At 43.9% G+C, this 72,089-nt stretch overlaps 1 pseudogene; it reads right to left on the reverse strand.

Annotated features, from left to right (window-relative positions):
- Positions 1-6,068: 6,068 nt before the first annotated feature.
- LOC144762769 (AP-5 complex subunit zeta-1 pseudogene) lies at positions 6,069-19,828 on the reverse strand (annotated as a pseudogene).
- Positions 19,829-72,089: the final 52,261 nt, after the last annotated feature.

The raw sequence follows: 72,089 nt of genomic DNA on the forward strand, positions 1-72,089 counted from the left end.
CGAGGTTTAATAATACCTCCAACTCCAGTAAAGAGCTATATAAAATTCTGAAGGAGTTTACTACTCCTTAGGTCAACCAGCACACTCTTCCCCCCACTCAAGAATGGGTCAATAGAGTATCCTCTTCATTCGAAGAAAAGGTCAAAGCTATCTATAGATCCTTTCCTCAAGACAATGTAAGCAACGTCGACTCACACTCAGTAGCCAACAGCCAATTGCAAGTGCCTTTGCTGAGTGCTTTCGCAACTGTAACCTGTGAACAGGTATAAGAAGCCATCACAAAGATCAAATTTGGCTCCCCTGCAGATCCCATACCTCCACCGTTTTCTCATACAACTAGCACCTCTATTGACAACAAAGTTAACAGAACTTTAGCATGTCTTTAGATCAAGCGACTGTGCCCAAAAGATAGAAAACAGCTCAAGTTAGACCTATTTGAAAAAGCCAACTTTAGATCCCGGTGAACCAGGCAACTACCGTCCCATCTCTCTACTGCCTTATTTCGGGAAGGTGCTTGAATGCTTGTTAAACAAACAGCATACTGTCCATCTGGAAAGTCATGGATTACTTGACTTATCACAATCAGGATTTCGGTCAGCTCATAGTCCCAAAACGGCAGTAGTAGATATGGTGGATAACATCCGGCTAGCTCTGGATGAAAGAGAATCAGCTATGCTGGTTCTTTTGGACTTGTCCGCCGCTTTCGACACCATCTCCCAAGACATTTTAGAAAAACGGCTCTGGGAGATTGGGGTCTGAGGGAAAGCCTTGGACTGGTTTAAAAACTATTTAAAAGTCCTCTCCCCTACTGTACACATAGATACCATGGTAGCTTGCAGTAGACCAGTAAGCATTGGAGTTCCTCAGGGTTCTATCCTGAGCCCGATGCTTTTTAATCTTTATGTAACTCCTCTGGCCAGGATAATCAGGTCCTACAGGTTTGAGGCCGTGTCAAATGCCAATGACACCCAGCTGCTGATCACTTTCGGTCCCGACCCTGCTGACACAATGGTCTGGTTTAAAAACTGCCTGACACATATTAATAACTGGATGGGCAACAACAAACTGCAGCTGAACGGCAGTAAAACCGAGATCATTCTGTTTTGCAGGGCCGAGGAGTATTGGTCTAGCAGCTGGTGGCCTCAGGCACTATGCCCCTTCCCGTCCCCTAAACAAGTAGTCCGCAACCTAGGAATAACGATTGATAACAAGTTAACCATGAAAAATCATGTCAATTTTGTGCTAGGCTCTTGTTACAGGATTACACTAGTCCTCTGTTCCAAGTAACAACAAGTAGTCAAGATTCCTTTGGTGAAAAAATATATATCAGGGTGAACTTCATCATGGGGTGTAATGTTTAAGAAGTCCAAATGGCTCACCTATATCCAGAGGCGACACGAGGAAGGAGCTTGGATTCCAAACAGCTCCATTTCAACGCGTGGGGCCCTTATCAAGGAGACCCTGCTGTACCATTGGACTTACCGTTGTTCATCTTTGCTACTTCGGCAACACAGTCTCCACCGACTTATGGTTTCAAGCCATTTGGACTTCTTAAACATTACACGCCCTGACGAAGTTCACCCTGATGAACGAAACGCATTGGCTGAGACTCTTTGCACCATTTTCGAAAATTAAATAAAGGATATATATTTTTTCACCAAAGAAATCTTGACTACTTGTTGTTACTTGGAACAGAGGACTAGAATAGTGCACCGCTCCATTCTTTTCCTGTTTTCTGTTGATCTGCTTGGCAATTGGCACCTTGCAACGGCAGGTGCAGGAGCAGTCAGTGCACACCACTTGTAAATAATTCAGCTAAAAGCTTTACGAAGGGAACACAGCAAAGAAGTGCAGCCACTGGAGTACGCCGTTGACCATTGCCTTTCCTAGACTTGTTAAAGGATTCTGAGGAAGTTGCTTAACATTTTTAAATGGCTACTCATTGAAGCCAGGAAGCCACTGATCCAAGGCCTCATTGTGAGCTGCATGGATTATGGGAATGCCTTATTGGCCTCCTTAAAAGAAGACATCTTCTCCAAATTGCAAGTTTTGCAAAACACGGCGGCTAGATTGCTCTTAAACCTTCCACCAAGATCTCCCTCTGCCCCAAGTCTGCGGTCCCTCCATCGGCTTCCATTTAGTTAAAGAGGTCACTTTAAAATCTTGTGCCTCACTCATAAAAGTATATATGGTACTGGACCGGCTATTTAGTGAAAAAAACGTAAAAAGTATCAGCCTAACAGAACATTAAGATTTAGTTCAAAATCTCTGCTCATGCCTATCCGCGTCCGTACCTCACGTAGTGGAGGCCGATCGCATTCCTTTCTTGTCCCCCATCTTTGGAACAAGTTACCATCCCATCTTCTTTCTATGGTGCACCACCAGCGTTTCCATAAAGAACTGAAAATATGCCTGTTTGACCAATAATAATGTAAATCAGGATCTGCCCACGCTGCTGGAGCCTCTACAAGCGCCATGAGACAGAGCGGTGATATGTGCGCTATATAAGACTCTCTGAATTGACTTGACTTGACTTGTGTGTGCTGAGGCAGCTCCTTTAAAGTGCAAGTGTGCTAGGTGGCAGCTCCACCGCTCCCATCAGGTTGTGATAGACTATCCTGCGAACACCCAGTCCCCCCTTTGTGATACTGTCTGGTAGGAATACACAAGGACACCTGCCAACTACACCTAATCATATGACCCAGGATATATGCTATCAGCATTAAATGATTAAGACAAGAAAATGCAAATTTTCTTAAAGCGCCATTTTCAGAATGGTGACTTAAAATCTGACTTAACCATAAAAGAGGGGTTTAAATTACAATTCATTACACACCAAACTGGACTATCCTATCTGATCTCAATCAAAAGTTAGCACTTATTAAATGTGCTAGGGTAACCCAATGTTATTCAATGGGGGAGGTAGGCCTTGAAGTAGTAAAAAACAAAATGTAAGAGTTTTCACTACCACAATTTGAAAAACAAAAAGTAAATACTCACCATTTAAACAACATACACCCTGCTCCATGGGCTTTTTAGGTCCTACCCTTGATGTCACATATATGTATTAAAAAGAAAGGTTTAGACCTGGCAAAACAAAGTTCCAGGTCAAAATGGCAGTTCAAAACTGCATGCAGGCTGCAATGGCAGACCTAAAACATGTTTGAAAAACTACTTACATGGATGGCACAATAAGTTCTGCAAGTCCACTCGTAGCATTTAATTTATAGGCTGATTACATGTAATATCATTGTATTAGGTATTAGGTATTCAGGCAGGCGATTAAAACTTTTCTGTTTCCTGTGTCTGGTTAATTTCCTTCTTTTACTGTGTGTTATGTTATAGTGTCTGTCAAAGCGCCAGGACGCCCCTTTGCTGGGGCAGCTGTGCGCTATAAAAATGTAATAACATAACATAACATAACATTAGGGACGTATGTGTAAAATAAATGTGCCAATTAGTGGTAAGCTAATTTTATCATTTTTAAGGAGAGAGCACAAGCACTTTAGCACTGGTTATCAGTTGTAAAGCACTGTGTCCTCAGGCCAACAAATCCAAATTCAGCAAAGCAGGAGGAGCAGAGGCAAAATATTGGGGGAAAATCATGCCGAGGAAATCAAGTCTAACAAGGTGCAATCAAAGTGGGATGTGCAGATTTTTTCCCAACATCGAAGCATTGCAGGTCTGCTGTAGTGCCCATCACTCATGCTATGCTTCAGAACATTCTGCATTGACACCCATAAGAATTTGACCTGCAATGGTATTTTCCAGTAAAAATCCTACAGTCATCCCTGCACTGTGGTGCAAGGTTGTGCTTTGCACAAGTTAGATTGTTTGTGCACCAGCGCATGGGATGACACCAGAAGCAGGTCAATCTTGGAAGTGTGGTACAGCTCCCTGTTTTTGATTGCGTGCAACACAGCACAGAAAATGTTGTTGCTGCGCTGCATTTCATGAAGTAATAGTAAATCTGGCCCATGATTTCTTTCAAAAAGGTGACAGCATATTTCTCAGCTGCCGCTGTAAAGTAATCCATGAAACAACAAGTAACTGTCTACTTGAGAGTAAATGTTTTTTAGCAGCTCCTCTATAGCGGTGAATGAAAAGATTCATGTCTCACTTAATGTTCAGTGTTATTCTTTATTACTTTTGTAAGCTCTTCAAAGCCGAATAAATCACTCATGACGTCTGCCGTCCCTTCAAGGTGTAAATGTTCCTTCAGTGTTGCACCTTTATTTCTGAGCACCAACACAGTGTGTGTTTATGCCCCTAAATCGTAGCCAAGCATTGTCCTTGGAATTCAGTTCAAATTGACACACTGCGTGACGTTTCTTCTAAACGACTAGGCTTAATGTGAAACACTAAATAATGTGGCTCAATACCAAAGCAATACAGAGCACACATTTAGTGAAACAGTGTTCATTTGGTGACAAGTGAAATAGTGTTAGTGTGCTCTAGGTTATTTGATGTGACACTTTGTCTAAAAGAAATATAACTTTAAGGGTCTTGATTGTATTCAAGGAAGACATCATCTATTTGGTGTCTTAACTAGCATGCAGTCTTGCACTTTGGCTGGTGGCCTGTGTGGGATCCTGGTGACCATCCTGACTGACATACTGTCTGGCATTCTAATTGACTTCCTGTATGGAATTCCATATATGGCAAATGGTCCCCACTTGCAACACTGATGAACAATCCCCAGCCAAGGTCCCAGTAATCAGAATATAGCATGACTTCTGCATGAAGAGTATTTCACTACGCAAAAAGGTGTTCCAATTGGACTCACTGTTGAACCCCCTAACTAGCACTCACATTGATAAATAATTCATTTTGAATCAAAACACTTTGGGCCTGATCTAGAGTTTTGTTGAAAGAAAACTGTCAGTCAGGGCGGTGGACAGCAATAGTCTGCCACCCTCATGGACCAGCATCCAACAGATTTAGAAATCACCGCCGGACAAGCTGTGATCTCTGAACAATGATAGCAACCACTATCATGGTGATTCCTACGAAGCTTCAAAAAGTTTGGCGGGCCACTGCTGTTGGTTTTTACTTTGACCAAACTTTAACAAAGATTGCTTTGTTTGTCAAAACAAACTCTCTAAATGTCTGGGACTGATAGGATTCCGCGAATGCCGCCCAACCAAAGGCCTAAATACTGAGATATCCACATATGGAGAATTTATGTTTTGCAAAGCAACTTTGTCACCATGTATATGCTTGTATTTTTGGTCATTTTCTGTCCAGGTGATGGCCCATCCATTTATGTGTGTTACTGTTTTTATTGGGAGAAGTGTTGGAATGTAGGACTGTAGAACTTTTCACTATTCCCACAAAGGATGGAGATTTCTGTCACAGAAGGCACTGTCACAGAAATGCATTGACATTGTACACTTTTTACTTAAGTTTGAGGTTTGGATAGGATTTTTGCATTGCTAAAATGTGGTGGAAATCACACTGGCCACACCATTGGACTCCACTGTGTATCATGTCTGCAGAAATTCTTGGGGTTTATTGGCTTTCCTGTCACTGGCTAACCCTGAGACCAAATTCAGCAGCTAGACACCATCACAAATGTATATCTTATGCAAGCATATTTTCCTCCATTCTCATGTTTGAGTTTTTGGAGCAGTCCTGTTACATGCAATAAGTACAAAAACACATGTGATGGACTAATTTGAAAACTCCTCCAGAATAATCTAATGATATGGGTGATCCAACCTTCAGAGTGGTATAAATGAAACCTATTAACAAACACGGGCTTGTGGGTACTTTCTGTCATACCCATTTTTTATTTGTTAAAAGTTTTCATTAAGTGAGCATGTGCGACACACAATAATAATATTAATAATAATAAAAAATGTATAAAGCGCCTTGTTACACTAAGAACAGTGTGTCCCCGCGCTATGGATAAAGCCCAAGAAAAGCTACAATAACAGTCAGCCAGGTAGCACAAAAGGGCCAGAGACAAGTAGGACCTAACTACTTGGGATCTCCAATTTAGGTATGATCAAAATACAGTTTTGATAATGTGCACTGTGTGCAAACACTCCGATAGGAGTCCACTTTCATCCTGGAACATAGTTGGTTTCTCGCTGTAGGAGCCGACTAGATGTCCTCATGGCAGATGAAACCGCGGGCTATAGCAACCTCTGCAGAGGGTGTGAGAGCAAACTGGGCAACGCTGGGCATTTTCAACAAGTTCATTAGCTCTGTAGCACGGATACAGATTTCTTCCCTGTCTTCCTCATCGTACAGGGAGATCATGGCTTTACATTGGACACAAGATCTCATCTTAGATAGATAGAGTGAAACCCTGGGAATCAGGTCCTGACTGCGGGATGCCAGCATTGCAAGTGTGGCCATCAAAACTGTGATAACGCGTGGTGAACATTTGGGAACATTGGCAGACACACGTAGCTGCGTGATTTAAAATAGCACAGCCTCTAGCACTTCAAAAAACGTGTTGATTTGCTCCACTGTGCACCGTTTGTCATACGAAACAGACAAATATTCTCTGATACACTACACCACATGGGTGAAGAAGGTCTCTTTGTTCTTAATGTTGGTAGCTGTCCCAGAAAACTCTAGTAGCTCTTTGGACCAGAGAGGGTTGTATACTGCATAGTTTGAGTAGGTACGAGCTCATCACTCTATGCACATCTGTTTTGAACTTCGGGACATCATACAACATGGAACTCCACTTCAAAAGCACAAGGAAACCTGGTTTATTAAGGGACCATCAGCAAACTTTACTACTTCCTTGAGAAAAAGCTGCAGCAAGATGGGCACAATCTGCATACACTGCACGACTCGAGGGCATTCGGACAGGTCCTCAAGAAATTGATGCAGCAAACAGAGTCCCTCAATGACGTCTCCATTCCAGGTTTCACAACGCAGCAGGTATACCGAAGGAGGCTTATGTAAAATGGATGACCAAACGCTTCCATGGAATTTGCGGGTGGCAAGGAGGAGGCTCCCATGGCCTTTTCAGTTGTAGGAGAAGACCATAACTGTATGTCGCTGTGTCAGGATGAATCAGAGACCGAAAAAGCTCCTTAAATTCTGAGACTAGCGGTGGGCTATTCCATGCCAGGAACTTGAAGAGGTTTGGGAAGAACTTCTGAAAGATGCATACATTCTGAATGAAAAATGTGGCATTGACTTTGCAGAACTGAATAAACTCGAAGGCTAAAAGTGGATGATGAAAAAGTTCAGCTGTGACCTTTGTAAATAAGGTTCTGTACACCGATTCCGAGTCAACTGCTGCAGTTTCGCTATGAGTCAGGAAAAACTGGGCAGGGGGTAGCAGCACCCGGGTTTGAGTAGGATCCATGCAGATTCTCCAATGCACAATCTTCAAAAATGGGAGGGTTCGATAGACATAGGATGAATCCTGTCTGCACACTATATCCATGATAGTGATCGCCTCAATCAGACAAGCTTTCTGCAGATCAGTGTCCACCCTCTTGAGAGCCTTTCTGTTACTCTGCTCAATGAGTCTCTGGCAGTATTCATAGGCCTTCTCTCGCAGTCGTTCTTTTGGGGGCACAGGCGACTTGAGGTGGATGTGGCTGAGACAATGGACATGACCGAGCCTTCCAAGTCAGATTTGTCATCTGATTCAGCAGGACTCGTCCCACCGCTTCCATAGCACAGTAGCCACTTCCGAAGCATGGAGAAACTGTGCATGTTGAGCCACTGATCCTCTGTGTAATGATGACCCACTGAAAGGACTGTGAAGAAGTCTGCAGCAATGGCACCGTCCACTTCCATGATGGGACTGGGCTGTTTATTTCTAGGATCATTGTTTGTCAAGTCAAGTTTAGCTCTAGGTATTGCGAGTTTCTAGGCAAACACTACATAACTGCAGCTGGAGAAGTCTGTTGGATGTAATGATATATTACTTTTGATTATTGATCTTTGTTACTAAAACTTACAAATGAAAACTTTGATATTAGTTTCTCTTTTAATCCCACTTTCATTTTGAATTGGTTGACTTCAGCAATTCATTTTTATATGGAAAGCCTCGACCTAACTATACAATTGACCCTTAGCTGAATTCAGAATTGTGTCTAGTTTCTGGAAATGTTTATCGTTTTGGTTTCACCCATGGGTTTCACACCTGCTTACATCACAAACTGCGAGTTGGTAACATCATCAAAAATGGGACAACCTGGCCATTATTTTGAAAACTACATAGGGGTCGATTCCGATCCGGTAAAATCCCCGTCCGTACGAATCGTATCCGGAGCCGTTTCCGTACGACTCATACGGACGCCGTACGACCGGACGATTCCGATCGGCCGACCCGGACGCGATTCGTACGGTACACGTCGATTCGTACGGAAAAGCGCACGATCACCTACACACCATACGGCGCGTACCCCCCATGATCGCAGGGGTACGCGCCGTACCCCTGTGATCATGCGGGGTACGTGCCATACACCCAGCGTACATGGGGTACGTGCCGTACACCCACCGTACATGGGGTACGGTGCGTACCCCATGTACGCTGGGTGTACGGCACATACCCCGCATGATCACAGGGGTACGGCGCGTACCCCTGCGATCATGGGGGGTACGTGCCGTACCCGGGGGGGGGCGTTCTGTGACTGTTTCGACGCGAACTCTGCGTTTACGACTGTTTTCGGCTCCCGTAGGAAAAGGGTCGTACGGCGGGTACCCGACACGAATCGTACTTGCTGGGTCGTAAAAACCAGTCGCGAACCGTAGTGATGTCGCGTACAGCCGGTTCCGAGTGAAACTCGTACGGAGATTTGAGTCGTACGGAGTCCTGTACGACTCGTACGGAGTTTGGCACCTGGTACGGATCGTACTTCGTCGTACGTACGGGACGTCTACGGGTACGATTCGTATGGGGAAAAAACTCTCCGTACGACGATTCGGAGCGCATTTTACCGGATCGGAATCGACCTAATAGTAGTAAAATTTTTTCCAATTTGTCTGCTACTAAAAAATAAGGCTCATATTTATCAAAAATTCATGCAACACAGCAAGCCAGCTTGCTGCATTGAGCTGCATTTAAGGGCAGAAATATTCTGTATTTACCATTATATAGCACATTCCTGTCCCTTTCTAGTGCTGGCACACTTTTGGCTTCCTAGAATGACGAAATTACAAGGAGAAACAAAGCTATTTCTCCTCATTGCACCTCTGGTGGGGAGGTGTACATTCTGGTGCATTCCCAGGTCTACCAGTGTTAGTAATTCTGTGAATCTGTCAGAATTTATTTATTTGGTGCATGTGAACACCCACTCTCCTCCCATGGAATGCCTCCATGCTACAGACTGACACTTTTGTTGTTGCTTTTTTTAATAAAGACATACACATTGTTTCACAGCAGTTTTTTTAGCAAAACATTCCTGAACTGTCTATTTTCTGAGGTCTCTCAAAGGCAAACCACAAACCACGTTTGCCCTAAAACTCTCCTACATATAGGAAAATATGTTTCCAAATTTGAACTGTATATCATTTGGTAATGAAAAAGTATGGAGATTTAAGTATAAACTGCCCAAAGGTCACTAAAATGGCTCAGTAGTAGTGGGCAGGCAGGGTGCTCAACACTTAAAAGGTTAATCAGAGAGCAACTGATGGATTTTTTCCAAAGGAAAATATTGTCCACATGACGAAATACAAAAGGTTACATTCAAAGAAGCACAAATATTACATTTGCACTAGCAGATTTTTACACTTTGTGGAAAACCTGTACTTGTACATAATATGCAATTGAGTGATCTGGGAAATCTAAAGCTGTCACATATTTCAGAGAGATCTTCTGGGATACGTTCCAAATATCTCTATACTTGAAGTCATACTATCTGAAATATATGGGGACCGATCACAAGCTGCAGGGTAATGATGGGGTGGTAAATCTGCACCTGGATGTACCCTATTACCCTCACTACCATTGGCCTGGTGTTTGCAGTAACATTTATCTTATAACAATATTGTGGAGTGCTTTATTTTTTAGATGTGATAAATAGCATTTTTACAAGCTTATCCCCTTGTATGGGGCACAACATGCAGATTTTAGTGATTACTGCACCACAATGGACATGCCCTAGTATTTTCAGGCATTTTCCCCTGATAAATATTGGCAGGTATGACCTGAGATTAACTTTTTAAATCGAAGAGTATAATTCCAATGTGGGCAGTAACAAAAATTACCGTATGTACTGGGATTTTTTGGACGACTTGTAAGTAGATCCTTTATTTTTCTTAGCTTTTTTTTTCACTTTTTTACAAGACAAAACATCACATGTAGACATGTACACAGAGCAATAACCTCGGACATAGCTGTACATTGATAGTTCAAATTGAAATGGCATACCATTATGCATTTTTGAGTTTAACACGATACAAGTATGAGACAGTATTCATATCTCCCATACATTACATGTTACTGAGTATGACATACATAACAATTGCGAGATAGAAGCTGTAAAGAGGTGGTTTAGCTATGATTTGACGCGTCAGTCGCAGGGCACATCTGCGGGTTAGATAACAGTGGAGCGATTGGTAACAGTGGGAGTGTTGAACGGAGAGAGGAGCTGTAAACAAAAAAAAACATGCGTAATCCAACAATAATATGTATGTCCGATTTAGGGACAGCAGAGGCAAAAATTCATGAGCTACAAAAGGGTGAGGCTGTGTTGCGTAAAAAAATGGAAACATTCGAGAATAATTCCCGTAGGAATAACCTGCACGTTTCGAATATTCCAGAAGGGAAAGAGGGTTCCGACTTAAGAAATGTTATGGTAAACCTGTTAAAGGAAGCCCTCCCTCTCGATGACTCAGCAGACTCCTTGACAAAGGACATACAAAGATGTTATGGTAAACCTGTTAAAGGAAGCCCTCCCTCTCGATGACTCAGCAGACTCCTTGACAAAGGACATACAAAGAATCCACAGGGACCCTTTCCGTTTAAATCCAAAAAGGACTAAGCCGAGGAAAATCCTCATCAACTTCCTAACTTATGCTGTGAAAGAAATTTTTTTGAATCTGGCATTAAAAATGAAAACAGTGAAAAGCAAGGATTTCTCCTTTGAAGTCGTTCAGATTTGTCAAGAGACACATTAGAAAGACAGTGCGAGCTCCGGAGAAGAATGGACAATTTTAAGAAGATTGGTGCTACGGTGCAACTTAAATTCCCTGCCTTTTTTAAGGTAATGAACAACAACAAAATGTACAACATCAGGTCAATTCAGGAGGCAGATGAATTACTGGATAGAATCAGTAAAGGGCCCCCGTATGCAAAGCACTTACTAAGCTATGCTTTGGAGGTTGAGGCGAAGGTTACTGTCTACGGTTCGTGAAAAGAGGAGGAGATAAAAAAAGTAAAGGGGGAAAGAGAAAGGAGAGAGAGTTAAAAAATAAAAAATAAAAAAATAACATATACACAAGAGGAGGAAACATGGGATAGACAAAAAATAATAATAATAAAAGGGGGAAAAAGGTTCAAAATATACAAACACGTATTTAGGGGCACGATGTAAGGCACAATCCCTCCCTTTTTTCTCATTTCTGGGTGGGTAACACATAGGTGTAATTAGGTAGAGGAGAAGGAGACTACAGACGCCATATCTGGATAACAACTAGTCCAGGGAAATGGGGGTTGGGTTCTCCAAAGGGAGCGTAGGGTGGGGGTAGGGGAGCACAGGGGAATAATAAATAAAAATACCTAATTCGTCTCATTTTGTTTAGGTTGTGTTCACCAAATAGATTTAGCTAGACTAGGATTGACTGATAGGATAAAATCAAGGTGTAACTGCTGCATCATATCAAGGAGGGTCTGGAGGGGGAGTATTCTCCCAAATGAATACCTTGCAGATATTGTCCTGGAATGTCAATGGCTTGAGGGTGGGGTCGCGCAGAAGAAAAATATCACAATACCTGAGAGATTCCCCTGCCCAAGTCTTGGTTGTCCAGGAGACACATCTTCTTGAGGCAGAAACGAAAGATATATTAAAATCACAGATGTGGGTGGATTCTTTCGCATGTACCGACCAGACAGCAAACATTAGGGGGGGTGTGGATCCTTTATAAAAAAATCAGCTAAAGCACAGATTTTACAATAGAAGGGTGACCCAGGGGGAAGATGGTTGATACTGAAAGTCACTGCCAAAGAGGTTCTCCTTACATTAGTTGGCTATTACGGTCCGAACCATGATGATCCCTCTAACCTCCAAACTATTTTCTCGCACTTATTGGACTTCCCCAAGCCAGTGATATGGGCAGGAGATTTCAATATCTTTCTTGATCCCACATTGGATAAATCTCCCAATAGTAGAGCAATCACACCTTCGAGATCAAGGATATCCCTCTTGACAATAATATCCCAATTGGGCCTTAGCAATATCTGGAGAGAAAGGTCAAGGCAACAGATGGGTGTATCGTATAGGAATCTTAAGTACAAACACAAGTCAAGAATTGACTATATACTGATTAGCCATACTCTTAGAGATAGAGTAAAGGACATAACATATCTACCATCACATATGTCAGATCACTCTAGTATTTTAATGACGCTACAGAGCCTACGGACTCAACAGGCCAGAGTGTGGTCTTTTGACTGTACTCTGCTACTAGAAGAGAAGGAGATGAGTTTTCTCTCTTGGGAAACAAACCAATTTTTAGAGACCAACTTGAGAACTGCCAACATCACTATAGTTTGGGACCACTCTCAAGGCTTTTCTGAGGGATATAATAACCATCAGAGCAAGCTATAGATGTAAGAAATATAGAGAAGAGATCATGGGTTTAGAGGAAGAAATGAGGAAAGTGGAAATAAAACTAAATGCCCAATAGGTAAACAGACAGAAGGAAGATTGGGAAATTAGTAGGAAACTGAAGGAACAAATAGAGACTGTTATCCAGGGGCTGCTTATGCGTAGGTGGGAAGTGAGTAAGATGACCCATTAAGAGTATGGGGAAGGAGCTGGAGAAATTACAAGCTTAGAAAATTAAGGCAGTCCAGCTCCGGAACCATATTAAGATCTCAGCGGGTAATGGAGAACCCCCTATTTCTTCAGACAAGGGTATAGGAGAGGCCTTCCTGGATTAGTTGCAGGAGGTATATAAAGAGACCTCCACAGACGATAAATTTATCTCGCACACTGCATGTCAGAGGAGCTGCAGTATGCTTTACCTTGGGGTCACAATTACCCAGGATAATAATAAACTGGAAGATACCAATCTATCGAGAAACCCTTCGGGATTGCCATAAACAAATGAAGTCATGGGTGCACCTCCCCATATCCATTCTGGAGAGAGTTAACCTAGTTAAAATGTCTATACTGCCTAAGGTCACTTTCTTTTTAAAACAATCCCTCTCCATTCTGACAAAGATACTATAGGAATATTCCAACGAGAAATGAATTCTTTTATCTGGGTATATAGATCTACCAGAATAGCATGGAGGAAACTAAGGTGTAGGAGAGAGACAGGGTGGTTGGTGTTACCTGATTTACAATTCTATGCTTGGGCATTTCAACTCACTCATTCTCGTATGTTACTGAAAACGCCAAGTGATAAAGGGAGTGGAGCTATGTTTCTGGCCATGTTGAAAGGGGCAGGGCTGCAGACAGAAGGGTTCATGTTTAAATTCGGCAATCAAAAATTCTTTAAAAAAATGTAACTTAAAGTTCTACAGTGTTTTGCCAGGATATGGGTATCGTTAAGGAAGGCGACAGGTCTCAGCTACTTCTCCAAACTGACACCACTCTGGTATTCTGCAAGCTCCCCAGAATGCCTTTGTGACAGGCTGGCTATATCTCTTAGAGATGCTGGATTTAAAGTATGGGGAGACTTAGTCATCAATGAAACATTTATTTTATGGGAAGATTTAAAAAGGAGAGTGAGTAGTGGCCTCTCAAGATTCAAATATATTCAGATACATAGTTGGATACAATTCCAGTTCAAAATAGAAAAAAGCATTGGTGAGGGAACCAGTTTGGAGCAACAGCTTGTGGAAAGGCCAGCAGGTAAAAAGGAAGTCTCCTATTGGTATTGGGCCATAGAACAGGAGGTCGAAGGGGAATTCAAGTTGGCTGATGAGTTTTGGGGTGGATCGCTGCCTAACGAACAGTGTGATCATCTATGGCAGGAATCTTTCAAAATCCTCTTTAACATAGTGAAACCAGCATGATTGAGGTGGAATCACTTATTCACAGCTCATCTTGCATACCAATCCCCTCTTAGGTTATCAAGAATTATCAAAGGTTCACAAGTCAGCTGTAAAAAATGCAGATTGGTAGATGCCTCGGACCTTCATATGATTAGAGATTGCCCTTCCATCCAGGCATTCTGGATGGAGGGATAGTATACTGGGAGTGACAATTGCAATTGACTTAAAACTAATAACTTTTGGCTTACATACCCAGATACTAGGACCAGCCAGACTCCTTTTATTCTATTCAATTCTACTGGCAAGAAGACAAATCTGTAAACATTGGGTAAATCCTACCCCTCGGAAACACTCGGACTGGTTGACTTCTTTGTATGAAACATCTAAAATGGATATGGCCAGAGTATGTAGCAGGAAAAAGATCACATACTGGGACTTGTTGTTGCAGTGGAGATTATTTTTTTTTTTGTGTGTGGTCCATTGATTATGCCAACTAGACACTGCTGGGACCAAACTGGATATGCCCATGGTTTATGGAGCATTGAGAGGGTCCACAGGGTCTTTTGATCAATTTGGAGTGATACCTTACCTCTCCAAATCGATGGGAAGTGGCTTTTCAGTCTGAAAACACACCCTTCCGGGAATCGGGCTGATGGTATCGAGAGAATCCGAGGGAAGAGCCCATGTCATCCTAGCCTATTGGAAAGGTTCATGTACAGATGGTCAGCATACTATGGGTATTGGCGAATGAAGACAAAGAAAATAAAAATAAAAATAATATGTATGTCCGGTGCGAGGCAAAGTTCAGGATTTAGTGGGCGAGACATGATTATCTGGGTTCGCCCTGGGGTGTGTGAGCAAGTAACTCATGAGTGGGCTCCATATATCTCTAGGTCGCATGCCCTTGGCAACGGTTCAGCATAGTGAGACAGTTGTTCCTGACAATACAGTAGATCAGACACCCAATCCTTGAACTTAGGTGCTCTCCCTCTGCCCGAGCGACAAGCAACTCGTCTTTTTGCCATCAATAGTCCTAGGGAGACATATTTACATTTGGATTTAGGGATGTGTTTGGTGTATCCCAGTAGGGCGAAGAGAGGAGTTTTGTCAATAGTTAGTGCTGTCATCTGTTCTATGGCTACCAGGACTTGCACCCAGTATTTGTGCACACCCGGGAAGTCCCAGGCCAAGTGTAGGAAATCCGCACCCGGGCTCCCGCATCTGTCACATCGGTCCGAATCCCTGAGTTTAAACTTACACATTTTATCAGGGGTGTAATATAGACGATGAAGGAACTTGAAGTGTGTGATTTGAAGTCTATTGCTAGCTGAGATTTTTTCTGTCTGTAGGCAACAGTAGGACCATTAGTTGTCTGTCAATGGAGAACTGGGTTCTGAATCCCAGTGCATGCGTGCAGGGCATGGGGACCGTGTCTGTTGAATGTGAATTATGTGATATAACGTGGAGACCAGTAGCTTCGGATATTCTGCATTTAGCATCAGGTGTAGGGGACTGAGGCATGGGGGTTCCTGTGGGAATTCCGGAGTGTTGGAGCGTACGCCTTGACGAAGAAGTACATAAAGGAAGATATCTAGGGGGGTTGGTTAATGCCCTCGGAAGATGTCAGAGGTTCAAAATACGCCAGCCTGGTACAGATCAACCCATGTCCTAACACGAATGATCTTCGCAAGTCGTCTAAAAGCTGTCTCCTGTAAGATTGGCATGTTAGGGTGGTACCTGAGAGGGAGTGTAGGGGAATATAACATGGAGCCATGCATGATAGTATTTATCCAAGTCCAAGCCGTGATTGTGCACGTGATTGTAGTGGGGTCTTTGTCCCGTGGGTTTGCAGTAATGTGAAGAGCACCTTCAATGGGTATAGGGTTGGCCAGTCAGTGTTCTGCCGCTACTTGTGGCATGTATGGGGAGAATTTACCCAATAATAAGCATATTGAGCTTGTGCACTTAGATAATATAATTCAAAATCGGGAATGTCAAAGCCTCCTTGCACGGAAGGTCTGGTGAGGATGTTCCATTGTATTTGTAACCACGATTGTTTACCCCCCCCCCCCACACCAATCGGATCATTTCAGTTTGCAGTGTTTGAAAGAAGTAACCCTCAGGATGATAAGGTATGTTCAAAAATAAATAAAGTCATTGTGGGAGAATAACCATTTTGATAAGGGACGCTCGCCCCGCCATTGACAGTGGTAAAACAATCTAAAGGGTGACACAGTCCTTAATGCGCTCGATTGTTATGCCATAATTAAGACGCATCAGTTCTTTGTCTCGTGAAATGGGAATCCCTAAGTATCTCAAATCAGTGTCACACCATTCTAGTGGGAAGTCTAGGGGGAATTTGAGGGTCGATGTGGTGAGAGGGAAAAGGTTTGACTTCTGCCAATTAATATATAGACCGGATAGCTGGCCAAATACTATGAACTCTCGTAAAATTGGATGCAGATTTTCCTCTGGGTGTCGGATGTATAATGTGATATCGTCTGCATAGAGAGACACGAGAATCTGTCGCAAATTACATCGGAGTGCTCTGTGTTGATGATGCTGCAGAAGTTTTGCCGGCAATGGTTCTACCTCTAGGGCGAAGAGTAAGGGCGATAGCGGGCAGCCCTGTCTTGTACCCCTGGTAACTTCGAAGGGTGGGGAGATGTGACCAGTAATAAGAACTCTGGACACAGGTTGATGGTAGAAGAATTGTATCCATGACAGAAACAGTGGGGGGAAGCCACAGCGCCTCATTATTTCAAATATGTAGTCCCATTCGGCTGAGTCGAATGCCTTAGTGGCATTGAGAAATACCACGGCCATGGGAAGTTCCGGTGCTACATTATGAAGGACTGTGAAGAGGGTTCTCAAATTATGGGTGGTAGCTCTGCCAGGTATAAAACCTGATTGATCGGGAAGGACCAATTTTTCCATGAAGAGACAGAGCCTATTGGCTATAAATTTAGCTAGAATTTTAGTGTCGCAATTATTCAGGGACAGGGGTCTATATGAGTCACAGTTGGTTGGTGATTTTCCTGGTTTGAGCAGGGATGTTATCATTGCTCCCTCATGGAAGGGGGGAGTGTCCCAGATTCCAGTGACTCTTCATAAACTTCACCGAGCATGGGGGCTGGTTGATCTATATATGTCTTGTAAAACTCGATGTGTATTCCGTCCATCTTTGCAGCTTTCCCTGACTGTGTGTGCATTATGGCTTTGCGTACCTCATCTAATTCAAAAGGGCCATATAAGAAGTCTCGCTGTACATAACTCAGCCATCCCAATGCCATGTCGGTGAGATATTCTTCGAGAGGTGAAATGAGTCAGTTCTAGTGGAAGTGAAAATCGAAGAATAATGGCTAGTAAAAATATTAAGAATGTCTGCTGTGTCGCGATGGGGTGCACCGTCCGGTCCTTGTATTTCCAGGACATAATTGGAGATGCAGGGCTTATGTATAGTCTTAGCAAGCGCTTTTCCAGGGCACTCTCCCTCCCCATATCTCGTAGCTATCCAGTATTTTCCCCCGAATTTGACTTCGCCATGGGCAGTATCTGTGTAGTCCGAGAGTGTGTAGCAAACTTTTCGCAGGGTCTCTCCCGTTGGGCAAGTAGAAAGTTGTGTTTCCAGTGTTTTCACCTCCATCTCCAGCTTACGCAATGTAGTTTGTATATCCCTAAGTACTCCCACACTCTTGGATATGCAGATATCCCATATGGTGACTTTAAAGGCCTCCCAAATGGTTCCCACTTTCTCCACTGACCCCTTGTTTCTATAAAAAGTCACATATTTCATCCTCCAGCTCAGCATGGAAGCCGTGTCCAAAAGTGCGGAGGGCTGTAAGCGCCAACCGCAGCGCGGGGTGCCATATCCTGGCGAGGTCAATGTCAACAGAACTGGAGTGTGATCGAAGTATGTGCGAGCCAGGTGTGTGTCGCTTGTTATGGAAGGTCCAAGTTCCCACGAAAGGGACAAGTAATCCAAGCGTGCCCACGATGCGGCCTGCATAGTGAAATGCATGCCTTCGCATGTGTGTGAATGCAGGTGTCGCCATGTATCTATGAGGGAACTTGCTGTAGTTATGCCTTGTAGGGCCGCAGAAGATCTTGTGTAGTGATGTGGGCCTGGGTTGGACAGATCATTGATAGGGTCGTGTACCACATTAAAACCTCCCTCCAACACTACATGGGTGGAGCCTATCACCACGATCTTACCCCAGAGGGTGGTGAAAAACTCCAGGGTGTCTATGTTGGGGCCATAGCAGCCTGCCAGGGTCACAGAGTCCATGCTCAATCTCCCCCACGCCAGTCAGTACCTCCCACCAGGGTCTCTGAACGCACCTGCAAGGACAAAAGGGGAGTGCTTTTTAATGATAATGGCTGTGGACCTCGCATAATATGAATAGGAAGAGAAAATGTTGTGGGTGGGCCATTTCTGCGCAAAAGTATTAGTATGCCCAGGGTTACTGTGTGTCTCTTGTAGCATCACTATTTTTATGTGGTGTCTTTCTATGTAAGCTATTATCTGACGCTTTTTTCATGAATCTCGTAGCCCCCGAACATTCCATTTAATGATGTTCAATTTCCCAGAGGAAGCCGTCGTGTCAGCCATGAGGCATATCTTACATGATATGCAGTTCAGTAGTTGCTCATTGAATATGATAGTAAATATGCAGCTGTTGACCAGTTTGTCCTGCTCTGTTGCGAATGTGCCATAACTTGAAAAAAAAAACCTCACCCACCCCATCCCACTGAAGCAGCCCCAACTTGCCAGTAGTACATCCCATCCAAATCCTCCCAACAACCAAACAATAATACAAAACTTGCCGCATAGATGCTGCAGCGGAGCATTGTGGGGATTTGCCCTTTGCGGGTAACCACTAGGTGCCAGCACAAATGCCTCTCGCCATCAGGGATCATATTGGATGGTATGAATGAATGATCCCAGAGAGGGCAGAGGGTGCCCGACTCTTCATCAGAGTGAAGTCCCATAATGGCTTCCGGTAATGTCTCACATATCGAATTGTGGTCCCAGAGAGAGCATGTAACAAGTGCCATTCTCTAGGCTCTTGTCTCGATTCATCTCTCTTCTGCGGTACCGTAGGAAAAGGCAGTCATCTTTCAGTGTGAGTCAGAATCTGGAGTCGGAGAGGGGGAACAATGTGAAATAGTAGGGGAGTCAGAGTTATGGTTGGTACGTTTCAGCTGTTTTAGAAATTTGTCCACTTGCTGTGTTTCTTTACTAAGAAATGCAGCAAGTTTAGTAAAGAAACGCTGCTTGCCCGGATAAGTAATTCTAAGATGTGCTGGGTATAGTAATGCATAGTCTATCTGGGCTTGTCTTAATTTATTTTTTGCTGCTGTAAATTTTCATCTCTCTTCCTGCACCATTACCGTAAAATCAGGATATATGGAAAACGTTTTGCCAGCTATAAGTTTTAACAGTTTGTCCATTTGTGCTACTTCCGTTGCGACCGGCGAGGTGGTGTCCTCAGTTTCTGAGATGCGGCGCTCCGCCTCTTTTATGCGGTCCTCATTACCCTCAAGTTTATGAACAATGGCGTCCATGTACGTTGACATACTGTCCACTTTATCGGCTATGGTGGCAAATCCTTGCCGAACCCATTGAAAAGTTTTCATGTCTTCAGACTGTGTGGTGGACAGGCGCGCAACACCCATTGGGCTCACGGGGCTTCAGCCCCCCCCCGTCGTGCCTGTCAGCCCGGGATGACACAGCTTCCCGGCTGGGGAGCATGTAATTGCAGCCGCACCCGAGTACTTAACAGGTTTTTAAAAGACCATTTTGTTGTAAATGAGGCTTTTGTTGTGTGATACTGACCTTGCTGTTTGGAACGTCGTGGCTGGACCCTGGCTGCTGCCTCTTTTTTCGCCACCGTCAACCCTCTACCGCTCGCCGGACCCTCTGCGCGGGTCCCGCAGAGCATTGCCACCAGCGGGAGCTGTTAAAGGGGCTGCACACCTGAGGAGGAGCTTTGTGGGCTGTGTTCCGGCGGAGCAGGGCTGCGAGTGCTGAAGCAGGGACTCCATCTCCCAGGAGTCCATGTGCGCCCAATCTCTTCCACCTGGGCCGCTCTCCCTGCTGGACACGCCCCCGGACATCTCCCTCCCTATTTTAGCCAGCCACTAACCCAGCTGCGCGGGAGCATGCAGGAGTGCGCCGGCGAAGCCCGGGCCAAGGGTGAGCCCGTTTTAGCCCGTTAGAGACCGTGTAAGACCGGACCGGGCTCACCCTCTAAGTCTGTCTACTCTGTAAAGTCCCTTATGTACTTTTTTATGTTTCTAGTTCCAACTATTTGTATACTGTTCCCTTATAAGTGTCTGGTTGGAAGAGTATATCCTCAATAGTAAAAAATGTCTACAAGAGGAAGCAGGAGCAAAACTGCTGCTGAAGGGGGTCAGATAGTAGGACCAATAGATAACTTTCTCATAAGGGCGAACTCATTTATTGACCAAGGCATTGCTGACCTTGAACGCAGAGTTTCTCAAGACCTAGCAGTTGCCCTTCAAAAAAGATCTTCCTTGGGCCACCTTGCTACTGCAAAAACCCCAGATCAGACTAGGACCCCACCCTCGATAGAGCTCCGTGCTGACGTGCACAGTCTACCAAATGTGGTGGACTTATCAGCATCGGTATTTCTGTCTGATTCTCAAATTAGCTTGGAGCTTGAAAAAAACCCTTATTTATCAATACATACTACACCAGAGGTAACAAGACAGCTGAGAGGAAAGAGGGAGGGTGCTGTTAAGAAAAGAAGGAATCAACAGAAAAACAAAAGGGCCAAGAAGACACATGAGTCAGCTAAGCACCAAGGAAACACTTTAAATAACCCTGCACAGGAAAAGGGGGACAATAGAAATAAAAATTCATCAATTCCCATTATAAATGAGCCACCGGGAAATACGACCATGGATGTCATGATTATCCCGGCAGGGGGTGAAAATGAAACCGAGAAAGGGGATGCTAATCAACTCCTAACTAAAGTAGGAGAGTTAATTAAATCGTATCTCTCCCCATTAGAAACTAGTTTGCAACATATTGAAAAACAGCTAGCTGAACTAGTAGGTGCCTCAAAGGGGAAAAATCCATTAACACCGGGTATATTAAAACTGGGGGGAAACAAACTATCTACCAACAAACCTGTGGCTCCACAGATAACAAAAGCAGTGGCTGCAAGGCACTCTGTAACATCTAAATCCCCTGCTGCAGCAGTAGTAGTAGAGAATAAAACCACTGAAAAATCCAAAGACCCTGCTGTGCAGGACAGGGCGATCAGTAATACCCCCATAGCACCCATGATGAACGACAATAGGGATGCTCATAGGAAAAAGCATCATAGTGGATTTCCCGTTAATCTCCCCCCTGAGGCTAACCCCTTTGTGGTAGTGCTGACTGGTGTCCCGGAGCTGTCAGATTCCACAGATGAGCCTACTTGGGCATTAATGAATAAGGTACAACACTGGCTCAATAAGAATCGTCCTTTACCATCTTATTGGTCGAGCCAGATTTTAACGGTTCGTAGAGCCCCTTGGGTGTGCCATGGGAAGAAGTTGATTCGAGGTAACTGCATGCTGGTCAATTTCAAGGATCCCCGCACAGTGCATCACATCTGCACTTGGGGACCCCGAAACACCAATGAAAGCATAGATACAAAGCATCTTTCTTTTTTTTATCCTCCTGGGACCTACAAGGACTCAGGCTATGAACAGAACTGGGATAGAGTAGGCCACCGGGCTCTAGATAGAGAGTGGGAGGACTGGGGTGGTAATTCCAACAGACACCCCACCAGGATGGATTGGGGAGAAAACCACACTAGATACCCCACACAAGAACCATCTTTTAGGGAACATTGGAGAGGTATCCCCACCATGAACAGATATAGCTGCCTAGAGATGGTGGATTGAGTAACGCCAAATGGGTGCCAGAAAGGAGATCGGTTGAATACTGGTTGCACCTCACCACAGGATGAAAGAACCATATCCTGTGAGGTACAACCTACCCTACTGGCTGCAGGTACTAGCCCACTGGTAGTAACCCCGAGAGCTGATGTGGTAACCCAGTTACAAACAATAACACATGCGGAGGATTTAGACAGTATGACTGATGGTAACTTATTCCGTCTGATTTCGTGGAATATAGCTGGGCTCTCGCGGAGGCTAGAGGACCCGGCATGGTTAAAATTTGTGGAATCCTTCGATATAGTTTGTCTACAGGAGACTTGGAGCAGGGGGTCTCCTGGTCTGGATGGTTACCAATTCTTTAACGTTCCAGCTGAACCCTCACAATCTGGAAGAGCTAAGGGTGGCCTCATGACAGCTATTTCCGTAAAACATGATAGAATAAAAGCTGATTCATTGGTGATATGCCCTTGGTTCCAATTGCTTGTGATTAAGGATTTATTTCTGGTCCCCTTGCTCCTAATTAATTGGTATTATAATATATTTGATGCCCAGACAACAGTAGTTATACAAAAATTACAGGATGAATTAGTCAAAGTAACAAATACCATATTTCCTCTGTTTATTATGTGGGTAGGTGATTTTAATTGTTGTTTATGTAATTTTAGTGGCTCAAGAGTTTGTGGTTTGGTAGACCTAAATGACCAGCCGCTTGCACATTTTAAGCACTCGAAGCAAGGTGAGGCTTTAAACAACATCATAATAACTAATGATCTTTGTGCCCTAGATATGCCTAGTTTTTCAAGAACTTCGAGTATTCCTACTTTTCATGGTGTGGGAGGCCAGATGAGTGTCATTGATTTTGCTTTAGTCTCAAGAAATTATATGCACCTCATTAACAATTTTCTGATTCAGGTTAATCCAGCAAGTGACCATAATCCACTTATTCTGAGCTTGCGCCCTGCCTTTAAGAGAACACAGCTTGTGGAACACCCAATTAAATTTAGTCAGAATCAGGGGGTTACCTTAAGGTGGGACAAGGTAGACGCAAAAGTCTTAGAGCTGGAGGTTTTTAAAATAAATAAACAAAGGATAGAAGCCTGCCTAATGCCCTCAAATGAGCCAGAGGTAATAATTGATAACTTCGAAGCTCTATTAACAAACGTGGCCTCCCATCTCCTGAGACCTATGGGTGGAAAAAAGGGTAATATTCATAAATGGTTCGACTCAGAATGCTCCAGAGCGCAATCTAGGCTAACGAAGGCATTACGTCAAGTGCCTCGTGACAGGGGTTTGGTCAGAATGGCAAGGAAAATCTATAGAGACGCCATCACTAAACGTAAAACTGACCTAAAAAGACAAGCTTGGGACGACCTGGGGAGAGCCTCGGAATTAAAGGATAGCCGACTCTTCTGGGAGGTTATAAACCGCCCCTTCCTAAAAAGTGAAGATAAGGACTCCCTACAGACACACATCCCAGGGGGTATATGGGAGGCACATTATGGGGGGATTTTTAACCCAAAGGGGGCTCCCCTCGTGACCAGTGCCGAGGGGCTGCCGATTCAAAGTTAGCCTCTCACTGACTCTCCTTGAGGTAGAACCCGCACTTAGAAAGGGCATAGCACTGAAAGCTCCAGGACCGGATGCGGTGCCTCTGGACTTTTTAAAATATAATACAGATGTGTGGGCACCCCTTCTATTAATTTTGTTCAAAGCAGTTGTGGTAGGTCGCATTCCGACATCATGGCAAGAGGCGGTATTGGTCCCGATTTTTAAAAAAGGCAACAAATGTGATCCTTGTTGTTACAGACCAATATCGCTAATAGATGCATCCTGTAAACTAATGGGTAGAGTGATTCTGGGTCGTTTAGAAACCTGGGCCGAATCAAACGGTATTATTGTTGAATCCCAATATGGGTTCAGACGGGGAAAGGCCACCACTGAGCAGTGCCTGAATCTGGCACTGATCATGGGTAAGTACATGAGAGCCAAGTGTGGCTGTATCCACCTGGCTTTCATGGACTTATCCAGTGCCTTCGATATTGTTTGCAGGGAAAAATGATGGCAAATGATGGAGTCTATGGGGTTTGAGGAGCCATTGGTTACATTACTTCGTAGACTCCACGCTGCCACTACAGTAAAGATCAGATTTGGCCTACAGGGGAGATGACAAAGCCCATACCATCAACTGAGGGGGTCCACCAGGGGTGTATACTGGCCCCCTTCTTGTTTCTGGTATATACCAACAGGTTGGAAGCTTTTTTGTTGGAAAGCTCTGCTGATTTTCCCCAGATAAATGGTAACCGTATACCGATGTTATCTTATGCTGATGACACGGTTTTAATGACCCTAACTGCAAATAGCATGCAAACTTCCTTGAATGATTTTGATACCTTTATGCAGGGGTTAGACCTGAGGGTCAATTTCGTAAAGTCCTTCACTATGGTCTGCGGCCCGAAAGGGGTAAAATCTCGCAGGCTCGTGGTGAAGGGCTCGACCACAGCGAAAGTTGACAGTTTTAATTATCTTGGGAACCTATTCAATAAAACCTTAAGTTGGGACCCGTTAATATCAGCGCATGTGCAAAAAGCTACCCAAACTGCAGAGGCTATCTTTCGTTTTTCCAGCAAATTGGGTCAGAGGCCGGTTGCAGAATTAAAATCCCTATACAAATCTAAATGTATCCCTGTTGCAACATACGGTGCGGGAGTATGGGGTACACAATCCTGCAACAACATCCAAATCATGGAAAACAAGTTCATAAAACGCCTCTTATGTGTCCCAACAAGCACTTCTAACATCTTTTGTCACACTGAGGCGGGTTTTGAATTTGTCAATGATATCATCCATGTCTCCCCCTTGCTGCTTTGGATTAAGGTTTGGTGCTCTGATGACCTAAAACTTACGAAGGAAATATTACAGGACTGTCTCAAACTTGAGCATTTCGATAAAATCCCATGGCTATTATATGTTAGGGATACCCTTTTTAAGATAGGTCTGGGCCATATCTTTTTGAAAGTTGAGACCATTGGCGCTGAGACTAAGCAACTAATTAAAGAGGCTTATCGCTCAGAATTAGGCATGCTGCGAAGTAGTGAGAGCGCGGTCTACCATAGGGGAAGATTGCTCCATCAACCTTACCTTTCATATATAGGGCGGACACAATGGCGCTTTTATTTAACTAGGTTCCGTTTGAACACATTACATTTTCTATTTGCATTTCCACATCAGGTGGGCTGGTGTGAGAGTTTACCCTTGTGTGCATGTAACAACAAAGTTTCTCAAAATACTCTCCATCTTATACTTTTTTGTTCCTTGTACTAAGATCCAAGGGGTAGATTTATTAGACCAATTTTGTCATCATTTGGATCCCGCTTTTATAAAGAGGGCTATGAACATTTACTCTCATTATCAACCCCAGTAATATGTAATGCTGTTCTTAGTTTTATCAGAGTTGCACTCAGCATCAGAAACCGATATTAACTATTGACATGAACTGCTGTTTTCAACTTATGCAATTAGTTTAGAGCTTGGCACCAATATCTATTGTATTTGTATTGGAAAAATGTTTCTTTTAATATATCTGATTTCTTTTATATTCATCTGTGAATGATGTAAGGATAACATTACAATGTCTAGAGATAAGTGAATGATTTTTTTAAACTGTGTAATATGCTATGTCATACTTTTATGATTCTGTTTTTATGAATCGAAATAAAGTTTTCTAAACGAAACGTGTGGTCCCCCTTCTCACAGCCACTTTGCCCGTGGTTGGAAGAATTAGCCCCCACAAAATATTTTCAGCCCCCCCCCCCCCCCCCCCTCGAAATTTGGCTCTAGTTGCCCGCCCGGTGGTGGACATATCATGGGCAGGTCCCCTCCCAGCTAAATCTTGATCATCTTGATGCGTTTTCTTGGCCTCAAAATTGAGCCGATGTTGTCTGGTTTCAGGCTTCCCCATTGTGAGCCTTGAGTGTTAACGTTGGCTTGGGGCTTGTTGAAGCTGCAGTATCGCCCGTTGCGCACGCTGGAGAATGAGGGGGAGGGAGCGAGTATGGCGCCGCGAGTCTACTGCCCTCCTCACGGAAATTACATTCAATTTAAGGCACGGTGCTGTACTTCTGTGATGTTGGGTGCAGCGCAGTGCATAGGGACTGCCGATGATCCCCCTCCAGCTCCCGTGAGTCACCTTGCATGCAGTGTGCATATGTGCGTTTAGTTGCAGTTTAAGATTCTCCCCAATGTCAACAGCGGGCCAGGGGCTCAGTTCCCCGTAGTGTTATTGATTCTAGGTGCTGGTAATATTACAGGAGGGGAGCGTATATGAAGGGGCTGTCCCGCTGGTTGAAGCAAAGCTTCAGGAGCAAAGGTCCAGAGAACGCAGTGTGCGGCAGTGTGATGGCGGACGTTGCCTGCTGCAGTGCTTATAAAGATGAGGCAGAGGGAGTACTGAAAGCGACTCCAGCGTGCGGCGCCACTCACCGCCTGTGTGTCTTTTTAAGCCAGCGTAGCGAGCCTCATAGGATTACTGTTATGCGGTGTAGGAAGCTGCGTGAGTCACGCTACGCAGTCCGTTTTCCAGACACAGCTTGGGTTTCCCAGTCGTATGGCGTCCCGCACCGTAGATGGCCCAGTCGCCTTGTGGGAAGCTGCGGTCTCGCGTGCCCGCGCTCTCCGATCCGCCACACCACGCTTTCAGCCTGCCAGCACGGTGAAGGGTGCAGGATCTCACAACAGTGGCCAGGCAGAGGCTGGCAAGACGGGACTCTCACTGGAGCATCAGCTGACTGTAGGCTCTGGATGGCCGTGTTCTTGGCCGTTATAAATGCCAATGAGTCGGATAAATGATGGATCTTGGCGCCGCCTGCAAGACCTTCGCGGTAGTGCAGCCATCTTGCGGGTGCGCCACCTAGCGCCCAGTAAATAGATCCTTAGTGAATGATAAAAGTAAAGTTACATGCTTTTTGACCCAAAATAAGGAATAGCATCCAGGGTTCGAATTTACTACACCTGCGCCAAGAGTCTGAAAGTTTTCTTCGCCATGTGCTGTGTAAAAAAAAAGTTTTCATAGCGCTGCGCGCGTCAACAAATATAGTGCAGAGCCATAATCATAACACCAGACAACACCACGCTACAGGAGTGCTACAAAAGCATCGCAATGCAGCACAAAACGTCACCTTGTCACGCCAGCTACAAAATCGCGCACATGGAGCTAAACAGAGCAACAGATTTTGAACACAGTTATAGTGCAGAATGGAAGTTAATCAACTTTCTGAGGAGCTCTCTCCCGCACATCAGGTTACCCAGGATCCTACTAATGGTGTGTCCTTTGAAGGATCACAGGCTGTCAGTAGCAAAGGAAAGTACAAATTCACTTGGGAGGAGGTTTAAATTTTAACACCAGAAGTGAGTAAGCAAGAACATCAGCTTTTGGTCAATTCTAAGCTTCTTCAGTCCAAGAAGTCAGCTTTGTGGAATGCCATAGTACAAATAGCAAATGCAGTTGAACCTACAACCAGGACAGCTGAGGAGTGCAAAAAGCAGTGGCATGACCACAAATGTCGTGCAAAAGAAAAATTGACACGGAATAGGCGTTCTGCAATGGGAACAGGAGGTAGACCTGACTACAGCATAAAACTGACACCTATGAAGGAGAAAGTAGCAGCTGTCATGGGTTCTGAGTTGGTTGGTGGATTTGAAGCTCCAGACACTGCAGATCATGAAAAAAATGTGTCAAGATAAGAGAATTTAATTTTTATGAATCCAAAGGTATGCTCTCCAACAGTTACTGTGTGATGTCAAATGTGTGTTAACATATCTAGAAACACTGATAAATGTAAATATGATGTTCAAATCATAAGCCAAACATAGCAGAATCACATATACATCATTTTATATGCCAATGTATGTGTGAGCATGTGTACATACTAAGGTCCATTTGTATGCAGCTCCTGTGTTGTCCATGTGTCATGTAAGGTGAAGAAAGGACAATGCAAAGTCATCAGTAATATTTCCAAGCTATGCAAGGGTGAATAAGCATGTAAATAAATGTAATGCAAGGCAGCTGCTTGTGCAGCAGGACATAATGGCCAAGATTCACAAAAGTTTAGCCTTGTGTTAACGTTAGTTTTTTTAATACACAGCAGTGCATAATACTGCTTTGCATTACATTGCGTCAAGGGCCTATTACATGGGTGGTACATGGGCGTTCCCATACAACCACCCATGCTTTTGATGAAAAACCCTATCTACTAAGGGCCTCATTTACAAAGATTTAGCGTAGGGCAGCGCCGTAAATAATTTTTCTGTGCTGCCCTACCCCAATTTGAAAGGAGAGGACCAAACGTAGTCACACAGACTAGTCGATTCAGTTCTCGTTTTTCTTTCACTTCCAACAGGCATTCGCGTGGTGTACAGCGAGCCCTTTTATAGGAATGTTTTAACATTTTGCGTGGATAGCCTCTGTTCTGCATTTCCTCACAGAATGTTTCTGCATAATGGTCTGAGAGTATGACCATTATGCAGAAACATTCTGTGAGGAAATGCAGAACAGAGGCTAACCACGCAAAATGTTAAAACATTCCTATAAAAGGGCTCGCTGTACACCACGCGAATGCCTGTTGGAAGTTAAAGAAAAACGAGAACTGAATCGACTAGTCTGTGTGACTACGTTTGGTCCGGACACCCATAAGATCAGACAAATGGTTTTAAAAAATTGGCATCTCCTAGAGAACTTGGAATGCCCCTTCCCTCGCCCACTGTTTGCATATAAACAAAAACAGAAGTATTGGCCAAACTGTAGTCCGTGCTGAAATCGCTCTAGCTAAACCTAAAAGCGACCTTTTATCTAAATGGGGGTTGAAACCTATTGCAGGGCACCACAAGTGTGGAAATTGCGTGTCCTGTGCCAACACGATCGAGGGGAAGGAATTCGAACATAATAACATCAAATGGAAACATGATGGCTTTTCCAATTGTCGAACAAAAAATGTTGTGTACGTAGTCACATGTCCCTGTCCAAAAATTTACATAGGGAAGACTAATCAACAAATAAATGTGAGAATAACACAGCACAGGTCACGCATTAAAACAAGGTGATATCAGCCCCTATGGTTGAACACTTTATTGATAAGCAGCATGGGGAGACAGACTTTAAATGGTCGGTCTTGTACACTGTAAATCAGTTAAAATGTCCCATTGACTCAGAAAAGCTACTTCTGCATAAAGAGGCCTATCTGATTTTGAAATTTAACAGCGCTTTAACCGGGCTAAATACATTGTCTGAGGTTTCGCGATTATAATGAATGACTGACCCCCGAACTAATCTGATAAATTAACTTCTGTAGACTGCCATATGTACATTGAAAAGTATGGGGCATTACTGGAATACTGAATAATAAAAAGTGGGTACAAAAAGACAACACACTAGCAAACTTGGAAATTAGTCCGTTCCAAGATGGCCCCCATCAAACTTGGAAACTAGTCCGTTCCAAGATGGCCCCCATCTATTGTAGGCATGCATATAAATAACACGTTACAAGATGGCCGCGAGGCCAATGGACACAGCAGATTTATACTCGGCATACACAACAAAGAGGTAAGATGCGTGATACATTTATGCGAATAGATACTAAGCTACATGCATCAGACACTTAATTTGTGTTTCCGTGTAATCACAGGAGACCAGCGACGGAGGGGAACACTGCAATTGCGAAGTAAAACAAGATGTTTTTTTAAATACAGTGCGGGACCGCGCATTTAAAGAAAGCAGGTATGCCTTACCGATTTAGAAGCAATGCGGAAACATTTATATAAAATTAGTGCACACGGGTGATAGAACCTTCCCCCATTTGTCTTTGAATAATTTGTAGGAACATGAGGACCACTCCTTCCATTGTATAAAATAAATCCGAGACGTGCAGCACCCCGCGCATGAAGGCGCTGAAGTAAAAAGAGGTATGCCTTTAAAATCGCCTTTATGGGAGAACTAGCAGACAAACAAACTTAGTGGAAAAACTTATATTAAATTAAATGTTTCCATTCCTTCACAGTTATCGTAATTATTATGAAAAAATCGATAAGGGTGCAAACACGAAGATAAAGATCGTAAAAGGTAGGCTGTGTAGCAATGCTTTAGCATACGAACTCCCGAGCTCTCAAAGAAAATAAAAATCCTGATAATGATACTTTACATTATAGATAAAGAAACACACGATCTAGAAAGTGAATACTAGAACATACGACCAGCAACGATTCAGGTACTGGTTTCGTTATTTCGCGAATGGTAGAGAGGTGATTGACAAGAATTCTATTCAAATACTAAAATAGAGTTTCATTTTTTCTTTTTTACATATATCCTGTAGATAAATAAAAGAGACAGAGCCCTGATGAGAACCCATAAAGTGACAGGAATGGGTTCGAAACGCGTCGGCTTTTGAATCAGGAATGCATTAATTTGCAGCACATTTAATGACTTTGACAAATTTAATATGCATTAATTTGCTACTTGTTTAATAATAGTATCTAAATGTTCACTTTGTCCTTTGTTTAGTTAGATATCATTTATGTGAGTCTAATTGTTGATCCAAATAAATATGGTGTTTATATATGTAATGTAATTTATGTGGTGTTTATATATGCAATGTGGAATGTAATTTGCTTTGAAAATGTATGTTGGAATTGTTGAATGTATTTAAGTGTCTTTTTTGTACCTAAACTTTTCTGAATATAATGAAATAAAAAGCAAAAAGGTATTAAGTAAATATACCAAACAGACCATATAGTAATACTGGTTTGTTTTCCTTAATTGGGAGGTGTCAAGTAAGGTGAAGTTGACAATTTTTTTGTACACATAAAAAAGTTTAAATGGCATTCCTACTTTGTATGTGTGCTGTACAGTGTAGTACATGTGCAAAGTCTGAAAACCATGGAAAAATGAAGCAATTCCACTGTTTAACGGCTGCTTTCAAAAGCTGTTCCATTTTTACACAAAACCCTGTCTACTAATTTTAGTAGATCAGGTTGGGCGTCAAAAAGCATTCATGGCTGCATGGGAAGGCCCATGTACCGCCCGTGTAACACCCCCTTAGTGATAAGTAATGAAGCACTGCTTTGCGTTACTTATAGGGTACTTTCCAGTGCAAAACACAGTTTGCACTGGAAAGTGAATTCTGAAAAGATCATTTTGTGCTGGTTAGCATCCCTTTTGTTACATTAACCCAGCGCAAAATGTTTGTGAATATCTCCCAAAGGCTCAAATTGTACATAAAATGTATGAAATCCCATAATAGACACCTACGATCCATAATTATTTGTAATACGTGGTTGGTTGAGTGGGGTTTTAACCCTGCTCAAGTAACAGCCACATCCCTGTTGGGCGAACGACAAAAGTATCTACAGTTACCCTGTACTTAACCCCCTTCTAGCGCCTTACAAAAGCAGTCTGTGTTAACTTGGAGGGAATGTCTAACGTAATAATGAAACTACAATCAGTGATGTATTGCAAACACAACACCAGACAGACAAAATCCACAGCAATGTTGATGAACTATTATTTCATATAGCAAATTGCTTGACATCACAACTATAAAAAAAAAATAAGGGTCGAACATGACGTATGATCTTTACAATTTTAAGCTGAATAACTGTTGCGTAACTGATCCAAGCAGAGTCACAGTCCAAACATATGGGCAGCCACAATAGATGGCAAGTCAGTACAAGAAGTCGTATATGGCCAGTTGGGCCTTACCCTCTGATTTTAACAAAAGGGGGTGAAATTTTACCTGAACAAGTCAAATCCAATAGGGCAAGGCTGCAGGTGGGGTCCGGAGAGGAAGCATATTTATTGGGGAACTGGGTGACAGTAATTCCATTTTTTACACATGGTCTTTTCTTTTTAGAAGTGTAAAAGCTCCAGTAGGGTAAGGATAGAAGCTGTAGCAGACAACAGATCCACAAGGCTGCACAACCATTTGGCAAATAACAACTTAACAGGATTTGCTGCTGTTTATTTGGACGTAGCTGGAGCTGCTGAGGAGTCAGTCAGATCTGCGGATGCACCTTGGGCATGTAGACAGACATATTTGTCTCAATTTCCATTCAGTTGTCAGAGCAGTTTAAAATTAAAAAGTAGTAAATCTAAAATTTGGTATTTTGAGGATCTGAGCACCTTTAGCACAAACTCCAAAGGAACAGCTTTGAAGGGGCACCATATGTATTTAGGACTCACTCAGGCTGACTCCAGGTGGGGCTTCCATATGTTTGGACACTCTATGTCCCGTAGGCTTTCATCATGACTAGGCCGTGGACTCATTGTGGTGGTAGTCTTTGGTTCAGCATGTGAACATCTTCCGAACAGCAGAGCAGGCTTTAGTGTTCCAGGAAGGCCTAATACAGCAAAGCGGTCCTTCCAGGTATAGCTTCAGAAGTGCACAGCAGGCCACAGCAGCAGCCATCTCTTTGAGAGACCTGCTGCAGGTCCAGTAAATATACTGGAGAGTTGAAAGGAAAGTCTTATTTTCAGACCCGGTGCATCATCGGAAGTAGGATTAGTTTCTCGAGCATTTAATTTGGTGTCTTTGATGTTTCCTGCTTCCCCTGCTCTGGTTCCAAGCTGCATGCATGAATAATGCAGGGGTGACAGGTCCTTTGTGTCAGTGCAGACCACAGCATTTTCAGTTGAAGGTGGGGCTGTGCGCAGCTATACCCCCATACTGCACATTGATGGCTCATCCAAGCATGCCTTATTCTTCATTATTCTGCCTGCCTGTGAGTTATGTGCAAAGTCCACCTGTCAGCTAGACCTACTCAGGTGACTCAGGAACAGGCTACAAGGGGAAGAGAGTTAGAGAAAGAACATGCCACAGAACGAACATTGGCATTTTCTCAGTGTATCCTTAGAATCCTACTATGGCATGAAAGAGGAGTATGTCATTACAAATTCTCAGACAACAAACATTTGAGTCAATCTGTTGCCACACATGAGTTGGCAATTAATAAATGTGATGAGGTATCCCAAAGTTATCCTATGGGAAATAAAGCCCTCACAGCATGGCAAAAGTGATTGAAAATGCCTCTATACCAGGAAAAATGACATTTGGAAGTACATGTGTAAACATGTGATTCCAATGCACCCTGCTCTATAGCCTACATATGCCCTACCTTAGGGGTGGCTTCTGTGTGATACTAGGGGAGTTTCAGGCTTGACAAGGGGATACATTAGCAAGTGAAATTACAGGTTTAAGCTGCAATGAAGCTGCAACGGGAGTCCTGGGGCGTGTTTTGAGGGCCTACTTAAGTGTATGTCACAAGTGCATCAGACCCACTCAACATGTTATTGACATGTCCTGATTATTTGGTATACCACTTAACATGGGACTTATGAGAAAACAAATGTTCCAGTCAGGTGTAAGCCACTTGTGTCATGTTTGAGGGAGTGGCCACAAGCACTTTTGCAATGCTTAGCAGTGCTAAGGATACTCAGAGTCCTAAAGCGTACACAAGTAATATCAATTTCTACATTTATAGTTATATTTCTATAAATGTTATGTATATTACATATGCATCACGTAATATTGAATGTTATATATATTAAACACTGTGTATTACATCAGACAAATGCAATGTAGTGCATGTGAATAATAAGTAGCTGCACCACTCAGTGTCAACAAATGCAAGAATACTTACATTAACCCACACATCGAAAAACCCATAGTAGCTATGGCACAGAGTACAAAATACTTTTTGTTTAGGCTAATTGTTATAGTAATAATGTTTGTGACCATTCATATGAACTTTTACCAGACAGTACCTACTTGTGTACTGAGCATGATATTATTGTAGTATATATTTAGCAGTGCATAGACAAAGTACTTACATTGGTATACATTTTACAGTGTTGCTGCACATTACTACTGTCAATGCAGCCCCTAAATAGGAATATGTAGTTACACTTCATATATAGATAATTTCTTTCAATTGAATCATATTTAAAAAAACACACAATGATTTAGTTGATTTACTGATAAGTATCAAAAGGAGAGTGAGGAACAGAAGTGGCTAGTTCACTTCCCCGGAGGATTATGATGATAATCAAAAAGAGCTAGCTGTGCTAATAAGGCTCATGTAGTGCGTGTCAGAAAAACATATTTGTGTTTATGAAGGCCCACACCCACCAACCTAGTTGGTGGCATGCTTCATCATCGGGCTCCACCCAAGGCACAGAGTGTGCCTCAGGTGGGTTGCGACGTCTGTTTGCAGAGGAGCAGATAGTGTTAAGTTAGTGTGTAGTGATGGTGTTAAGAGTGTAAGTTAAAAAACTATCCTGAGTCCCAGGATCCACAGGATAATTTATTTGTGGGCCCTTGGCAGTATTAAAAGCAAGGCTAGCGGATGAGGTTGGAGAGACTTATGGGCTCCCACATCCGGTATGGTTAACTAGTTTCAGCCAGGGCTCACGTTAATTCTGGCTTTCGTCAGGACCTATGTGTAAAAGTTGGTTAAAAAGGGGTTTACAAATTAAGAATATGCTCCTAAGTTACACACTCACTAAGATGTGGTAATTGTAAGAGGATGGTTTCCTCTAGATTTGTACCTAGGAAAATAAAGGGAAAAAACAACATAAAGATACACACATGTAATTGAGAATCAGGCTAGGCATGATTATTTTGGTGACCTCATTGCATCGTGCCATAGTGATTTGTCGAATAAAACCGGAGGTGTTTGGCGGTTCGTGTCGGCTTGTGATTTAAACTGCCGAGATGCGCAATTATGCGTTACTGTGCTACAGATTGAAAAGCGGATTGATAATACACTTATTGTGACCAAGGTGCTGACCAAGACAGTAATGTCAAGTCAAGTCAAGTCAGAGAATTTATATAGCGCACTACATACCCAGAGGGTCTCAAGGCGCTTAGAAAGGGGAGGAGGATTACTTGTCAAATATCCACGTTTTAAGTTGCTTTCTGAATGCTAGGTGGTTCTGGGTAAGGCAAAGGTAAGCGGGGAGTGAGTTCCATGTTTTAGCAGCCAGGTATGAGAAGGATCTGCCTCCCATGGTGGTCTTGTTGATGCGAGGTACAGTGGCGAGGGCTTGGGTGGAAGAACGTAGTTGGCGGGGGGGGGGGGTGTAGAAGGACAGTCGTGAGTTGAGGCATTCTGGTCCGATGTCGTAGAGTGATTTGTGTGCGTGGGTCAACAGTCAGAAAGTGATCCTCTTATTGACGGGTAGCCAGTGGAGGTCTTTAAGGTGACCCGAGATGTGTTCGTTGCGTGGGATGTCTAATATGATCCTGGCTGAGGCGTTTTGGATTCGTTGGAGTTTCTTCTGGAGTTTAGCGGTAGTGCCTGCGTAGAGGGTGTTTCCGTAGTCCAGTCGGCTCGTGACCAGAGCATGGGTGACTGTTTTCCTTGTTTCGGTGGGGATCCAGCGAAATGTTTTTCTGAGCATGCGAAGAATGTTGAAGCAGGAAGAGGATACGGCGCTGACTTGTCTGTTCATTGAGAGTGAAGAATCCAGGATGACGCCTAGGTTCCGTGCGTGGTCTGTCGGGATGGGTGCTTTTCCGAGGGCTTCCGGCCACCAGGAGTCGTCCCATGCAGAGGGGGATGTACCTAAGATGAGGACTTCTGTTTTGTCTGAGTTCAGTATCAGACGGCTTTGTTTCATCCATTCGGCAACTTCTTTCATTCCTTCGTGTAGGTTAGTTTTGGCGGTGCTGGGGTCATTGGTGAGAGAAAGGATTAGTTGAGTGTCATCCGCGTAAGAGATGATGTTGAGGTTGTGTTGGCGGGCGATGGCCGCGAGGGGGCTCATGTATACGTTGAAGAGGGTGGGGCTGAGTGAGGATCCTTGTGGTACGCCACAGATGACTTCAGTGGCCTCGGACTTGAATGGTGGGAGGCGGACTCTCTGGGTTCTTCCGGTGAGGAACGAGGTGATCCATTCAAGTGCTTTTCCTTGGATTCCGATGTTTTTGAGGCGTTGTAAAAGGGTGCTGTGGCAGACTGTGTCGTATGCTGCAGAGAGGTCGAGGAGGATGAGGGCGACTGTGTCTCCATTGTCCAGTAGAGTTCGAATGTCGTCTGTTGCTGCGATGAGGGCGGTCTCAGTGCTGTGTTTTGCTCGGAAGCCAGATTGTGAGGAGTCGAGGGATTTGTTGGCTTCGAGGAAGGCGGCGAGCTGGTTGTTGACAGCTTTTTCGATGACTTTGGCCGGAAATGGAAGGAGCGAGATGGGGCGGTAATTTTTGAGTTCGGTGGGGTCCGCTGTGGGTTTTTTCAGAAGGGCGGTGAGTTCAGCGTGTTTCCAGTCTTCCGGGAAGGTGGCGGAGTTGAAGGAGCAGTTGATGACGTCTCGGAGGTGCGGTGCTATGACGGAGTCTGCTTTGTTGAAGATGTGGTGAGGACATGGGTCTGTGGGGGATCCTGAGTGGATGGAATTCATCAGGCGGATTGTGTCCTCAGTGGAGATTGGGTTCCAGTCGTTAAGGGTGTTCACGGGGGGAGAATGTTCATCAAATGGTAGGGTGGGTTGGTTTCCGGGTTGGTTGTCGAAGCTGTTGTGGATGTCTGCAATCTTGTTGTGGAAGAATGAGGCTAGGGAGTCGCAGAGGGCTTGAGAGGGGGTGATGTCGTTGGAGTTGGCCGAGGGATTGGAAAATTCCTTGACGATGTTGAAAAGTTCCTTGTTGTTGTGGGCGTTGTTGTCAAGTCGATCCTTGTATGCTGTTTTCTTGGCCTTACGGATTAGTTGGTGGTGAGTGCGGGTGGCGTTTTTGAAGGCGTCCTTGGTGCTAGTGGTTGGGTCTTTTTTCCAGGCCTTTTCAAGGGAGCGGCAGAGTTTCTTGGACTTCTTAAGATCATCGTTGAACCATGAGGCCTTTTTGCTGCCAGGTTTGCTTTGACGTTTTTTCAGTGGTGCTAAGGTGTCGGCGGTGTTGGATAACCATAGGGTGAGGTTGGCGGCGGCTTCGTTTGCGTTAGAAGAGAGGGCTGGGGTGTTTAGAAGGAGCGATGTGGAGATCTGGTCCGTGGTGATTTTGTTCCTGTTTCTTTGCAGAGTAGGTTGGAGGTGGTTGGTGGGTTTTGGTTTGTTGTAGGTGAAGTGAACGCAGCTGTGGTCAGTCCAGAGGAGATCTGTAGTGTGGCTGAAGGAGACATGATTGCTGGAGGTGAAGATGGGGTCGAGTGTGTGACCTGCGATGTGGGTGGGGGAAGTGACCAGTTGTTTAAGTCCGAGGTTGGCGAGGTTGTCTAAGAGGGTGGCGGTGTTGCGGTCGTTGTTCTTTTCAAGGTGAAAGTAATAAGTAGTGTGCTTATTCTTATGTTCCAGAAGACAAACTCCATGAGTCCCTGGAGGGGGTCCTGTTTAAGAGTAGCGCTCTGGTGATGAGTAAAGGAAAATTAAAGAGAAAACAGTAAGGCGTCTCAACTATATGTCTCAACTATTTGTGTGTGTCTTTATGTTGTTTTGTCCCTTTATTTTCACAAGTAAAAATTTAGAGGAAACCATCCTGTTACAATTACCGCACCTTATCGAGTGCGTCACTTAGGAGCGTATACATACTTTGTAACCCCCTTTTTAACCTACTTTCACACATAGGTCCCGACGAAAGCCAGAATTAACAAGAGGCCTGGCTGAAACTAGTTGACCACACCGGATGTGGGAGCCCATAAGTCTCTCCAACCACATCCACTAGCCTTGCTTTTAATACTGCCAAGGGCCCACTAATAAATTATCCTGTGGATCCTGGGACCCTTTGGACCGTTTTTTAACTTACACCCTTAACACCATCACATCACACTCACTTAACACTTTCCGCTCCGCTGTAAACAGATGTCGCACAACACCCGAGGCACACTCTGTGCCTTGGGTGGAGCCCAATGATGAAGCATGAAACCAACTAGATTGGTGGGTGAGGCCCATCATAAAAACAAATATGTTTTTCTGACACGCACTACATGAGCCTTACTAGAACAGCTAGCTCTTTTTGATTAGTTGATTTACTACCATGAAGATGCACAATGAAAACTCACTACCATCACCAACCACACATTCACCACAACCATACTCAAAATTCAATTTGTACTTTTCCACCATTTCAGTATCAAGGAGACACTCCAACAACAAGCCCACCACATTCATTCTAAATTCAAACATGACAACATCTACATCTACCAACCATATATCATAGCATACCTACGCAGATATGGTCCTCTAGTAATGCATTGCCACCTAAAAACACATATCTACATTCCCCATATTTGAGGACACACATTAATGTTTCACACTCAATTGATGTCCACTTCCAACACCTAGGGGATGGAAAAGTAGATGTATAAGAGGCTAAAAAGTAACACCAGGCTTACTGTTACTTGATTCATCATCTCTAGCTAAGTGCAGTACAGGTACTCCTAGCATGCAGGATTTCCATTACAGCTCACAAGTATGGTTCAATGCCGTGCTATGCCCACATCAAACCACACCTTAGGTTAATGCAATGTTAGCATATAACCATGCACTATGAATGTAGTTACTAACACACATGTACCAACCACTGCCTACTTTATTTGTTGTAGTCACTACTACAAATGTAAAAAAGGACTCTTTCCCTCCCCTGGCTCTTTGTAGATGTAACCACATGCATGGGAATGATGAGGAGAATTTTGCTGACTATAAGACATAGGTACTGAAGCTTGGCACAACAACACAATACACATTATTGCTTCCTCGTTTATTATTTAAATTGTAAGGAGGCAGACAACATGCCTATTAATGTAAGGGCACCAAGCCTAGGTGTATGCACTAGCTACAGACACAGTGAGCCCTCATGGTCACAAAGGGGCCCTATAAGGTGCTTTCAATATACACTCAATATGAGTGATGACCAACAAATACCATCAAATACCATACCATTGCACCACATACCATGTTATAAAATATCAAGACAGCATCTTTTAACATCCCATAACATGACATATTTTGACAGAGACAACTTGTATTGATTGTTAAATGTTTATTTGTATTATCAGACATATAGCTTCAGCTCAGGTCATTGTTTTGAGGTCAACACATAAATGTTTTAACAGTGAGGTTGCCACCAATGGGGCTCTAATGGAATACATAAATGTGGGTAACCACTGTAAATGTATGCTCAATCAGTCTTACTCAATGAGATGGTAAAAAATAATCCTCACAGGAGCTAAGCAGACAGCTGTAGACTGATTATTTGAACAAGCAGTATACGCACTTGAGTGAGGTGTGGGATAAGCTGTTTTTTTATTACAGTTACTGAGATTTCACTGGAATATTACCTATCACACAAGTCTCCTGACCAGACCAAAAATGTTTTTTTCTTCAGCACAGTAAACATTTTTCCTTTTGTACTGTGTCAATGTTGCTGACCTTGAATTGTTGCAGGCTGACATTTTGCCTATTTCTATTTACACAGATCCAATTTAAAACCTTTTATTAGGATACATATACAGCTTTATGATGTTCTATGTGTATACATAACAGCAGTATGTATATGTAAATGTCTATCAGCCATCTTACAGCCATCAAGGTGCTTCTCAATACCTAGGTTCAGAAAGACAATGAAACATTGCACTGTATAATTTATTATTACAAACACATATAGAGTTTCTACAGCGTTAGCATATTTATCAACAACACAATAAAAAGGTTACATACGTCTCAGTCATTTTATTAACGATAGGTTCCTTTGCATTTGCATACAGAAGTAAACATGTAACAAGATTGAAATACCAATTATAGCATTAATCACGTTATAAAGATACATGTGTTTACAGGTGTACATTACTTATATTATTCCCTAGAAAAATCATGGAAAATGTATAACATTCACTTAGGTTTATTTTCATTCAAGCAAATAGACACAGCAATGACATATTTGTGTTCATTATTAAATTGTTAAGAAGCTATATTTATTGACATTTCTAAACAGCAAATGGCAACACACACACACACACACAAATATATATGTATATATATTCACTAAAAAACAAAGGTTACAGGGATGTTATAGTTAGCAATTAGCATGTAAACAAACTTAGAAATTCACTGAAAAAAACACCAAAGGTTACAGGGACATTATAGTTAGGCTCATGTTACACTCGTACAAAACCAGAAAAATTCAGCTGCTATAATTAGCTAAGCTAACTATAACTCGTGCCCATGCAATGCACTGCTTATGATCTCAGACATTACATCACTCATGACATTGTCAGTGACATCACTGATGACATCTCAAATGACATCACTGATGAAATCATGCAGTGACTGTGAGTTTTTTTTTAAGTTTAAGACTGTTAAATATACATACCAAGGTGTATTGGTGAATCAGTGGGTGTCTGAGTACCTGTGTGGTTGATTCCGTGGGTGCATGACTGACTGTATAAGTGAGTGATTAAGTGTCTAAGTGAAGTTATGGACGAGTGACTACGTTTTGAGAATGCCTGTATCAGTCTGTCAGTTGTGTAAGTGGTTATATGGGTTGGTGAGTGGGTACATGAGTGGCTGTATGGGTGATTGAATGGTAGCCTGAGTAACTGTTTGGGTGTATGAGTGTCTGGGTGGGTGAGAGGGTGGGTGAGAGGGTATGTGATTGCCTACATGAATGAGTAATTGGGTGAGTCAGTGGCTGTATGGGTTAGTGAGTCCATAAGTGAGGCGCTCTATAGGTGACTGAGTGTGTGCATGGCTATGTTGGTGAGTGAATGGATATGTCAGTGTTATATGGGTAAGTAACTGCATATGTGAAAGGCAGTATAGGTGAGTGCTGGAGTATATGAGTGACTGTATGTGTGAGTGAGGGATTGTAATAGTAGCTGTATGGGGGAGTGTGTTCTTGTGTCAATAAAAGTATAGGTGAGTGAGTATGTGTTAGTATCTTAATAAGTGAGTGGGTGTGTGTCTAACTGTATAGGTGAGTAGGTGGCTGTGTGTAGGACTATATAGGTGAGTGAGTAGGTGTGTGAGTAGCTCTAAGAGTGATTGCCAGTGTGCGAGTGGCCCACATGGGTGTATGAGTGGATATATTAATGGCTGGATTAGTGAGTGAGTTGGTACATGAGTGGCTGTAGTGGTGACTGAGTGGATGTGTGTGTAGACCAATGAATCAGTGAGTGGTATGGGGGTGTCAATAGTTTTGAGAATGGTAGTGTGGAACTGGAGTGGGTGTATGAAAGGTTATATGGGGCTGTGAGTGGGTGCATCAGAGATTCTGTGAATGAAGTCACCAGTGATGTCATGAGTGATGTAATTTGAGATGCTATCAGTGATGTCACTGAACATGTCATGAGTGATGTAATATGTTAGGTCATAAGCAGGTCATTGCAGGGGTGCAAGTTATAGTTAGCTCAGCTAACTTTATCTGCCGAATTTCTCTGGTTTTCTATGAGTAAAACAGGAGCCTAACTGTAATGTCCCTGTAAACTTCGGTTTTTTAGTGAATTTATATATTTTTTAAATGCTTATTTCTAACTATAACGTGTCTGTAACCTTTGTTTTATTCAGTGAATTTCGAAGGATTTTTAAATGCTATTTCCTAACTCCAACATCCCTGTAACCCTTGTTTTTTTCAATGAATTTCTAAAGTTTTTTCAAATGATATTTTCTAACTAAGACATCCCTGTAACCTATGGTTTTTTAAGTGAATTTCTAAGGTATTTAAAAAGCTAATTCCTAACTGTAACGTCCCTGTAACTTTTGATTTTTTCAGTGACCTTCTATGTTTTGTTAACAACTAATCGCGTTTGCAGACTGAATTGAATTTGTTGTTTATTGTTTTTAGTTAATAAAAACCATCACAATACAAAATACAGTTTAAATGAAAACATTTTTTAAAAGGATGTCGCTCCATCTCATTAAAACGTTATATATATTAATGCATTAAATAACAGAGTTATATTACAATTTTATAATATATAATCAGAGCGTAGTTATAAGTACTTTACAGTTTTCAACAGGTTTGTATGGGGGGTTCGTGGGAGATATGACAAGCATGATTCTGTGGTTCATGATGTCGTCAATTACCATAACTTTAGCTTCCTTAACAATGACATACAGTTGAAGCTTGCCTTTATGGATACTTCCTACTGTCTCTTTTACTGCTTTGTCATGGATTTGCAAATATTTCAGCAACTTACAATTTAGGCGAGGATCGGTAGAGTCCAAGCTTCTCATGATTGCTGTTCTACATGTACGGATTCCTCACCCATTAAATAAAAACTTTAAAAGTAATCGGCGTGCATTCATCATTTCGGGGCATATACAAACCAAATGCACAAAATCTTCTTCCGCAGCGTCACATAATCTACATGTTTTTGGTCCATTATATCGCCAAGGAGGTTTTTCAGATAAAGACGGCAGGTCCCCTAGGCGCATAGCCAATAATTGCTTCTTGAAGTGCACTGGATAAGTTAGTTGGAAATAAGTTGCAGGTTGCAATGTGACATATGTTTGAATTGTCATCCATGCATGAGCTCGTCGTGAAAATAGACTTTTATCCACTATCAATGAGTGATTTTTAGCGGCTTTATTCATAGCCTGACAAAACGTGTGATGCAACAGTTTTAAGGCCCACAAATCACCCGCATTTATTAAACATAAAGAGGAATATAAGTATTTACTGTAGGTTGACTTAGCATCATGGATTATGGCTTCCCATAGCGCTTTAACTAAAACACTCGATTTGTTATTTCGTATTTTATGCATGGTTTTAATAAAGTGATACCTTCTTGCTATATTTTGCTGCAATAAGCCAAATCCTAAACGGATTTGGGCTGGGGAGGCATTAGATGGTAGATGGAAAACCTGTTTATATGTTTTTGTTTGTAAACTGTGTAATAATTTAGCATCCCTACCATACATCATCGCACTTGCATAAGTTAGCAGAGGAAGGAACTTTGCTTTAATTACTGCAAGCAGCGGTTGATAGGAGGGTCCATCTAATTTTCTTGCTAACAAGCTAAATGTATGTATCAAAGGTTTGCTTTTCCCAGCCATGTAATTATGTTGCGCTTTTTTTTTTTTTGCGAAATGAAACTCCAGGTACTTATAGGTAGTAACTTCTTCTATGATTTGATCTTCCAGCTTGACCTTCAGAGATGCATCAATGTTCCTCCGTGTTAGATCTGGCATCTTTGGCATGGTTTTCCCCTATCTTTTTGCCTCTACCTCCTGTATTTTTGATGCTGTGCTGGATTTCGTTTTTGCTGGTTTAGATGCTTTGGACACTCTACCACTGCTTATCAGTGCCAGAGTGTAAGTGCTCCCTATGTAAATTGTTATTCTGATTGGATATACATGTTTGGCATATTCGTGTCACCATGAAGTCCCTAGTAAAGTGCACTGGGTGGGCCAGGGCTGGTGATGACAAATGCTGCTAGTGGGCCTGCAGCACTGATTGTGCCACCCACAGGAGTAGCTCTAAAATAGTGTCTAAGGCCTGCCACTGCAGTGCCTGTGTGCAGTTTAGAAACTGCCATGTCCTCCTGGTCAGTGTCCCCACTGACTAGGCCTAACCCTTCCCTTTTTGTGCGCATCAGTCACCCCTATGGAAGGCCCAAGGTACCCCCCTGGGCAGGGTGCAGTGTATGTAAAAGGTAGAGCATGTACTAGTGCAGGTGACACTGATAGTGAATAGCAGCCATTTTCATTTTCACTATTGTAAGGCTATCTTGCTCCATAGATTAACATGGGGGATGCTGGCTACCTTGGTTAACAGCATTTCTTCCCATAGGAACAAGATAGGACATAAGTATCTAGTATCCCTGAACTCAGAATTTAATAACACATCTTTTAGGAAAGGTTGTTTTGAAATCCTGTGTTTGAGAACAGCACTTTTAGAAAGTTGCTGTTCTCTTGTCTGACCTTTCTGTGTGCCTTGGCCTGTTTGTGGATTGACTGTCTGGTTTGAGAGTGACAGAAGCTGGGGATGCCCCAGGAGGTTGGCTGAGTCAGCTCTAGGCTGAATGACTGCATTTGCAACTGAAGTGGTGGGAGGAGTTAGAACCTGGGCCTGAATAGGGCTGTGCCTGCCTTCCACAATGCTGGCTCCACCTCCTGCTGGGCGGCTGACGACCCTGCCCCTCACTCTGAAAGGAAAGGAGAAGCCAGCAAAACAAAGTACTCAGGAGACACCCAGAACTGGTTTAGACCGGGCTCAGGGCTCACATGCACAAAGAGAACAAAGACTTTTAGGGGTATAAGTACAGGACCCCTGAAAACAGAAAATCAGATCATCCTGGAATCAAGAAGGAACCTCTGCCAAGGAGAAAGCTGAAACTGAAGAAGGAAGACTGTCCTGCTGTTGCTCTGCTGGACTGACCTGTTGCTTTGCTGCCAAGGAGAGGGGAAGGACTTTGCTGTGGTGCTGTGTCCCCTGTCTTTAAGGAATCTCCAAGGGCTTGAGAAGAGCTGGCTCCCTGTTCTGAAGTCCCAGGAACAAAAGGACTTCACCCCCAGCTTCCCTGAACTCTGCTGAGAGAGTTCTGTCCTTCCTAGTGTGCTTGATCCAGTTGTGGGGCCTCTGGAAGTTGTACCTGTGCTGGGAACCTTGAAACTAAGCTTGAGAGACTTTTGCAATTGAAAAGTGTTGCATCGCTCGCTTGCGGAGCGCATCCCAGACAGTGCAAGAAGTTTCCCGCCACTACGAAGGTCGAGATAGTCGCAGCGCCTGACGCCGCTGCCAGAGCCATCGCATCCTTCATTTGCGGGACGCACCAAACCGGTGCGGGAAAGTCGAACATCGCTGCGAGTGTCATCGCAGAGCCTGTCGTCGCTGGGTGAGATCGCCGCATCGCTTGCTTGCGGACCGCATCACGTCGCTGCGAGCATCGTCGCAGAACCATCGCATCGAGGAGCTTCGAGAGAGAGGATCACCGCTGGACCGCGCATCGTCGCCCTGGAGATCGTCGCAGCCCCAACGAGATCGTCGCATCGTGCCTTCGCGAAACCAAACTTCCTACGGAACCTATGCACCGGAATCCATACAAGTGGCCTTCCTCCCCATACAGACCGGATTCGCCGCAACACGCCCGCTGCTGCAGCAGGGTTGTCGAATCGCCTCCCCAGGGTCTCAGGAGCAACGCATCGCTTGTTTTTCACCGCACCAGCTTCTGCTTTTGGAACTTTGTTGCAACTAAATGGTACTGTGAGTAAACGTGACGCAACTGTGAACTTTTCACGCATCTATGGATTATTCTATCGCAACCTAAAGATTTTTAACGCAACCTTAAGAACTCTTTTGAAACCATATTCTTGAACTGTGTATGTTGGAGTTTTTGTCATTTTGGTCTTGTGTAGTTTAGATTAAATTCATTTATTTTTCTAAACTGTTGTGGAGTCAATTTGTGGTGTTTTCACTGTGTTACTGTGAGTGTGGGTACAAATATTTTAAACATTGTCTCTGGTTAGCCTAGACTGCTCATGCCAAGCTACCTAGAGGGTGAGCAGGGGTTATCTCAGAGGGTTTCCTCCTTACCCTGACTAGAAGCAAGGGTCCCTATTTGGACAGTGGTATCTGCCTGCCAACTAGAGACCCCCAGTTCTAACATTGTTGGTCAGCGGTGGGGATTAAACTTGTATTTGTACTAGACCCACAGTAATTGGTGTACATCACTAGTGAGCGCAGACCACTACGCCACCACATACTACTGGTTTTTGATTTTTGATTCGTTTTTTGAATAACTCTTCTAAAAGCATCATGTCTTTGAATGGTAAGGCACCTAGTAAGGAAGCAGAATTAGAGTTTCGCATTGAGGATCTGTATTCTTACAAAGTTACACAGCTTCAGGAATTCTGCAACCAGTTTGAGTGCCCATAAAGAGCAGCTACCGGAAGGATGAGCTGCAAAGAATCTTGAAGGCCCATTGGGAGGCACAAGAGGGAAATGATGATGTGGATGCAGGGAATGCTTTTCAAGTCACAGATCTGCCAGTGGGCAGAGTAGGTGCAGGAGTTGGCAGCAACCACTCCAGCAGGAACCTCACCCCAGAAGAGTTACAAGAAAATCAGAGAGTGAGAGAATATGACTTGGAAGTCATGAAAATGAAAATGAAGCAATTAGAAGTAGAAAAGGCGGCGGAGGAGAGCAAAAATGCCCGTGCCTTAGAAGAAAAGAAATTGCTTTTTTCTCATGAGTTGAGCATGAGAGAACTGTATCTTAAAGTCAAGGAGGTGGAAGACATGGAACTCCCTCCCCATCCACCTTCGGATGACCCAGGACCACCTCGCCTTCAGGAGACAACTCAAGACCTGGCTGTTCGAGCAGTAGCGGCCCCCTTCCCCCAAGCGCCTTGAGACCCTTCCGGGTGAGTAGCGCGCTATACAAGTGTTATGATTGATTGATTGATTGATTGATTGGATGCCAGTTCAAATGGTGGCAGCGCACAGCCAGTGCAGGGGGGGTAAAGTCTATATTCCCAAAGACCTGGTACAGAATTACCATAGGAGTGAGGAAATTTAGGCCTGGTTCACTTCGTATGAAATTGCATTGAAGATGAATGGTGTGCCTGATCAGCATTGGGGGGCAGACCTGTGGAAACATTTTGAGGCTTCTGGGAGGAGTGCTCTAGAGCCCTTAAAGATGGCAGGTGCCATGACCTACGCCAATATGAAGGAGGCCTTATGTCTCAGGTATGGCCTTACTCCAGAGCAGTATAGACTGCAGTTTAGAAACTCCAAGAAGAGAGAGTCTGAGACTTGGATGGAATGTGTGAATCAGTACTCACGAGCACTGGAAGGTTGGATGAAGGGCAGTAAAGTAACTGATTTTAAGGGGTTGTTGCATTTAATCAGTTGGGAGCACTTGAGTAGTCTGTGTGTTCCAGAGCTGCACCCGCATCTTTTAGACAGCAAGCTGACAGACCCCATGGAGCTTGCTAAGGAGGCGGACCACTGGACCAGTACCAGGTCCACAGAGGAATTGTGGGTACCACAGCCAAAGGTGGGCAGGGTGCCAGTAGAAGAGTGGGGGGGACAAGGGTAACCAAAAGGAGTTCCCACAAGGGCCCCAAAATAGTTCCCAGGGAAAGGAATCCCAACCCCCCAAACCTAGACAGCCATGGCCCCCTAAGGGCAGGCGGGACAATAGAGACAGAAGAGATAACCAAGGTCCCCCTACCTGCTGTCACTCCAATGAGGTGGGCCACATTTCTCCAAAATGTCCCTAAAAGAAGCTAGCACCCACTGGTGCTCCCGCCCCAGCGTTAGCTAGTGTAGCTTTGGGAGGGGATTTGGTTTCTAGTGACTGGGGGGAGCTAGCAGTTATGACCCTTGCCTCTCTAGGAGACCAAGAGATGGTCCAGGAAACCTTACTGCCCTCTAACACTAAGAAGTATGGGCAGAAGATGACCATCAATGGGAAGGAGGTTGAGGCTCTGAGAGACACAGGAGCCAGCGTGACATCCGTAAGGTATCAGTTGGTGTCTGAAGAACAAACATCCCTGATGTGCTCCGACCTGTAGTGGCAGTTGACAGCTCAGTGCACCTCTGCAAGCTGGCGCGTGTTCCCTTTGAATGGAGTCTCTGGTCTTTTGGAAGTAGTTGTCCGTGATGCCTTGCCTGTAGACTGTCTGTTAGGTAACGACCTGGAGAGTTCTCCATGGAAGGATGTAGAACACAGAACTCATTTGGAGATGTTGGGTTTGCCTGCGTGGATCTGTGTAACCACGTGTGCTACGGCAGCCAGTAGGGGTGATTCAGCAGAACTGGAGCCTGAAACAGTGTCCCAGAGGCCTACCAGGAGAGGAAGAGGCAAGGGGCGCGGGGCGCGGGAAACCCGCTCCAGCAGTTCCCACGGTCCAGGAAGGAGCAGAACCTGATGGGGATGCCCTGGAACCAGCAGCATAGGATTGGGACCCCCTCTAAAATTACTTTAAGACCAGGGAAAAGAGAGGAAATTATCTAACTGAGCATATATAGTTTCCCTCGTGGTCTAAACATCCTTTCTCATATGGCGTAGCTCATATAATTCATCATACGGCCTTCAGTTTAACACAGGTACACAGTTTTTCTCATTCTTAATTTTTCTTTATTTTTTCTTTTGTGTCAAAGTAGAAGACTTTTATATTCTGTTTTTATTCTTGCTATTTTTCCTTTTAAATTCATTATTTATACATTTACTTTACACCATTAAAATACAATAAGCAATTCCATAATTTCTACAAGTCAATGTGTACATACAAATAAGAAAGACATTTTTTCAAAGAAAAACAAACACAAAGATCCTGTCCACCACTCACGTGTCAACATCCATACTTACTCATTCATACATATTATATACACTCCTAATTCGAAAACAATTTCTAAGGTTGAGGTAACACAGATATTGCTCGTGTATTTCCACGCCAGGTCTACGCGTTTCGGTGGGCTTGGACCACCTTCCTCAGGACCAACACAGAAAAAGTTTTTTCTCCTCAACGTGTGTGTACAGGATATCTGAAACTACAAATATAATATAATGTACCTGTTTCAGTTTTTTAATCAAAGGATAGTTTTAATTAATCTAACATGTTTCCTTAACATGACATTTCATAGCTGCTGTGAGGCATCAGGTTACACCAAAAAGTTACCCCACCACCCAGGTGTGAGATGACTATATACATAAAGAGGTTTGAGATATCTATTTATGAGTCATCGCTAACTCCACATCATTGGGATCTGAGATTCACTAGTTGTCATATTTTATCTTATCTTATTTTAGTGTTGCTCTCAAGAAGTAACCACCCAGATCTATTTAGATAATCTTATTCAGGGTGTGTAGACTTGTCATCACGGTGGGTCTAGAACTGCATGTCTCCTCACCTTTGATCTCAATGTGAACAAAAATGTTTGACATGTCCTTCTATTTCATCCCTCCTATACTTGGATCAGGATTTTTCAGTCTCTAAGATCACTCTAGGTATTAGTGCCTATGGATGAAGTCATTGGATTTTTTTAGAACACATACTATGTATTCGTGCGCAGCTAATTATTAATTTGTCAGACTTTTTATCTTACCCCAGGTATACTCAAGTCCACAAGTCAAAAGTCGCTGTATTCATCAATATTTTTCTTATAGGAAGAATTTTTCTATAAAGGGGGAGACTCCAATTTTATTCTGAAATTCAAAATTCGATATATAGATATAACTAATTATAGATATTTCCTTCCCTTCGTACTATCCTGGGTGATGTAATATTTACTAACCTTTTAATTCGCCGTTGTTTAATCCTCTGTGGTTTACAGTCTTCAAATCTTATTAGATGTAGAGTTATTTTCGTAAAGTCTCTCAGGGTTTCAGTCAATAAACTACAAACAAGGGATGAATAAATCGATGTTTAAATTTAATGATTATAACTCCTTATGTATATGCCCTGGAACCTACAGGGGAACAGGTGGCCGAACTGGGAGACCTACCTGAGCTGACCCATTGGCAGCATGAAGGTGGTCCCTCCAGGGAGGAGTTCTGCCAGGCGCAGAAGGAATGCCCTTCCTTCAATGGTCTGCGGCAACAGGCTGTAGATCAGGCAGCAGGTGGAGCAGCCAGAGATCACTTTATCTACTGGGAAGATGACCTACTACATAGCGAGCCTAAGTTTGCTGAGCCCGGTACAGCCCGTGTGCTGGTGGTACCCGAGCGCTTCAGGAGCTTCCTAATGGGTCTGGCTCATGACGTGCCTCTTGCAGGACATTTGGGGCAATACAAGACCCTGAACCGGCTTGTCACCCACTTCCACTGGCCCCAGATGAGAAAGCACATTGGTTCCTTTTGCAGATCTTGCCAAACCTGTCAAGCCAGTGGCAAGACTGGAATGAAGTTGAAGGAACCCCTTCAACCCTTCCCAGTAGTGAGCACCCCTTTCGAGAGGGTGGGCATAGACATAGTGGGGCCCCTGGACCCCAAGACAGCCTTAGACAACAGGTTCATCCTGGTCTTGGTGGACCATGCCACCCGGTACCCGGAAGCAGTCCCTCTCAGTACAATCACAGCACCCGTGGTGGGCCGTGCATTGATGGGGATCTTTTCCTGTGTGGGGTTCCCCAGAGAGGTGGTCTCCGGCCGGGTTACAACTTCATCTCTAAGTACATGAAGTCTCTGTGGAAGGAGTGTGGGGTAACTTATAAGTTCACCACACCTTACCACCCTCAAGGAAATGGGTTAGTTGAAAGGTTCAACCGACCCTAAAAGGTATGATTATGGGCCTAGCAGAGCCCATGAGACGGAAGTGGGACGTCTTGTTACCATGCCTGTTGTTTGCCTACAGGGAGGTGCCTCAGAAGTCCTTAGGGTTCAGTCCCTTTGAACTCCTGTATGACCACCCTGTTAGAGGACCTCTCTCACTGGTGAAGGAGGGTTGGGAAAAGTCCCGTGGGAAAACCCCCCAGGATGTGTTCAGCTATGTGCTGGCCATCCGCAACCAGACACAACGCTTCAGGAAGCTCGCTCAGGCGAACCTGGAAGCAAGCCAGGAAGAAATGAAAAGATGGGCAGAAAGTGTGGGTGATGGCACCAGTGGAGCCTTGTGCGCTCCAAGACAAGTGGACTGGGCCATATGAGGTGGTGGAAAGGAAAAGTGAGGTAACCTACCTGGTTAACCTGAGGACTCCCAGGCAGCCCCTGGGAGTCTTGCATGTGAACCGCCTCAAACCACACTTTGAGAGGTCTGAAGTGACTATGCTCATGGCTACAGATGCAGGAATGGAAGATGATAGTGATCCTCTCCCTGCCCTCCTGGCAGTTAAGGAGCAAGATGGGTCAGTGGATGGTGGGGTCCTCTCGCCCACCCTGACCCCAGAGCAGCAGAGGGACTGTCGCCAAGTGTTGGGTCAGTTCTCCTCCCTGTTCTCCCTGACCCCAGGTATCACCAACTGGTACGTCCATGATGTGGACACTGGAGACAGTCTGCCTGTGAAACACAAATTTTAAAGGGTAGCTGACAAGGTGAGGGCTAGCATCGAGGAAGAGGTTTCCAAAATGTTGGTGCTAGGGGTGATTGAGCCCTCCAGCAGCCCCTGGGCTAGCCCAGTGGTCTTAGTGCCCAAGAAAGCTGCTACGCCCGGTGGCCCTCCAGAACTTCAGTTTTGCGTGGACTACCGTGGGCTCAATGCGGTCACGAAGACTGACGCACACCCCATCCCCAGAGCTGATGAGCTCGTGGATTGGTTGAGAGCTGCCCAGTACCTCAGTACATTTGATTTGACTTCTGGGTACTGGCAGATTGCCTTAACTGAGGGGGCCAAAGAGAGGTCAGCATTTTCAACGCCAGAGGGGCACTTCCAGTTCCGTGTCATGCCCATTGGGTTGAAGAATGCCCCTGCCACCTTCCAGAGACTGGTTAAACAGGTACTGTCCAAGCTGGAGGAATTCAGCACCGCATACCTGGATGACATTGCTGTGTTCAGCTCCACGTGGGAGGAACACTTGCAACACCTCTATGAAGTGTTGAAGGCTCTGCAAAGTGCAGGCCTCACTATCATGGCCAGCAAGTGCCAGATAGGGCAGGGATCTGTGGTGTAGTTGGGACACCAGGTGGGGAGCGGCCAGGTGGTGCCCCTACAGGCAAAGATTGATACAATTCTGGCTTGGGAGCCCCCCAAGACCCAGACAGAGGTGAGAGCCTTTCTAGGACTCACCGGGTATTACAGACGGTTTGTCAAGGGATATGGCACCATTGTCGCCCCCTTGACAGAACTCACTTCTAAGAAGTTGCCCAAAAGAGTGGACTGGATTGAAGCCTGCCAGACTGCTTTTGAAACCCTAAAAACTCCATGTGCACAGCACCGGTGCTCAAGGCACCTGACTTTTCCAGTGAGTTCATAGTACAGACAGATGCTTCAGAGCATGGTGTGGGAGCAGTACTCTTACAAATCACTGAGGAGGGAGGAGACCAGCCGGTAGCCTTCATTAGTAGGAGACTACTCCCCAGGGAACAGAGGTGGAGTGCGATTGAGAGAGAAGCATTTGCTATGGTCTGGGCTCTGAAGAAGTTGAGGCCCTACCTGTTTGGGACTCACTTCCGTGTTCAGACCGACCAAAGGCCCCTCAGATGGTTAATGCAAATGAGGGGTGAGAACCCAAAACTGTTGAGGTGGTCCATCACCCTACAGGGAATGGACTTCACGGTGGAACACCGCCCTGGCACAGAACACGCCAATGCTGATGGTCTGTCCAGGTTTTTCTGCCTTAGTGAAGAGAACTCCCAAGCGGGTGGGTAGTTCGCCCCACTTTCAGCTGGAGGGGACACGTGTTAGACCTGGCATCTTTGGCGTGGTTTTTCCCTATCTTTTTGCCTCTACCTCCTGTATTTTTGATGCTGTGCTGGATTTAGTTTTTGCTGGTTTAGATGCTTTGGACACTCTACCGCTGCTGATCAGTGCCAGAGTGTAAGTGCTCCCTATGTAAATTGTTATTCTGATTGGATATACATGTTTGGCATATTCGTGTCACCATGAAGTCCCTAGTAAAGTGCACTGGGAGTGCCAAGGCTGGTGATGACAAATGCTACTAGTGGACCTGCAGCACTGATTGTGCCACCCACAGGAGTAGCTCTAAAAGAGTGTCTAAGGCCTGCCACTGCAGTGTCTGTGTGCAGTTTAGAAACTGCCATGTCCTCCTGGTCAGTGTCCCCACTGACTAGGCCTAACCCTTCCCTTTTTGTGCGCATCAGTCACCCCTATGGAAGGCCCAAGGTAGCCCCCTGGGCAGGGTGTAGTGTATGTAAAAGGTAGGGCATATACTAGTGCAGGTGACATGCTCTGATAGTGAATGGCAGCCATTTTCGTTTTCACTATTGTAAGGCTATCTTGCTCCATAGATTAACATGGGGGATGCTGGCTACAGTGGTTAACAGCATTTCTTCCCATAGGAACAAGATAGGACATAAGAATCTAGTATCCCTGAACTCAGAATTTACTAACACATCTTTTAGGAAAGGTTGTTTTTAAATCCTGTGTTTGAGAACAGCACTTTTAGAAAGTTGCTGTTCTCTTGTCTGACCTTTGTGTGTGCCTTGGCCTGTTTGTGGATTGACTGTCTGCTTTGAGAGTGACAGAGGCTAGGGATGCCCCAGGAGGCTGGCTGAGTCAGCCCTAGGCTGAATGACTGCATTTGCAACTGGAGTGGTGGGAGGAGTTAACACCTGGGCCTGAATATGGCTGTGCTTGCCTTCCACAATGCTGGCTCCACCTCCTGCTGGGCGGCTGACGACCCAGCCCTCACTCTGAAAGGAAAGGAGAAGCCAGCAAAACAAAGTACTCAGGAGACACCCAGAACTGGTTCAGACCGGGCTCAGGGCCCACATGCACAAAGAGAACAAAGACTTTTAGGGGTATAAGTACAGGACCCCTGACAACAGAAAATCAGATCATCCTGGAATCAAGAAGGAACCTCTGCCAAGGAGAAAGCTGAAACTGAAGAAGGAAGACTGTCCTGCTGTTGCTCTGCTGGACTGACCTGTTGCTTTGCTGCCAAGTAGAGGGGAAGGACTTTGCTGTGGTGCTGTGTCCCCTGTCTTGAAGGAATCTCCAAGGGCCTGAGAAGAGCTGGCTCCCTGTTCTGAAGTCCGAGGAACAAAAGGACCTCACCCCCAGCTTCCCTGAACTCTGCTGAGAGAGTTCTGTCCTTCCTAGAGTGCTTGATCCAGTTGTGGGGCCTCTGGAAGTTGTACCTGTGCTGGGAAGCTTGAAACTAAGCTTGAGAGACTTTTGCAATTGAAAAGTGTCGCATCGCTCGCTTGCGGAACGCATCCCCGACAGTGCGAGAAGTTTCCCGCCGCTACGAAGGTCGAGATTGTCACAGCGCCTGACGTCGCTGCCAGAGCCGTCGCATCCTTCGTTTGCGGGACGCACCAGACCTGTGCGGGAAAGTCGAACGTCGCTGCGAGTGTCATCGCAGAGCCTGTCGTCGCTGGGTGAGATCGCCGCACCGCTTGCTTGCGGACCACATAACTTCGCTGCGAGCATTGTCGCAGAACCATCGCATCGAGGAGCTGCGAGAGAGAGGATCACCGCTGGACCACGCATCGTCGCCCCGGAGATCGTCGCAGCCCCTATGAGATTGTCGCATCGTGCCTTTGCGAGAACAAACTTCCTACGGAACCTATGCACCGTAATCCATACAAGTGGCCTTCCTCCCTATACAGACCAGATTTGTCGCAACACGCCCGCTGCTGCAGCGGGGTTGTCGCATCGCCTCCCCAGGGTCTCAGGAGCAACGCATCGCTTGTTTTCCACCGCACTAGCTTCTGCTTTTGGAACTTTGTTGCAACTAAAAGGTACTGTGAGTAAATGTGACGCAACTGCAAACTTTTCACGCATCTGTGGATTATTCTATTGCAACCTAAAGAATTTTAACGCAACCTTAAGAACTCTTTTGAAACCATATTCTTGAACTGTGTATGTTGGATTTTTGTCGTTTTGATCGTGTGTAGTTTAGATTAAATACCTTTATTTTTCTAAACTGTTGTGGAATCAATTTGTGGTGTTTTCACTGTTTTACTGTGAGTGTGGGTACAAATACTTTACACATTGCCTCTGGTTAGCCTAGACTGCTCGTGCCAAGCTACCTAGAGGGTGAGCAGGGGTTATCTCAGAGGGTTTCCTCCTTACCCTGACTAGAAGCAGGGGTCCCTATTTGGACAGTGGTACCTACCCCTGCCAACTAGAGACCCCCAGTTCTAACACTCCCTATATGCAAAGCTTTTGTTTTAGAGATATTTATTTCTAAATTGTTATTTTTTGTATAGGTCGCTGTTTTTTTAAGTAGTCTTTGAAGACCAATTTCTGTGTGACTCAACAGTACAATATCGTCAGCATAAGCTAAATGGGATATCGTCAGTGGTCCTAGTGCGTGTGCGTTGACGGAATCCAAGTGGAGAGACAAATCCGCCATAAATAGATTGAACAGGTATGGGGCTAGCACACAGCCTTGCTAAAGCCCCCTAGCCATTGGTATTTTCCTTGACAATTTGGTTCCATCGCCTACTTTAATTTGAATCCACGTATCTGTATATAATGATTTGATTGCTCTTAGTAACTTTGTTTGTATGCCCCAACTTCTTAATTTGGCCCAAAGAAGTGAACGATCCACCCGGTCGAAGGCAGTCTTCAGGTCTATGAAACAAAGTTGTAATTTTTTCTTTAGACGTTTGCTTTTTTCCGCAATAGCTGATACTGCTAGCATGTTAATTGTGGTACCATATCCCTTCTGGAATCCTGTTTGCGGAGATGGAATCAGATTCTTGTCATTTGACCACTCTATTAGCTCTTCCAATATTATTGATGCATATTATTTTGCTTCTGTATCAGTAAGCGATGTTAACCTATAGTTGAATGGATTTGTTTTTTCACCTCCCTTATAAATAGGGTTTACTATCGATCCTCTCCAACTATCAGGAATTGAACCTGTATTTTCCACCTCTTTGAACAATGGCATTGTGCGATTGGCCCAATATTTTGGGTCCGTTTTAAATAAGGCTGGTGGAATGCCATTTTGACCGGGAGCACTATCACTTCTTCCTGATTTAATAACCTTTTCGATTTTAGTACTCAATATATCATCCATTTCGGGCACAGGGGCATAGTGGAATGATGGCTCAATCATTTGATTAATTTATTTATTTTCATTAGTCCTTACTTGATTTTCGGCTACAAAGAGATTTGTTAAATACACAGCCCAAGTTTCTTCTGTGTAGTTTGTTGATATTTTTGTGTTAAGAGACTTATTTAGGCCATTTATTATTTTCCAAAATGCTTTAGCATTTGATTGTTTGCAATTATAGACCATCTTTGCCCAAAACTCATCTGTTGTTTTTCTTTTTTCTAACCAGACGTGTTTCTTAAACTCTTTTTTCAGTATCTTTAGCTTGTCCCAAGCATCTGATCTATTGCCTTGTTTTCTTACCTTCCTTATTTCTCTTCTCAATTCCTTTTTTAGCCCTTTAATTTTATGTGCTGGTAAGCAATTATGATTTGTGATCCGTCTAGTAGTTACTTTTGAATTTTGTTTCGTTACTTCGAGCACAAATTTACTCCAAGCTTTTAACATTGAAGGTAGTAACTCTATATAGTCCTCCAGTATTGTTTTGGCTTTAACTGCAAGTTCAGGTAGTCGTTCATTTGACCAGTTCACTCTTTTATAGGCGGTCACTACACTTCCTTCATTCAATGTTGGTGCTGGTTGAAATCTATAAAAATTAGTGTTTATTGCTATTTGCTGCATCAGATGATCACTTTCCGTGGTACACTTAATTTTGAACAAACTTAATTGCTGAATTAATGGCAGGATAAGAATTGTGTAATCAATAATGGACCTAGTGGTTGGGCCATAGTATGTTATACTTGGTGGGCTATCATCCAACGTTCGCCCATTGATTACTCTCAGTCCCAAATGTTCCAGGGTTGTCACTAGTTCCTTGCCCACTTTGTTTGGCTTCCTCCATTGATGGGCAGTTTGATGTTTTATTGACCATAATTCATTTTCAACAGTTAACTGATCGTCTTCGTCTGTTTAAAGTCACCTGTGATGACTATTTCCCAAGTTGGAGTAGTGTATCTTACTTCAGTTATTTCCTGGATTAGCTTTTTGAATGTTGGGTGAGCATATATATTAAACAGAATTAGTGAGGTTACCCAGTGACCTCTAGCAAATTTAAGTTTTATTATCTGTATATTACTTAAAGTTGTCGGCATTTGTTCATATTCTGAGTTGAAATTATTTGATATGTATACCGAAAGACCACCCTTTGCTCTTCCATAGTTGCTCGTTTTTAATGCATCCACCTGATGTACTGTGAATCCAGGCAGCTGAATTAGTTCTGTCAGCCAGGTTTCTTGCAGTACTATAATATCATATGAAGCCCAGGTTTCCATTAGGGTTCTATCCGTAAGCTTTGTAATTGCACCTGCAATGTTCCAGGAAAGTATATTTAGTTTCTCAATTTGACAAGCATGTTTTGTTTCAGTAACTGGTCAATGCCTACCATTAGTTAATGGAGACCAATACTTATAGTTACTCCTCCCTCTTGTTGGGGACACCGTATCAGTACTTGTTGGTCCTCGGGCATTGTACAGAATCGAATACACTGGAGGATGTGTGCTCAGCTTATTGACTCCTTGTGCCAATGGAGCAGGGTAGCGCTGCGATGTTGATTTTATTATTTTTATACCCCAAGTTTCAAATTGCTCCTTAGCATCTAAGATTTGATTTGCTATTTTTTCCGATTTCCATGAAGATAACGTTACCTCTGTGAGTGGATTATGTATATTTGGCACGAACTTGACCGAAAGTAAATCTGTTGTTTAATACATTGTAATGTTCTCACCTCTCCTAAAAAGCCCCATAATATTGCCTCTATTTAATATATCTTGTTTTCCTCTTGACGTGTATAGTGGTATTAATGTAAATTGCCACTCTTCACTAGAACTCATTGTTTCTTTTAAGGAGGCATTTTCAGAAGATTCTTCTCTTCCTTGATTCTGCGATGAAATATAATGTTTTGTTTGGCACTGATTGTGGGAAAGTTTTTTTCCTTTAACTATCTCTTTAGGCTGTATATTGGGTGGTATGAAATGAGGCTCATATTGGTTGTTACTGTCTACTAGAGGACATGTGATCACTATTTCTTTATCCACGCTTGCAGTTACTGTGCATTTGAAAATGTTATATTTCTTACAGCAATTACTTGTTAGGACTTCTGGAGGATTGTTATTAGGAAGTCTTCGGCTTTCCATTTGTTTCTGTTCCGAACATTTACAAAATTGTGTCTCAGGGCATTTGATCTGATGTTGCCCTATTGAATTTTCAGTTAATATATCCTGTTTTATATTTGTCGTCAATATCTCCGTTTGTAAACTATCTAAATGTGCACCCTTTTTGTCTATTTTTTCATTTGTATCACTTTTTTCGTAAACGAAACTAATTTCACTTGCGTTATTTTGTCTTTACCCTTCAGACTGACGTGCCCGGTTTTTATTTTAATTTCACTGACCTTACTTTCTATACAATTAGAGCCAGGGTGCCTGGTGCCATCCAACAATTGATCTACCAAAGTACACTTTCTTTTAGTGGTATCTAATTCTGGAAGAGATTTCTTTTGTTTAATGGCGCTAAATAATGGGTAACACGTATTGAGCTCTCCATCATTTCGTATAGAGCCATTTGTGTTCTGCCTTCCTTTTCTAGCACGTTTTTTTTGCATTTTTGTTAAGACTTGAGTAAGAACCGATTTGGGTTTTGTCACAATGGATTCTTCACCACTATTTGATAAAAAGATCAATGACCCATCATTTTGAATTTCCTGTATATTTTCAGTAATTAGCTCCTTCGACTGCCCAACCAGTTGTTTTTGAATGACTTTTTTTTTGTTAGATTACCTATTGGCTGTAATTGCTCCTGCTTATCTTCCAGCTGATTATTCTCTATTGTTGGCTTGTATTTTATTTCTTTCAATATATCAATTAGTATAGCTGGTAATGTACTTAGTTTATCTATTATTTGATCACATTTAAAGATGCACTGTGGATCTGTATTCTTCGGTGATTTGTATTTCCTCATTTGATTGGTCAATATATCTATTTTGGAATTATTGCTAGAGACGTGAGTTGCCATAAGATTCATAAGATCAATCTGGACGTCCAATTTGTCTGATTGCATATTTAGGACTGATATCGATGTTTGCAAGGTATTTAATAATGAAGAGTGTAGAGAGGATAAGTTATCTATCTCCATTCGGTTGGTATATTCTTTCGGCTTACTTGCATAAAATCCTCTCTCTATCGAGTTATCCTGATGAAGTGCCGAAGGACTTACATTTATTTCTGTTTGAATTTTGAATTGATCATTTGGATCCTCTCTTATAATACCTGGTAGACCATATGATGAATCATGCTTTCCCTCCATAGAGATCTGGGTAGAACAATGACTTGATATTTCTATAATTGAGCTAAGATCCTGGTTTGATTCAACACCAATAGATCTTAATACGGAGACCTTGTGTTTTTTATTTCCCTTTTAGTTTTCAGTTTTTTGCTTTACTATTTCTGTTTGCATATTAACGGGGTTAATTCCAGAATTTGGTTGATTCGATGTTTTTGTTTCCAAAGCTTCAACCAATTCCATATTCTCCATTATTAGTGTTGAGTGTGACCAAGAGGATGAAGCCTTTATGTCGCACGGAATTACAAGGGGATCATAACATTGATTTTCTTGTCTTTGGTTATCCCTATTAGGGGTCGAATGGAAATGCTCCGATACTTTTAGTTTGTTGTAGTTGTATCATCCTGTTGGTGATTTCTTTTATCTCATTCCATATTCGGATCAATGTATAATTGCCTGGGCTATTGTTTTTTTTGCACTTTTCGTTTAGTGGACTGTTGGCGAATTTGTATCATTTCTTAACTCTGTTGTTATTGGATCCGTTATTCCCACACTTTCATGTAATACTCGCACTATTTGGGTTGCCATTGCATGTGATACTTGTTGTGGAACTACGTGCAATGCAGCGTCTTTTAATTTTTGTGGAGCAAGGGGTGTAAGCAGACCCTTGATGTTACCTGTTTCCGAAAAGATGGCTGCTCCTGGGTCCTTAAAAAAAAAGTGCTTATTTTTTGTTCCGGCCTCTTGTTTTTTCCATGGATTAATTTCCATTTGAGATGGTGTTGAGGAAAGATAATTTTCAATCCCTTGTGGTCTTGTTCGGGATGTCCCTCTTGTTATAGTTGAATTTTTTTGTGATTTCTTTTGCTTATGTGTTTTTTGTAGGGGGGCCACCTGCCTAACCCGCCCTGATCTCATTTCACTTATATCACTGGATCTGGATTTATTTGCCTCAAATTTGCCTCTAAATTGCAGGTTATAAGAGAAGGTTCACACTCACGCTTTTATATCCCAGAAGAGCCGACTTGCAATTTCGCTAAATACCACTGGGGCTGGAATTATTTGTCTCCAACTTGCCTCTGAAAAACGTGCTGCACGTTTCACAAGGATTTCCTCACCTCCGACTACCGGCTCCAGCTCCCAGATTCTGGTAGGCTTCTGCCGTCACGATCACCGCTCCTCCCGGCTCCTCCCGGTTCCTCGCTGCACAGTACAGGCTGCACCGCATCCCCTCCTATGGTCGCCTCCAGTAGTGCCGCTAACCGTGCCACAGCAAACACCAAGCCAAAGCCAAACCGCACCAAATGCAGCAGATGCCAAATGCCAAATGCTGAACACGGTCTACAGGCGGCTAGCGGCTGCTCAGGCTCCTCAGCAGCTGCTCTGGCTCCTCTGCACTGCCGCTCACTTGGCTCGCCTCACTGCACGTACTATGGCCACTATGGTGACCACTCCTCCAAAAGCAAGTCTGTAGTGTCTATAACCTTCCCGGGCAGTCAGCACGCCTCAGCAGTAAACTGCAAGCAAGCCACAAGTTACTCCCGGGGATCACAAGGTCCAACTTGGCCTCAGCCTGCCTGCCGAATCACACCTCACCTGCCTCCCCCGCCTCACCTCGTTTCGCCTGCCCCGCCCGCCTCCGCCTCACATCGGCCACACACGGCAAGGCGGGCAGGGGCCTTCTCAATGCGGCTGCTGGCGGCGGTACGGGGGCGAGGGTTGTGTGGTCACAGGCAGGCGGCTTCACGGCTTGCTGGCGAAGAGATCTCCTTGGTGCTTCAGAAGAGCACCAGCTCTGGAGTCAGCCGCTGCGGAGCAGCGGAAAGCAGAGCAGAAGCAAGGACGGCAGCAGAAGCGAAAACACGGAGCCTGGAGTATTCCCGAGTCTCGGCAACAGCCGGGAAGGAGAGTATGCTATTGTAGAATCCTTCAGGCGTTTGCAGACTGGTTGAGAACGGGGGCTGGGCCTTCGACCAGCTCTCAAGAAACCCACTGTGTAGGACTCACAGGAGGTAGCAGGAGGGCTTATTGGCCCTTTAGGTCCCTCAGGAGTAAAGTGGACTTCATCCCCTAACCAGTCGTCCACCATGAACGTTGCCGCATTTACAGAGCAATCTCCCTGTGTGGGACTTACTGGCGGTAACAGGATGGGTAGTTGGCTCTCAAGGATGTCGTTGAGGAACAAGCCCTCTTGTTACCATGGCTGTAAGTCCCAGAAAGAGGGATTGATGAGTGGACTTGAAGGCCACACCCTTTTCTCTACCACTCTGCAAAAACACCTCCTTATGCACTACTGGTTGGGGGAAGAAGTACACTTTAGTCCTGAGGACCTGAGAAGTAAAGAGGAATTAATTCCCAAACCAGAAACGCACCAGGAGGCGCGTTTGCAGAGTGGTGTCCAGCAATCCTGCTCTCTGGGACTTACTGGAGGTAATAAGAGTGCTTGTTAGCCCCCCAAAGACATATGTAATCAACAAGAGAGAAATGGTCGTTTAGGCATCTCTCATACCCCTTGGGAATAATATTACAAAACAACAGAAGAGTACCTAAAAGAAAACTATACAGTAAGGAAACAGGAGTAGACAAAACTTAATTACCGCCACCACCCGTTAGTGCACAGAAAGCAATGAGGCGTGTATAGTTGTGCGAGCACAGTGAAGAAAAAAGAACCCTCAGGCACCAACACAAAGTTGGTTGCCAAATATCTTCATTGGGTCCTTGTTGTCAGTACGTGAGTTGATATACAAACTAGTGCATATTAAAATGATTGTGGACTACTCCCCCAACCAAGATTTTTAATAAAGGGGTAGTTCTAACTCAATTAAAAACAAAGTGAAAAATCGGACATGCACATGGTTATGTAAATTTTGAACCAAATGTCCTAAAATACGGTCGACATGTTTCAGCTAAAGTGAGCTGGAATCAGCTCAGCATTCCTCAGGACCAATATATACCCTCGCCGAGTGGGAAGCGCACACTAAGGCGCCTACTCCATACTGGGCGGGGAACAAGAATTAGATAAAAAGAAATTACAAACTTGTAACCAGAGCACAGGAGCTTTAAAGTGCGAACCCTCTAATGTAGGAGGGTCGTAAGATCTGTAAAAAAAATTCTAAAACAAAGGTAAATCCAACACATATATCCCTCCTTATTCACAAAGTGCTTGAAACCCAAAATGGTACAGTTGTAACAAGAACCAACACCACACCTCGTGATCAGATCGTAAAATCAACGATCGGTAAACTAAGGAGATTGCCCCATGCATTATTCAAAAGAGGCAAAACCATCCTAACCTTCTTTAGCTTATCGATCGCATATTTAATAAAACTAAGGTACATTATGCCAGAAGTTCATTATATACCAGGGGCATAATTCGCCTATATTTTGAGCCGCAAATTCGAGCAGCAAACAGCCATTAATGGTCTGTATATTCGATCCATTTCCTTTTTTTAAAAAAGAGACAAAGTGCCCATGAAATAACAAAATATTTACATTACGCCTTCAAAGTGTACAGACTCGGAAAGCATATTGGCAAGTAAGCACACTTACTCGTAAACTACGGGTAAATAGCCTCCTGGGCTCGTGGCAGGGGTAAATCTTCACGTCGGGAGCTACTGTCAAAATGCATGAAAAAAAGGGGAAATTTACACATTCTCTTCTGGGGCTAGGTAATCACAGAGTTTACTGGCACGCCTCCGTTAGTCATAAGAGTACGCACCAAAAGTGCATTGTTTACTTACTATCAGCCCGGCGTCTCCCCACTCGTACACCTATTGCGGTCACATCCACGGCCCATAAACACGTCATTTAACGCTACGCGAGGAAGCGTCAGTTTCACGTAATGGTGTCAGTACCGGTCACATGACCGCTGGTGATTTTGTTATTTTGTTAAAGGGCAAGTCCGCTCTGTAAGAGAACTCCGGTTATTGAGAAAGGGTCAACTAACTTTATTAGACACGTCCCACTAAAGGGTGCATATAAAATGAAAAAATGTAAATTGTTGAAAATGGTCAAAGCACCAGCGTATTGGTATGTGTACTTAACCAAGATGTGTGTGGTAATGAGAGGTACCACCCTCAAAAGTCTGACACTGCAGAAAGTGTGGCACAACGAAATATGTAATCTTACATACATTCTATGTCCATAGAAAGACAAAAGTTGAAAATAAATTCAGAATTATCCTTTATTGGTAGTTCCCTTAGATCAATTTATCCATTAGCCGAAGCATCTACAGGGAGCACAGGGATGTTCAGTTTCAAACACCTTCAGTCTCCGTTGTTTGTTCCCATGGGACAGAATCAGTTGGGAGGACCGAGAGATGGTAATGGGCACGATCTTATGCGGAAAGTATCAAGCCCTAGTGTGGGGAGAGCCTAACGTTGCATAACCGACCCCCAGGGGATATCATCATTCAATCCGTGTCTATGTGTTGACAGACGGTAGATCCATCTTTGCTCCTTCTCAAAAATGGATCTCTCACTGTCCTGTTTCAGCTGTTCTATTATTGTCCACCTGATATCGTTGGGGCCATGTCCGTTTTCCAAATAGTGTGTTGTCAACTTCGTCGTGCTTTTGTGACATCTCACATTACTACGGTGTTCCCCTATACATAGTTTTATTTTGCGTGTAGTCATGCCCACGTACTTGAGATTGCAGGGGCAGACAATTAAGTAGACTACGTAGCTCGAATTGCAATTTGTATTGCTCCTAAGTTGCCAGAGTTTGCCTTCTTCCAAATTCAATGTTTTAGTTGCTGATGTTAAATGGCAGACACTACACCCACCGCATGGATAGTGACCCAAAACAGGGGGCAAACCCCAGTTGATAATTACATTTGTATCCTGCGCTAGGTCGTTATTTCTCAGGCGGGTATGGACTAAGGCATCCTGTAGGCTCCTTTCACGCTTATAAGAAAACAGTTTTTTTCCCCAATCACGTCCGCTGCTTGTCACAATTCTCCAATGCTTGCTAATGCAGCAACTCACAGCATTAGAGATATTGCTGTACGTCGTCACGTAGTCAGTGGCACTTCAGTTTCTTTGTCCTTGTTATAATCCTCCCTATTTTGGTTTCGATCCCTCTTGCAGCTTTTTTTCAAAATATTAGCAGGGTAACCTCTAGTTCAAAACTTGTCAGTCAGGTCTTCTGCCTGCTTCTTATAGTCAGTCAAATTACTGCAGTTCCTACGGATGCGTAGGTACTGACCATATGGTAAGTTTTCCCGTAATGGACGCGGGTGAAAACTTTAAAAGTGGAGCAGGTTATTCTTACTGGTTGGCTTGTAAAAGGTCTTAGTAGTCAGGTGATCACCAGACCTAGTAATTGTAACATCCAAAAACTCAATGGAGTCTCGGTTGTACTGGTGTGTGAATTTTAGGTGAGGATCACACGTGTTCACCCAGTCGAAAAAGGCCAGAAGGCTTTCCTCTGACCCTTGCCAAATTAAAAGCACATCATCAATGTACCTCTGCCACAGGATAACATTGAGAGTATAAGGATTTGTCGTGGCAAGGATATGGGTTTTTTCAAAATTATGTACTTACAGCCCAGCAATACTGGGGGAAAGAGTGTTGCCCATCGAGGTCCCTGTCTTTTTCAAAAAAATGTGTTCTTGGTACTGAAAAAGTTGAGTTTCAAGGCTAGGGTGGCGCAATCAATAATGAAAGTACGTGAGGTATTGTAATCCCAGATAGTATGCTCTAGAACATCAGCCAGAACTTTTAGTGTTGCATCCTGCGGGATGCAGGTGTACAAACTTTCTATGTCTAAAGAGACTAGAAAGCACGGTTCATCAGGCATCTTAACTGTTAAGAGCATAGCTAATGAACTTTTAGTATCCTTAATATAGGTACTAGTAGATTGTATGAGTGGTTTAAAGAAAAAATCACAGTACTTTGAAAGTGGTTCTAAAAGTGAACCAATACCCGAAACAATGGGCCTACCAGGTGGAGGGAGGCAGTTTTTATGGGTTTTGGGTAGACAATAAAAGTACGGGATCTTGCCCTCAGAATTAGTTAGGAAGTCTGCTTCATGTTTGCTAATATAACCATCCCTTTCTGCTGTCATCACCAACTCCATAATCTCATCTCTCAGAAAAGCTGATGGATCTTGATCAAGGACTGAGTAATTTCTTGTATCATCGAGGAGGCGTCTGCATTCCTCGTCATAGGCGGTGGCATCCTGTATAATGATGCCACCCCCCTTATCGGCACTCTCAATCACTATATCAGGGTTCCTCTGGAGTGATTCAATGGCTTTAAATTCACCCGCCGTTATATTCTTGAAAAGTGTTGGTTATTCAATAAGTTCTACTTCATGAAACACCGCCTGCTCGAAGGCAATTATCTCCGCAGGAACCAGATGTGAGGGGGGTGTGAAAGTAGACTTATTCCTGAACTTGGTATCACTAGTTGAAGCTTTACTACCAACTTGATTCTGGTGTTCAAAAAGGGATTTCAACCTCAACTTTCTGAAAAACTCACTGAGTTCGCAAAATAATTTGAAGTGGTCAAGACGTGGTGTTGGTATAAAACCAAGCCCCTTTTCCAGGACTGCTATTTCATCAGGATTTAGAATTTTAATTGACAAATTTGTGATAAGGCTTACACGTTGCTCTGGCCCGCCCTCTGGTCTTGAGTTTTGCTCCGTGTGTTGTCTCCCACAGCCTCCGTTGTTTGCCAATGTACCTGGTTCGTGCCTCTTCTCTTGCCCCGGCCTCTCCGGCCAAACCCTAAAAAATGGGGGATACATATTTGGTTGAAATTGAGGAGACAGTACGAAGTGTGGATTCCAGCCCATGTGGGGCGGGAAGGGTGGTTGGTTGTAACGATTAGGATGGAACCCCCCAATGCCCTGTTGCTGATAGGGGAACCATTGTGGGGTTTTTTGGGGTCTTCTACCTCGGCCTCTGCTACGTTGTTTATTTCCTGTGCTCCCTATACTGGAACCACTGGAGTTTGAGTCGTCTGATGTGTCAGAATTATAATTTGTTCGATCAGGTGGCATATATTCTGCACTTGCATAAGGGTAGACTTTCGCATGAGACCATTAACTTAAATCCTTTTGAAATTGTTGGATCTTCGACTGGGCCAGATTTTCTTTGTACTCGTTGAGTTCTTTATTGAACTCATCGAGTTTCTTTTTGAAACCACTTACTGTTGTTTTTATGTGGGTTTCTGTTACCTGGATTTCCACATATAGGGCCTCCGACAAACGGAGTGCAATTTTTATAATCAGGAGTGCCCAATCATGCGTACAATGCCAGGCTATCTGAGCCCATTCCTTCCTAAACACACTATCTTCTAAAAAGATACGGGGGGCATTGGTCACCAGTAAGCCCTTCGGGGCAATCTTATTTGTCAGGTACTCTTTCATTATTGTGCCATGTAGAATGGCTCTCATACGACTTCTCTTTTGTTCGCCCAACTTGTCCCAGTCAGAAGTCTGCGATATTGTTTGGGCCACCATTGGGTCTGCGAACAGAGAAGGGTCATTAAGGATAGCATCTACCTCTTCTCTCGAAAAGGAGAGGCCCGAGTCTTCCATCTTGAAGGCGTAGACGGCGCACTTGTCAAAAGGAAATTATTAAAAATGTTATACTCTCGCAGCTGTACGCTGTCAAGCATATGTAATCAACAAGAGAGAAAGGGTCGTTTAGGCAACTCTCATACCCCTTGGGAATAATATTACAAAACAACAGAAGAGTACCTAAAAGTTGGGGGAGTAGTCCACACTCATTTTAATATGCACTAGTTTGTATATCAACTCACGTACTGACAACAAGGACCCAATGAAGATATTTGGCAACCAACTTTGTGTTGGTGCCTGAGGGTTCTTTTTTCTTCACTGTGCTCGCACAACTATACACACCTCATTGCTTTCTGTGCACTAACGGGTGGTGGCGGTAATTAAGTTTCGTCTACCCCTGTTTCCTTATTGTATAGTTTTCTTTTAAGTACTCTTCTGTCGTTTTGTAATATAAGCCCCCAAAGACACACAGCATTCAAGGGGATTTCATTCCCCAACAACCATTGTGCCTGGAGACACTTTTGCAGAGTGGTGGTGGAGTGGACGTGGCCTCCGGTGACTTGAGGCAATTTTTTTTACTACATTTTCTTTCTATGGAAGCTGGCTGCATAGCCCCCCTTCCCTCAGCTGAGTTATGCCCTGTTGACCCCATCCCTTGGGGCCTGTCTTTCTTTTGTAAATGGGGAGGGGACTTCACTGCCTCCCTCCTCAGGTCATTCACAGTCCTGGGGACCCCATCCCCCAAGGTCCGGCCTTTTCCTTTTTCAATTTTTTAAATATAAGTAGGGAGGCATTGTGGCCCCCCTTTCCCGGACCAATTTGGCCCTTGTGGACCCGATCCCCCAGTCCTGCCCTTAGTTTATCTTATTTTTAAAAAAGGGGGAGACTGTGCACGGCCCCACTCCTTGGGCCAATATTCCCCCGGGTACTCATCCCCTGGGGCATGGTCCCCTTGCTGGGGACCAAGGGGGGTTTTAGGCCTCCTGTGGCAGCTGACATTGCTTTTGGACAGAGAGAGCTGATAACATGCAGCTCTCTCTCTCCAAAAGCAATTCTCCTTTGCTTCATGGAAGCAAGAGTCTTTTCAAAGCTCTAGCTTCCATGAAGCAAAGCCGTGTTTGCTATGGCTTGGCAGGAACGGTGCACCCGACAAGCCTTAGCAAACTGCATGTCCGGGGGTAGGCACCTAACAATATTGCTGGAGCTGGTCCTGGGGGGTGGTGGTCCCCAGGGCTATCTATGGCTCCATGAAGGGGCCACGTGGCTCCCCTCCAACATTAAGCCCCGGGGAGGTGGTGGTCCCTCGGGAGAGTCGCATGGCACCCCCTGTATTTCCTTTGTCTTCAGCCCCAGGGAGGTGGTGGTCCCTGCGGCTGCACTGGGCCCACGCGGGCCTCCCAATAATGATTTTTTGAATGCCCCAAGACCTGGACAACCCGGGGCCCTAATTAAATTATTTGTTTAACATTTTCAGCAGACTTAAGATGATTTTTTAGGGCCCTGGGGGGTCTCTGTGGGATCACTCCAAGAGGCCTAGCTGGCCAGGGTGTTTCTACCCTGCCCCTATCCTTTTACAAAAAAAAAAAAAATGGGATTCTGTTCAACTGAGTCACAAGATGGCTGCCAACACTTCCTGATTTTAAGTGTTGGCAGCCAATCAGATCTCAGGCACGAGAACATCAGGGGTCACAGATCCACTGTGGCCACAGTTGTATATCTGAGAAATCTTGACATTTCTCCGCAACTACTGAACGGATTTACGCCATTTAACAAAGAGGTCGTTTTCTGTACCAAGCGCTACCTTTTTCTCAAATTTGGTGTAGTCCATTCTGCAGTTTGTGCTGCAGCTCTGTCTAATGTTTTGTATGGAAATTAACATGGAGAAAAAGTGTTTTTCGGACCCCCCCTTTTTCCCTACCCCTGCATGACGGATCACCCTGAAATTATCCAGACAGCAGCTAAAGTGACTGCCCCGATAGTTTTGAAAATTTCACAGAGTTTTGTCAAACGGCGCCACAATTATTGGCAAATAAAAAAAAGCTCTTTCTATGGAAACTGCAGCCTAACTATAACTACCTACTGTTGACCATATATATATATATATATATATATATATATATATATATATATATATATATATATATATATATATATATATATATATATATATATATATATATATATATATATATATATATATATATATATATTTATATATATATACATGGAGGTTAATTGTATACCAAAAGGACTGAATAATTTCACGATTCCAACGCTGTCAACTCCGAAACCCCAAGCACTTAAGGATTGGGCTGAGAACACAAATGCATTCTAAAAGAGAATGCTCCAAATCTTGATCGCAAATGCATGGTGTTAGAACTGGGGATCTCTAGTTGGCAATGGCTTGCAGCTTTGTCCAAATAGGGACCCTTGCTTCTAGTCAGAGTAAGGGGGCTACCCTCCTAAATAACCCCTGCTCAACCCTGTGGTAGCTCGGCATGAACAGGAAGGCTTATATCAGAGGCAGTATGTACAGCATTTGGGAACACATACAGTACTACAGTGAAAACACTACAGATGGACACAAGACATGTTTTATATAAATAAGTATTCTTTAAATAGACTTAACACAAGACCCAAACAATGAAAATCCACAATACAGTATTAAGAAAATGACATTAAGATGGTAGAAATGACTCCGTTCCCTTTAGATGGTAAATGCTGCACGTTTCTCACAAAGTACCTTGGGATGCGTTCGCAGGGAGAACGATGCATTGATTCCTTGTTTCGGGGGAGGCAATGCGTCTGTTCCTCAGTGCTTGCACAAGGTAGGCGATGCGTCTGTTCCTTACCAGAGAGGAGGTCATGCAACAATCATGTTGTGCATCCCTGTTGCGATGTACAAGATGGCGCCTTGATGTGATGAAACGATCTGGTACGATGCAAGAAGATGGCGCCCTTGATGCGATGCAACATCATGAAGGCAATGCGTGTACGCCTGATGGCCGTGTGGTAACTCTGTAACTTTGGAGCCGTGACAAGCCCTGCCACACGCTTCTCCGGTGATGCGACGACACAGAGCTGTGACTGAGACATGCTTCTCCGTTGATGCGACAGCGACTCTTGTGATGGTGACTCGATTCTCGATGATGCGACGGCGATGGCTGCGGATGAGACACGCTTTTCTTGTTGAGTTACGCTTCCAGCTCCCAACAACACGCAGGCTTCTGCAGACAGAATTTCCAGCAAGGAAATTCAGTGGGGGAGCAGGTGGTGAAGTCTTGTATCCCTGAGACTTAAGCAGGAGTCAAGCACAGTTCAAGCCCTTGGAGACTCTTCATCAAGATGATGAAAGGTGCAAATAAAAGTCTTTCTCCTTTCCTTGGCACTAAAGAAACCACTGCAGGCCAACCCCAGAAAGCAACACAGTGGCACAGGGGAAGTCAAAAACTCCTGCAGTTTCTCTGGTTCTTCTCCTTGGGAAAAGGCAGATCTTGATGGCCCGAAGTGATCTAAAGTCCTGGGTCTGGGTCTCCCTTTTTCTACACACAAATCCTTTGTCTCTGAAGGCAGAGTGTGTCTGTACCTAGTCCAAACCACATCTGGGTGCATTCTGCCAGTGCACAACTTCTTCCTTTGTCAGTGTGGGCCAGGGTCATCAGATGCACCACAGGAGGTGGAGCCAGCATTGTGGAATGCAGTCACAGCCCTATTCAGGCCCAGGTGCTACTCAACCCGCCACTCCCAATGCAGATAGGTCTATTCAGCCTTGTACTGACTCACCCTGCCTCCTTGAGCCCCCTCAGCCCCGGTCACTTACAAACCAGACATGGAATACACAAGCTAGCAGAGGCAGGCTTGAATGGTTAGGCAAGAAAATAACAACTTTCTAAAAGTGGTATTTTCAAATACAGAATGTTCAAACCAACTTTACTAAAAATGTATTTGATAATTCTTAGTTCATGCATACTAAATTCACTTTTCTCCTATGTTCCTTGGGTCAGTTAGGATTATAAGATGTTATAATCAAACTGCCCATTCTGGCCTATGGGGACAGGTAGGCTTGCAATAGTGAAAAACAAAATTGGCTGTAATTAACTATCAGGACATGCCGAACACATCAGGACATGTCTTACCTCTCACATACAATGCACCCTGCCCTAGGGCCTACCTTAGAGGTGTATAGGGTAGGGAGGACGGTGGCAGTGTCTCCCCGACCCGCTGACGCCCAGGTTACGAGCAATTGACTAATGTTGCACTTGATTTTAAAATTGAATATTGAAAACTTTCTGAATGAATTTTAATAGCGCCGTTTTTTTAAAATAAACGTTAATAGTCCTTTGCTGTATGTTATAGCGCTACATGCTTTAGGGTAAAACTTCAACACTCACAGTAAACCCAGCCTGGGCTCGATCTTCCGTCCTGCCCGCCCCGGTCCGACTCGGCAACCAGTGCCGTTGAGCGGAGGGCGGGACAGGCAGAGCCAGGTCACTTCCGCCTACATCGAGCGGTTAGCGCTCTAGTTGCTGCACGCTGAGGGGTATTTAGCCCCCTCGTCAAAGCAAGCGCGCAGCGGTCGCGCGCAGTGAAGCGCGACAGGACGGGACCAGGGGCCATGGCAGTACCATCTGGGAACCTGAAGTTATCTAGGCTAATCTACTCCTCACAGGCCTTAATGTGCTTACGATCTAACTTGATATCATCTAACTGTAAGCAACAACTTCATTGTTTCCCGGAAGGGCCATTTTCATGTAAGTCCTGCCATATGCAATTTCAGATTGAAAAAGACTCTTCCCGCCAAAATTGCACTATCAATATCCCTACAGTTTTAGTTCAGGGAGGAAGGAATTTATTGTGCAATGTCAGGTCGTTAGCAAAACATTGCATTGAGGTCTGGGATCTCATTTCCTCACATAAAGCTGATTTGTGCTTTTTAACGGAGACATGGCTCAAACCCCACTCCACCCCTGCTATCACCCTTGGAATACCGGAGGGTTATAAGATTATTAGAATGGACAGACCCAAAAAAGTCAGTGGGGGAATAGCAATTGTATTCAAAGACAATATTTCGGTTTCGGTTATTGATCAATGTTGTTACCCGGCCTTTGAAATGTTGATCTTTAGGATCGGTTCATCTGCTAAATATAGTAGAAAAGGAGCTTTGGTCTACCGCCCTCCTGGCCCTATAAAAAATATTTCTAAACAGTTAGTGGAAGCACTAGCACCTCATGTATGCCCAGATAAAGAATTTTTGCTGCTTGGGGATTTTAATATCCATAGCGAGGAAGAAAATAACAGCGAGGTACAATCCTTTTTGACTGACATATCCCTTATAGGACTAAAGCAATGTAATAGTGGACCCACACATCAAGCAGGGCACACCTTGGATATGATAATATCCAATTTCCCTGGTATCGAATGTTGTGTACCCAAACAATATCATTGGACAGACCACTTCGTGCTTGAGTTCTCTATACCTATGAAGGGCCCACGCTCTATCCCCCAGGTTCAAATTCCACCAAATCGAAGGCAGTGGCATAAAATTACTGACACTACTTTTGAACAGAAATATTTCCTCCCTCCCATCTTACCCGCGGATGATACCAATATTGCCC

The sequence above is a fragment of the Lissotriton helveticus genome, chromosome 6 (genome assembly GCF_964261635.1).
Source record: "Lissotriton helveticus chromosome 6, aLisHel1.1, whole genome shotgun sequence".
NCBI lineage: Eukaryota > Metazoa > Chordata > Amphibia > Caudata > Salamandridae > Lissotriton > Lissotriton helveticus.